The 72,089-nt window shown below is 32.7% G+C and overlaps 6 protein-coding genes and 1 pseudogene across 8 annotated transcripts; 3 read left to right on the top strand and 4 right to left on the bottom strand.

Annotated features, from left to right (window-relative positions):
- Nucleotides 1-15,381: 15,381 nt before the first annotated feature.
- LOC131650552 (protein VAC14 homolog) lies at nt 15,382-22,596 on the top strand. Of its 2 annotated transcripts, XM_058920257.1 has the most exons (21): nt 15,382-15,472; nt 15,782-15,954; nt 16,046-16,159; nt 16,282-16,347; nt 16,690-16,779; nt 16,864-16,983; nt 17,135-17,163; nt 17,436-17,578; nt 17,655-17,749; nt 17,875-17,961; nt 18,103-18,210; nt 18,323-18,414; nt 18,579-18,660; nt 19,120-19,185; nt 19,444-19,559; nt 19,646-19,766; nt 20,840-21,001; nt 21,234-21,362; nt 21,453-21,521; nt 21,731-22,024; nt 22,121-22,596. In XM_058920257.1, exons 2-21 carry the CDS (start codon nt 15,865-15,867, stop codon nt 22,226-22,228), a joined length of 2,181 nt encoding a protein of 726 aa, XP_058776240.1. In that variant the 5' UTR covers nt 15,382-15,472; nt 15,782-15,864; the 3' UTR covers nt 22,229-22,596. The 2 variants fall into 2 exon arrangements, with proteins under 2 accessions (XP_058776240.1, XP_058776239.1); XM_058920256.1 differs by lacking the exon at nt 15,382-15,472 and having other exon boundaries at nt 15,544-15,954.
- Nucleotides 22,597-22,670: 74 nt separating this feature from the next.
- LOC131650553 (ankyrin repeat-containing protein At2g01680-like) lies at nt 22,671-25,085 on the bottom strand. Its single transcript, XM_058920258.1, has 3 exons — nt 24,568-25,085; nt 23,864-24,273; nt 22,671-23,780 (listed from the first exon to the last, which is right to left on the bottom strand). The coding sequence occupies exons 1-3, from the start codon at nt 24,905-24,907 to the stop codon at nt 22,908-22,910; spliced, it is 1,623 nt and encodes a 540-aa protein (XP_058776241.1). The 5' UTR covers nt 24,908-25,085; the 3' UTR covers nt 22,671-22,907.
- Nucleotides 25,086-31,489: 6,404 nt separating this feature from the next.
- Nucleotides 31,490-36,629, bottom strand: LOC131650551 (uncharacterized). The gene is made up of 10 exons (XM_058920255.1): nt 36,500-36,629; nt 36,098-36,147; nt 35,859-35,936; nt 34,623-34,647; nt 34,494-34,526; nt 34,266-34,387; nt 34,025-34,155; nt 32,928-33,151; nt 32,029-32,279; nt 31,490-31,906 (listed from the first exon to the last, which is right to left on the bottom strand). Exons 2-10 carry the CDS (start codon nt 36,098-36,100, stop codon nt 31,808-31,810), a joined length of 966 nt encoding a protein of 321 aa, XP_058776238.1. The 5' UTR covers nt 36,101-36,147; nt 36,500-36,629; the 3' UTR covers nt 31,490-31,807.
- A 4,557-nt stretch (nt 36,630-41,186) lies between these two features.
- On the top strand, nt 41,187-42,082 carry LOC131646168 (probable calcium-binding protein CML25). Its single transcript, XM_058916298.1, has one exon. The coding sequence runs from the start codon at nt 41,380-41,382 to the stop codon at nt 41,938-41,940; it is 561 nt and encodes a 186-aa protein (XP_058772281.1). The 5' UTR covers nt 41,187-41,379; the 3' UTR covers nt 41,941-42,082.
- An 11,523-nt stretch (nt 42,083-53,605) lies between these two features.
- Nucleotides 53,606-56,425, bottom strand: LOC131650549 (pentatricopeptide repeat-containing protein At4g21300-like). The gene has a single exon (XM_058920251.1). The coding sequence runs from the start codon at nt 56,416-56,418 to the stop codon at nt 53,857-53,859; it is 2,562 nt and encodes an 853-aa protein (XP_058776234.1). The 5' UTR covers nt 56,419-56,425; the 3' UTR covers nt 53,606-53,856.
- A 90-nt stretch (nt 56,426-56,515) lies between these two features.
- On the top strand, nt 56,516-59,888 carry LOC131650550 (uncharacterized). Of its 2 annotated transcripts, none has more exons than XM_058920253.1 (5): nt 56,516-56,941; nt 58,199-58,365; nt 58,485-58,784; nt 58,877-59,140; nt 59,225-59,883. In XM_058920253.1, exons 1-5 carry the CDS (start codon nt 56,602-56,604, stop codon nt 59,600-59,602), a joined length of 1,449 nt encoding a protein of 482 aa, XP_058776236.1. In that variant the 5' UTR covers nt 56,516-56,601; the 3' UTR covers nt 59,603-59,883. The 2 variants fall into 2 exon arrangements, with proteins under 2 accessions (XP_058776236.1, XP_058776237.1); XM_058920254.1 differs by having other exon boundaries at nt 56,799-56,941; nt 58,189-58,365; nt 59,225-59,888.
- Nucleotides 59,889-68,088: 8,200 nt separating this feature from the next.
- On the bottom strand, nt 68,089-70,225 carry LOC131646167 (nudix hydrolase 17, mitochondrial-like; annotated as a pseudogene).
- Between the last annotated feature and the right edge of the window lie 1,864 nt (nt 70,226-72,089).

The following is a 72,089-nucleotide window of genomic DNA, read 5'->3' as shown; positions in this document are numbered from 1 at the left end:
CATGTACGGTCATGAATCTGTTCATGTACGGATCATGCACTGTTCATGAATAAAATTGGGATGGGGGACCAAAACTGTTTAAAAAGAAAATGGAGGGACCAAAATCGTGAGAATACCAAAACAGGGGTACCAAAACTGTAATTTAGCCTTATATTTAATAAGGGTACGAAAAGAAATTTAATTTAGTAAAATATGATAGTAAATATATGAAAGGAAATATTATACTCATTTTAAGAAATTTTAATCAACTACATCAAACATATAATATATTATAGTAAATATGTATTTCATGTGCTATATACAAGTTTTAATTTATTTTTATTTTGATAATAATTTTTTAATTTAGAGAAATTTATGAAAAACAATGTATTTCGTTTATAACATATGCATATTAATGTACGAGTTTTTAAATAATTATTAATTTAAAATGGTTTAAAATTTATTGAATAAAAATGATTTTTAATTTATTGATAGAAAATTTTAAAATCTAAATGATCTTATTCCCGATGCTTCTTTTAGTTGCCATATTCCAAAACAAATTTCATTTCTCATCCTCCAATCTTCATAGATAATATAATATGTTGAGATTTGATATAATTGTTACAATATATTTAATATTCTGATTATATATTTGATTATTTCAAGTATGTAATAGAATCTCCCTAAATAAATTAAACATATGAGTACATTTTAAAGTGTGACTTACCGAGGCTAGCAAGAAACTATTCCAGTTAGTAAAAGATAAGATATTCTCCACATTTATACAACACAGGTTTATACCTAAATTTAACCCCTTATTTTCTCCATAATTTTCAACCAACAAGGAGCTAATTGTGTCAAAACGACTAATTTAATTACCATTCATTCTCTAATTTATCTGAATTCCAAGAATCATAGCTATAACATCGACACTTCATTAATTCCATAATGAAGTACATAATGTATTGTCCAAACAAAATTGTTAAATAGCCGCCATTCGTTATTAACTCCACAACAAAGTGAATAGTTTATTACGCTAAAGTTTAATTTTCATCTCAGTTTAGCTGGAATCATTCTTATTTTACTCAACACACAACCAACAAGCATTTCAAAATTGATTCTACTCAACAACCAGCAAGCATTTCAAAATCAATTTTAAGTCTCTACGATAAATTTTGTTTGAATAAAAAATGGAACCAAACATATAGAATATGAATTTAAATATACACAGAAAGCAACATTTAGTATATGCAAACAAGAAGATAGAGTCACGGTAGCTGAAGCACCATCGCTAACCCTAACATTCTCCGTTTTAGCAATGTCTCCTCCATCATTTGTAAGTTCTTTTACCCTCTTTCGTTCCATTTCAACCGACATTTTTTCAATCCTCATAAGATAAACTTTCTCGTTCAAGAGCCCAATTTCTCTATTCTTTTCTTCAATTTCTTTCTTCAGCCTTGTTTCCATAGCAATTAGGGTTTCTTTAACTAGATCGAAATTACTCTGAAGAAATGAGTCTCTTAACTCGAAAATAAGCTCGGAGATACTCATAGTAGTGGTTGATTTAGGTGTGCCAAGTCTGAGAGAAGCGAAAATAACATCAATACTTGAAACGAAAAAAGAAAAAAAATAAGTGATAAGTTGTAGGTGAAAATGATATGCATGAAATTAAGGGTATGGAAAATCAAATGGAGTGTGAAAACGGTATCTTTGTAAGCGTAAAACTCACTGATATTCAAACCTATTTGGTTGTTATATCCACTGCATACTCTTGATACAATGATTGTTATTGTTTGCATTGGTAAGCCAAATGGTTGTTATCGTTTGCATTGGTAAGCTAATTGTCTTTACGGTTTCCACTGTATATGAATTTATGTCGTTCACGTTGGAAACTAGAAAGTTGTCCTACTATCAAAAAAACTGCCACAACATGGATGCAAATATATTTCTATCATAATTAAAACCTGAATATTAACTATATCACTAATTAATCATTATTATATTTGCAATGGATAATTAAGGGCATGAAATACTCCTAATTAGATTTAATAAAGGTATGAAAAGAAATTTAATTTAGTGAAATATGATAGTAAATATATGAAAGGAAATATTATACTCATTTTAAGAAATTTTAATCAACTACATAAACATATAATCAAACATATAATATATTATAGTAAATATGTATTTCATGTGCTATATAGAAGTTTTAATTTATTTTTTTACTTTGATAATAATTTTTTAATTTAGAGAAATTTATGAAAAACAATGTATTTCATTTATAACATATGCATATTAATGTACGGGTTTCTAAATAATTATTAATTTAAAATGGTTTAAAATTTATTGAATAAAAATGATTTTTAATTTATTGATAGAAAATTTTAAAATCCAAATGATCTTATTCCCGATGCTTCTTTTAGTTGCCATATTCCAAAACAAATTTCATTTCTCATCCTCCAATCTTCATAGATAATATAATTTTTTGAGATTTGAATTGTTACAATATATTTAATGTTCTGATTATAGATTTTATTCTTTCAAGTATGTAATAGAATCTCCCTAAATAATTTAAACATATGAGTACATTTTAAAGTGTGACTTACCGAGGCTAGCAAGAAACTATTCCAGTTAGTAAAAGACAAGATATTCTCCACGTTTATACAACACATGTTTATACCTAAATTTAACCCCTTAATTTCTCTATAATTTTCATCTAACAAGGAGCTAATTGTGTCAAAACGACTAATTTAATTACTATTCATTCTCCAATTTATCTGAATTCCAAGAATCATAGCTATAGCATCGACACTTCATTAATTCCATAACGAAGTACATAATGTATTGTCCAAACAAAATTGTTAAATAGCCGCAATTCGTTATTAACTCCACAACAAAGTGAATAATTTATTACGCTAAAACTTAATTTTCAACTCAGTTTAGCTGAAATCATTTTTATTTTAATCAACACACAACCAACAAGCATTTCAAAATCGATTCTACTCAACAACCAGCAAGCATTTCAAAATCAATTTTAAGTCTCTATGATAAATTTTGTTTGATTCAAAAATGGAACCAAACATATAGAATATGAATTTAAATATACACAGAAAGCAATATTTAGTATATGCAAACAAGAAGATAGAATTTCGGTACCTGAAGCACCACCTCTAACCGTAACATTCTCCGTTTTAGCAATGTCTCCTCCATTATTTGTAAGTTCTTTCACCCTCTTCAGCTCCATTTCAATAGACATTTTTTCAATCCTCAAAAATCTCTCTGAAGAAATGAGTCTCTCAACACGGAAATAAGCTCGGAGATACTCATAGTAGTGGTTGATATGGGTGTGCCAAGTCTGAGAGAAAGTGAAAATAACATCAATACTTGTCAAAAAGAAGCACTCAAAAAAATTGAAAATTGAGGAAGTTATGCCCTTTTGATCATAGAATCAAGAACTTGTCAAATCAGGTTAAATTTCTTGAATAAACTTTGAATATTTTGAACTTTCCTTGCATGATAAAGCTTAAGGAGATATCTAAGACCTTGAAATGATGTTCTCTTAAAGCACATTTGTTTGTAAGGCTCATGGCTTGAGGAGACTTGTTGAAGAAGGCATGGAAATAAACTCATGAACCTATGGAGTTCCTTTATGACTCAAACCATATAATCTTGATATATACTTGATCAAATGGAGTTGAGAGATGATTAGAACATGGTACTTGATAATAATATTATTTCTCTTAAAGTTTAATGCATTTAGCTTCCAATAATGATCAATTAATTGAGGGTCGATCCTCAAAAACCCTAGCTTTAGGAGAGGTGTAGATGCACTTGATTCAGTTACCTAAAATACACCAAGCTTTAAAAGGAAAAGATATCTTTTTTGTATTTTGGTTAGTATAAAATAACAAGGAAATAATCACAAATTTAAACAAACATGAGTGCTTGGTGATTTTTTCAAAGGTGAGATGAGCACAAAGCTAAAGTTGTACCTCAAGATTGTGATCTTGATCAATGATTGGAATGCAAATGATTAAGGAATCTTAGGGTCAAAAATTTGGGTATGACAGTATGTAAAATCAAATGGATTATGAAAACGGTACCTTTGCAAGCGTAAAACTCACTGATATTCAAACCTATTTGGTCGTTATATCCACTGCATATTCTTAACACGATGATTGTTATTGTTTGCATTGGTAAGCCAAATGGTTGTTATTGTTTGCTTTGGTAAGCCAACTGTCTTAACGATTTCTGCTATATATGAATTTATGCAGTTTACGGTTTCCAACGGCTCAACGTAGTGTGCCTCTTGAATTTAAGTGGATAAGCATCAATCTTCATAGGAGCCTTTTCTTTTCCGCAAATCTCAACCTGCCATCTTTCAAAGCATTTTGCACAAGATCCCTGAATATAAAATATTGTGAAGTTTTATGCCCAAAAAATTATGATATTTATAAATCCCCCGCTTCTTTCTTTGTTCTAATGGTGGCAACTTCGCACCCTGTGGTACTAAGATTTGACCATCTACAGCCACTAAATCAAAGATTTTATCACATTTGGTTTCGTCGAAGGTATAGGATTTCATGGGAAATTTGTAATTTTTGTCAGGCGCTACTGGGTTTTTCCCATTTGCTGTTGTGAACACCTTACATACATAAGGGGACCTTGGTTTTAATTTAACAACATAGATCTCATTTTCTTAGACATAACGATACTCGACTTCTGACGCTTGGTCATTATCGTCTATGTCGACATAAGCCACCATTTCCTTCTTACTCTTGCTTGCCATGGCTTTCTCAGCCTTCAAACCTCAACTTGTCAAACTCTATATGCTAGTTGGGTCATATCTTTAAGGTATTGGGTATCTAATTTATTTCTAATAGAGTATTCTATACCCCAGCAGCCATCTCGACTAGCTCATGTTCAAGCACTTGGTTAAAGCACGTTGCTTTTAAAAGTTATAACCTATTTAGGTAATCAATAGATTCCGTAAACTTTTACTCTATGCTATCCAATTCTTTCAGGATAATCTTATATTTCCCCATATAAAATTGCTCATGGAACAATATTTCTAAATGAGTCCAACCACTAATGGAATGCGCAGGAAGTGTGGTGAACCATGTAATTTTTTTTGTAAGAGAGCTGGGAAAATATTTATGCCTCAAGTTCTCATTATTAGCAATATCTCCTGCCTCATTCAAATATCGAGCAATATGTTTTACTGTGGACTCACTAGTATCACCAGTAAACTTGATGAATTTATGAACCTTCCGACCCCTTGAGAGTTCCATCTGTAACATGTACTCCGTTAGTGGGGATACATAACTTGGCCACTGTAGGCCAACATTTACACCATTTCAGGCCATTATCCTTTCGACCATGGCTATGAGCTTATTTTCTCCTACCCAATCATCTTGTCGCATATGATAAACCACTTGGTCAGCATCTTAATTTTGATTGACTACGACAACTGGTGGTCGTTTGACTTCCCTAGGCCTTAGTTGTTCGACGACATGGGGCACAATTTATTGGCCCTGGTTAACCGTGTTTTCTTCAAGTATTATCCCTTCATTATGAGTCACCCTAACCTCTGGGATTTGCAAGGATGGTCGAACTTACGCCTGAGGGGCGCCAAAAAAATCAGCAATTTGTGTCATTTGAGTTACTAACTGTTGATAGCTTTGAGTCATATTTTGAATCAAAGGGTTAATTATGGTACCCATATGTCGAGTAAGTAAATTTACCATATCATGGTTACTCTCATACATTTGCTGCCTCAGTACAATTACAAAATTTGGGATGAGCGCTGACATTGCTTAGGAAGAGAATCCCATGCCTAAGAGTTGGTGTTTCGACAAATTTTTTGTATGGCTGATCCCGACCCTTGAAATGGAGAATGGGTAGTCATTGAATTGTCAACGAATGTCGATGCATTTGTATGAAACCTGCCATAAACGACGTTGGTCGTGAAACTAGGCATACATGGCCTAAAATCACGACCATTTAAACTTTGAAATAAAGGTCCCACTGGGTGTGCCAATTTTTCACAGTAAATTTGGCGAACAAACAATAGTCTTCTCAAAGGGCTACTTGCAAGATCGACTAGATGATCCTAGGACCTATGTGTACAAAGTTTATGTTATTTTTGTATGTTTTTTGAGTAAAAATATGTAGATTTCGACGTAGGCGAAATCTTTTGGATAAAGTGAAAAAACTAAAAAAAATATAAATGTAGAGAATGTAACGACTCCGACAGAAAATAAAAGTGCAAGAGCACAACTTAATGTAAACGAATTTATATAAATAAGAGATGGTATTTGAGCACATACATTGCACTCAGTTGAACTCTTTTCTCTCTTTCGCTCGGATACTTTGAGTATATTGAGTTTATGTAGTAATTGCAACACATGAAATCTAACACTAGAATTTCTTATTTATAACGAAATCTAAATAACTGTCGCAAACGCTCCTTTCTCCAGAAGCTGACACGATTTTGCTTGCATGCGTTTCGCCTTTAAATTGCTTCCACGCGTCCTTTGAATACAGATAAGGCCAATAAATGGTTTAAACCTTGTTTTATATTCCAGCTAACATTGATTCAATGAAAATTTTAAATCTTTCCTTTTTTTCTTGGTTTCAAACTTTTTTAGTCAAATTTCTAAATAAAGATTACTCTAAAATAAAATAATGAACATTTCAAAGTAAAAAAAAGTATTAAGACAATTTTTTTTACCTAAAATAAAAACTATTAAATAAATAAAATATTATAAATAAAAGCTAAATGAAAAAATGTTAAATAAATTAAATCTGATTTTTTTCTTTTGTTACACTTTTTTTTCCCTTTTTTATTTCTATTTTGTCACAATATTTTTTATGAAATACTATTTTTTGTTATTTCTCTTTTCAAGATCAAAGAAAAAAGTGGAAAAGAAACGAAGAACACAACCTCTAACTATCAGAGCAACACGTATACAGACAAGACTTATAACAATGATAATTTATTTAAAAAAAGAAGCGGGAACCGTCATGTAAAACAAGATAAAACATATAAAAAGTAATAAGTCAATGTGTGCACATGTTTTTGCTTTTCCTCCTTATAGTAAAAGGACCATTGAGCTTGTCGAAGAAATATAAATTTACACAAGAATATACTATTAGTCTAAATACAAATAAACATATATTTATACTAAACTACCGTCACTTTATCTGAAAAGTAAAAAAAGGTAACTGTTAGAATATTAATGTCCCCAAGTATAACATGATTATTTTTGGAGTCCCTAGGAAACGACGTTGTTTGTACGCCTAGGGTCCAGTTGATTTGACAATTACTCTCTAATAGAATTTCTTTGATGCCATACTCTTAAGCAAGTTACATACCAACTAACAAAACCGCCATGTATGAATATGTAAAGCCTCTCAATGACCTAACTTACATCTATACACTCTTGTACTGACCTGAGGATCAGAACCTGAATAAGGGCCACAAACGTGTTGCATAGTGTTGGTGATTTTGAGGAGGGGTGTACCTGCAAGGTACTCCGACGATCAAGTCAGTAGGAGCACAAATACGATTTAGTGTTTAGGGTTATGAAAATGTGTTACCTAATCCTCTCGAGGGAGAAAGTTTATTTATTACCCCTAGCGCGTGGCTAGCGGTCTGTGTTTTGGGCTTGATCGTGGATTTAGGCCAAAAATGCGTGACTGCCAGGATTTTAGGACTAAATCTAGGACTCTTGGGAGACTGCTCGGATCCGGCTGTTGTCCGAGGAGAGGAGTGTTCCAGGGAGCTTGCTATTTGATCAGTGGTGCTGGTGTTGATCCGGTCGACTAGAGCATGGTCAACTCGGTGGTGGGCAGAAGAGGGAGTGTCTTTTCTGCCTACAGGTGATTAGGCCTAGGTCGTTGGGCCCCCCAAAGTGGAAGAGGTTTGGGCTGCCCCTATTTTTCGGGCCAGTCCAGAACAACTCTAATCCGAATTTCATTCTCATCACGAAGCAAACCATCAAGCCTGACCATATTGTGCTCCCTCTTAAAAGCTTTGTCATTGTTCAACTTGACCTACTCACGTGAAGGTTACTTCCTCCCCGCATGCATACTCACTCTCAACTTTGAGATAAGGCTCAAAGGGCTAGAAACGGATAATTATAATTTACAAGGATAGCTAGAAAGGATAAGAGTATGTATACAAGTTTTCTCAATATGTGCAAAACGTGACAATTAACTTATAAAAAACTTTACAAATTATAGAAAATACAAAAATGTAAGAATACACTCCTAAACAAAGAAAATATAAAAATATTTGCCTCTAAATCTAACCTACTTAGATATTTAGAAGTTAAGCATATCATTAAATGAAGTTCAATCCTCTTTCTAATCATTCAATCTGTTATAATTAATTTCCATATCTTTAAGCAATCACATGCACATGTTTGATAATTCTTAATTTGACTATTTTTATATCAAGAGTAATGGAAAGAAAACTATCAAACTATATAACTCATAAAACAAACATATTAATTAAAAAAACTACACAATACAAGTTAAAGGTGTTGAGAAATATAACTCACCCATAAAATATAAGAAAAATGCATTAAATCAAATTCACAACTAAAATTTAAATAAACCCCATTACTACACTTAGTCTTTCTCCCAAGAAATGCTTGTTTAACATCGATAAATATGTTAGAATTAAATCCAAAACTTTGAGTAATTCCTTATCACTACACAATGACAATGAAAGAACCAAGAAAGAAAACTTGGGAAGAAAGGTGAATTAGAGTTTGAAAAAAATAAGAGGAGGAAGAAGAATATTTTCTGCAGAGTTTCTCTCTGCCCACAAACTATGAAAAATCTTTATTCACTTTGCAACTGCAAAATTCTGTGAATACAAGTGTATCTTAGAATAAGGGTTACTTCCTCTATTTATAGTTTTAGATTGATTTTTTCCTAAGCCAAAACCCAAAATTACAAAAGCCCAAAATACCTATTTTGGTCTAAGTCGAAATCATGTGTGAAGAAACCTACTTCGACACTTCGACATCTAATACAACTCGACAATAATTAAACTATTTCGACACACCCTTATTTTGCTGAGTAACACGCTGCTTCGACACAAGGGATTACAATCTCAGCCAATAAAATCCTCTTTAATAATAATTGACATGTATTTCCCAAATTTCTTTTTCTCTATGATGGGATATAACATATTGTTCCAAGATGGTTTGGAATGATCTGGCTTTATGATTTGTTTATTCATTCTCTTAAACCATGATTTGGCATCTACCAAACTTTCTTTTTTTATTTGACCATGACTATTGTACTTGCATTCTTCTCTATTCCTTCTTGATTTAGTTAAGATCAACATTATGTTTGATCGCTAAGCTTTAAGTTGACGAAGTTGGTGATTTTTTTCAACACACTTTTGTTTTTGAAGCTCATCAATATTGTAACATTCAATATTCTTATCTCTAGTATAAAAGGCTTCACAAACTTTAAAGGTAACTTTATCACTTAAAAATCACATCATGAACTCACATGTCTCCCAATCAATATTTGTCCTAGCAGTTAACAGTAGTGGTATACCAAGGATAAGGAGAACTTCAACATCTTCATCCATTTCAAAAATGAAAAAAATCAATTTGAAATACAATGTCACTAAATTTTATCAACACATCTTCCATATTAATAAGGCTAAATTACAGTTTTGGTCCCCCTGTTTTAGGGTTTTCACGATTTTGGTCCCCCTATTTTCTTTTTAAACAGTTTTGGTCCCCCATCCCAATTTTGTCCATGAATAGTGCATGAACAGTACATATCCGTACATGAACAGTACATGTCCGTACATGAACAGTACATGAACAGTTGCATCAAAATTGAGATGGGGGACCAAAACTGTTTAAAAAGAAAATAGGGGGACCAAAATCGTGAAAAACCTAAAACAGGGGGACCAAAACTGTAATTTAGCCTATTAATAATTATAGATTTCATTATCTTTAATTCGAAAACCGTGTTAGCATATTATTAGATTAAATTCAACTATCATTTCAATTAGATTTAAATAAAACAATATGTTCTTGATAAGTCTTTCCTTTTGTTCTACGAAATGTCTAAGTTGTTTTTTTTCTCAAGATTTTTAACAATCATGATTATTCAAAATAATGCATTTCTTAAATATTCTCTATCTCTAATTATATGCTCTTAAATATATTGAAGATATAGTTAGATGATAATTAGGAGTGTTGGTTAGCAGGGACATAGCTATTCACACTTAAGTGGGCTCATGCCCCCACTAACTTTAAAATTATCTACACATAATATATAGTAGTATATTATTATATATCATACTTTTTACAAGCACGTCAATTTCTTTAATGGAAGTTTGTGTATATATTGCTTCCTTTACTATTGCTAGTGAAAACACGCGTTAAATAAAAATATTTTATAATTTTCACCATAATCAAATAGTCTTCACTAATGTATGGAATATGAGTACATTGGCATATGGAAATAATGAAATAATGGATTTGATTCCTATACAGCTTTACAAGATATGGTAGTTGTGTTAAATATATGAAATTATAATACTACTGTTTGAAATAATTTTTATACAGTCTATTATTTTATATGAAATTATAATACTACTATTTCAAATAAATTTTTTTGTGACAAATCTCAAATAATTTTTATACACTCTATTTTTATACAGTTTATTTCAAATTATTTAAGTATATGAAATTTTTTATAGGATATATATATATATATATATATATATATATATATATATATATATATATATATATATATATATATATATATACACACACACACACGCCCCCACTAATTAAAAGTTCTGACTCCGTCCCTGGTGGTTAGTAGTTAGTAGATGTTTATAAATAGGTTTTGTTGTTATCATTTACTTAACTTTTTCATTTGCAATATTTTTACTATCATTAAAATACAATATTCTCAAGGTTTGTGTCTACCTTTTCATGGATGACATATTTCTTAATAAAATATTTTTCCATTTGAATATTATGTTTATGATTTTAATTTTATTTATGGTTATTGAAGATTGTGACTTTAATTATGTTTTTGTAGAAACAATGCAACATTATCATTTACTAGCTTTGAGTACATTCTAAAAAGATTTTGAGAGTTGTCTTTGAAAGTCATAACATTTTGTTGAAATGGTTTTCTCGTCACCCTAATTGGCATTCTAGACTACTTTGTCGTGTCATCTATTTTGGATTTTAAGTTTACGCTTCTTGTAATGTTAATCGTTGTAAGTATTTTTCTTTGGTGCATTGGTTGTTCAATTTAGTTGGATGTCATATGATAACCTATGAGAGGTATATTTTTTCTTCGAATTAACTAGGGATGGCAATTTGGCCCATCCTCAGTGGGTACCCACAAAAATACCCAAAATGGGTAGGGTAAAAACCCGCATAAATGGGTACGGGCACGGGCTCGGGTAATTACCCACTTAAATAAGCGGGTATGGGTGCGGGTATGGGCAACTTAGTACCCAGCCCGCCCCATACCCACACAACATATATATTTATATATTTTGATTTATATTATTATATTAAAATAAATGTCTATCAATTTTCAAAAATACATCGATGTTAAACCATTACATATGTAACATAAGTGTTTGTTTATATCATAATTTTACAATAAGTTTTTTGAAAACATTTAAATGTTACTAAAAACTTAAAATAATATGATATTTTATAGTTGATATATTTAGTTTTTTGAAAAAATTTAAATGTTACTAAAAACTTAAAATTATGTTACTAAAAATTTAAGTGTTGTTGTTGTTGTTGTTGTTGCACTTATTAGTTTTCTATTGGAAAATATTGGACTTTCATACCATGAGCTAGTGGGTGCAATCATAAATCTAGTTTTGTTATAGTTTAAATGGTGATTGACTTGTTCTTACCAATGATTAGTTTGAAATAATTTTTAATGAAAGTATCTCCACACCAGTGGATTATTGACATTAAAGATAGCAGGTGAACGATAATTAAACAATTGGTAAAATTGTGTTCTCTTACTGTTGTGCATGCCAATTGTTCTCTTTTTTACTTTATTTTTTGCTTTGACGCTTCTTTTAAGATGTTTAGATTTACTTGTTTTCTTTTAGTTTATATTTATAATGGTTAAACACAATACTTTTGTCTCAAATGGTTAAGCAACATTAATATTTCATTTCTTTCTTGAGTGACATTGGGCTCTTAATGGTTAAGGTTTGTGTCTTAACTAAATTTATTGAAATGATTTTTTCTTATGGTGGTTTTAAACTTTTTAGCTTATGTTAAGTAGTCAAGGCTTAATTATGGCATTTGCTTAATGGTTAAGCATTTGTCTTCATAAAAGTATTTTGAACACCTTCTACTTTGTGGGAGGCTGTTTGATATATATTTAGATAGTCATTAGGAGTATTGATTAGTAGTCAACAAATGCCTAGAATCAATAATCTCATTTGTAGATTAATCCATAAATGCATATTAACAACGAACTTGTTACTCATGTCATAACTCTTGAACTTATAACACATATTTTTACAATCCATAATATCATTGCTTGCTAACTTGCTTGTAATAGAAAGAGTATTAAGAAGAAATTAAATAAAAACAAGATATTTTAATCAAATTTTGAGAGTATATTAGTTATCTACATTTACGTTTTTCTTCATTGAATCTTGAGTATAAAACGAGGAAGAAGAGTGTCTTGGTGAATTATTCCGAATAATCTATATTAGTAACTTTAATTGATTTTTTACTAATAAATCTCTTAAACTTGTACTATTACTCATCCAATAACTTGGATCATATATTTTTAGTGTGGCTTCTACACTATCAAACTCTTCTATTAGTAAATCACTATTTTTATCATTTTCTAATTTATCAACTTCATATATCACATTAGCCTTTACTACTAATAAATATATATTTTTATTCTCAATTTTGTCTATATCTTAGTTTGTTCATTCGATAATAATTCATTTAAATTTACAATTTTTTTATTACGTTTGATTAATTTAGTTAAGATTTTGTTATGTGATTCAATCTAAATTTTAACTCTTTTTTGGAGAAAGAGATATATATTAATCCAAAAAAACAGTTCAAATACAAACCGATCTGCAGATTCAGGTTTCCAACAGACTAGTAGGAACACTAGGGCACTAGTCTACTCATCCTTATTTTCTATTACAAAAGTTTAGCAGCTTTCTATATAGTTCCATGCGTGTTTTCAATATGTCTAAGATATTCATGCTACATAGTTTCTCTTTAGCTCCTCCTTGGAATATAATGTGGTTCCTGATATTCTAGATATGGTACATATTTTTCAGCAATCATGATTTTCAAGGTCCTCTGTTTGCAGTTCTTACCTTTACTTCTATTACTAATCCAAGCCAGTTAATTTTGCCAGTTTCTTGGGGGTATGATTCTCGCCTAGCTAATTTAGCATTTGGCTCCAGACTATCCTAGTCACACCATACTCAAAAAAGAGATGTTCACAACTCTCTTGCATACCAAAATACACACAAGCACCATTAGTATGGATTCCAAACTTTACCAAACGGTCTTTAGTACTTAATCTGTTCTGGCATGTCAGCCACAGGGTCAATATCGCCCTAGGTCTTGTCAGGTTCCCCCTCATCAGTCCACTCCAGCATACCTTGTCCTTTTCCCCTCTCAGCATTTGGTATATCAGTCGGGTAACATACATTCCTGTTGCTTTAAAAATTAAAGGTCTCCCAGACAGTAGAATTCTCCAGAGTAGTCCTATGCTTAAAAATGACTTTCTGTATCCACAAGCATTTTGCTTCAGTTTGGTAACTACTAAAGTCCCTATTTTTCTTATAGTGGTGATTCACCCACTGAATCCACAACTGGTCCTTCTTTTCCCCAATGTTCCATAGCATTTTTCCTAATGTGGCTTGATTTCCCTTAGTTAGAACTACCATGTTTCGTCTTCCAGCCTCAATCGGATCACATACATGATCCCAAGCAAAATGTTGATTGAGTCTGTCGGAGAAATATAAATATGTGCAGAAATATGTTATTAATCTAATACAGATGAACGTACATTTATATTTAATTATTGACACTTTATTTGAAAAGTTAAAAAGGTAATTGTTACAACATTAATATTATCGAGTATAACATGATTATTCTTAGAGTCTATAAAAAAAATGCATTGTGCGCCCTTAAGTCAAGTCGGTTTGAAAATTATTCTCCCATGACATTTCCTTGTTGCACACTCTTAAGCAAGTTAGAAGCCAATTAACATATACCCTACATATGAACATGTAAGGCCTCCCAATGGCATAACTTGCTTCTATACCCTTTAAGCTAGATTTCATTATGATCACAAAGCAAACCATCAAACCCTATCATATAATATAGTGCGCCTTCTTATAAGTTTTGTTATTGTTAAACTTGACCCTCTCACATGAAAGATACTTCCATACCACATGTAAATTCATTCTCGACTTTAAGATGCTTTCTGAAAACGATTTTTTTTTTATATCAAGCAAACTAAAAAATATAATAAACAAAATCAATTGGTGTAACAAAACCTTTTTTAAAATACGTATTGATTACGCAATTTCTATAAAAACCAACACATTATCATTAAGATAGAATCCCAAGGCACGTCCAGATTTCATTCCCTTTTATTCACGAGATTGACGATCACACAAGCCTTACTATCCTGCGAATAAAAGTGGAGACCACGTCACCCTTAATCTATCATACGCAACTAAATCTACGTTACATATAAACCATCACAATCTTAAAGTATGCACGCAAGATTCACACGTCGTCTATTTCTTTCATGGTTAGTCAAACGTCTTTCATACACTACCAGTTACGCAAACGCCTAAATCAGTCAAAGTTGAATGTCCCTGTCATCTATCAAAAAGTTAAACAAAATCAATTTAACTTTATAATTTTTTTTTCAATTGAAAATAAACTTTCTTAAAGTATGTATGCGCGCAAGATTCACGCGTCGACTATTTCTTCTCTGGTTAATCAAACGTCTTTTATAAACTACTAGACCTACAAACGCTTAAATCAGTCAAAGTTGAATGCCACCGTCATCTATCAAAAAGTTAAACAAAACCAATTTAACTTTATCACTTTTTTTTCAATTGAAAATAAACTTTCTCAAAGTATCCGCGCAAGATTCACGCGTCGACTATTTCTTCTCTGGTTAATCAAACGTCTTTCATAAACTACCAGACCTGCAAACGCATAAATCAGTCAAAGTTAAATGCCACCGTCATTTATCAAAAAGTTAAACAAAATCAATTTAACTTTATAAATTTTTTTTCTCTTCAAAATATCATTTAAATTAAACTTTCTCATTTCCATTTAACAATAAAATCATATAGTCATCACTTAGTAGTTGCAAGTTTCAACTTTCAACCATGCTTGAGCTAGTTGGTAATGGTAGAAACTAAGACTTGAAATAAAAATTGCAGGTAACTCACTCACTCACTCCAAAATTACCACCTTTTTTATTACAAATTACTTCACTTCAAATTAAAATCAAAGAAAAAAGATATTTTTCACTTGAATATGAATATCAATTTCAATTTTTCTTCTCAATTTCAATGAAATTGAATTCCTTGAATTTGATCAGATCTGATTATTCTTCGAAAATTTTCCAAATTGAGTCGCTTTCCACGTCAGTCGTTATCCCCTCCAAAAGAAAATTTTGAACTTGCTTGGGATTTTAGTTCTTCTATAAAGATTACAACTACGAACCTAAAATGTTTCGTTTGGAGCAGAAAAAGTTTCGAAAACGCTTTTGATTTCTTCAAGTTTCATACTTTTCAACATTCAACTCTTGCCCATCTTCCCGGTTGCTGTTATGGCCGACGCTTTATCGGCTGTTCCGGCTGCCGTTCTTCGCAACCTTGCTGATAAGCTTTACGAAAAACGCAAAAATGCTGCTCTTGAGGTTTTTCCCTTTGCCCCTTTTCATTCAATTTTAAGGGTTTATATGATTATGATTATGATTGTGATTTTGATTATGGGTTTTGTGCGTGTAGATTGAGAATATAGTGAAGCATTTAGCTAGTAATGGAGATCATGATAAAATTGTGGCTCTCATCAGTTTGTTGACTACAGAATTTACTTATTCACCGCAATCTAATCATCGAAAGGTATTGTTTTTAATTTTTGAATAAATGTTGATTTTTTGTTGAATTTGGATTGAATGCATTTTGATCATGTTATATGGTTGTTGATTTTTATTTTTTTGGATTGAATTTTGTTTTGAATGAAGGGAGGATTGATTGGATTGGCTGCTGCAACTGTTGGGTTGACTTCTGAAGCTGCTCAGCATCTTGAGGTTAGGGTTTGCTCTATAGTCTTAAAATTTTGACCTAGTTTTTTGTTTTTGATTTTGTTTATTCATGAGGTTATGGCTTATGATTATGTGTCTTTTCACTTGAGAAATTATGCTGAACTTGTTCTACTAGTATCTCACATTGACACACTTAATTGATTTGGATGACAATTGTAGATTTATCTGAGCAGTTTTCATATTCTTAGTAGCAATTTATTCATTTGGAATGGCTTATTGCAAGTGTGCATTGTTCTTAACTTTTGGAATGGCTTATTTTGACATGCTTAAACATATATATGCTTTTCGATATCTGTTTTACCTAGATCTGATCCTTGTACTCGACAGCAAATTGTGCCTCCTGTGCTGAATTCTTTCTCTGACCAAGATAGCAGAGTTCGTTATTATGCTTGTGAAGCACTATATAACATAGCTAAGGTGAGAATTCGATTGTGTGGATATATCGTCAGACTCCATCCGATCAACTTCTGATGTGTAATGACATATTTTAATTTTTGTCAGGTTGTGAGAGGGGAATTTATTGTATTCTTCAACCAGATCTTTGATGCATTGTGCAAGCTTTCTGCAGACTCTGATGCAAATGTACAAAGTGCTGCTCACCTCTTAGATCGGCTTGTGAAGGTATACGTTTTTCCTGGACTCCATTAAAGCCTTTGTGTGGCTGATGTACATGTGTGCAGATATCACTCGTTACTAGGGATTGCTTTCGCGATAGTTTCAGTTATTGTTTTCTTTAGATCAACTGATGATTAAAATTTCTCTGTTGAATCAGGATATTGTGACTGAAAGTGATCAGTTCAGGTACACCATCCTCTCACGTCTATATTATTTATTTATCTGTACCTAGTACTCTTAATTTTCAAAAGAACCGTAGGTACAGAATCTCTTATGTGTAGCTTTTGAATAAAGCTTCAATAGTTGAGAAGCGTAAACACCACGAGGTGTGAAGCGATCTCGTACTAAATGAAACAACTTTCACTTTTAATTTCCCGAACGAGATAATGAATCAACTTATTCCTCTCTATTCCAATTTACTCTACCTCATTTCCTCCTTTTTTGTTTCTGATCTTTAGTATTGAAGAATTTATACCGCTGTTGAGGGAGCGCATGAATGTATTGAATCCATATGTCCGCCAGTTTTTGGTAGGATGGATTACTGTACTGGACAGTGTCCCAGATATTGATATGTTGGGTTTTCTTCCTGATTTTCTTGATGGTGAGCGCATATCCTTTTCATTTTCTATATTATATACAAAAAATTTCAACTGCCTAACTGTACGTGAACTTCTCAGGATTGTTTAATATGTTAAGTGATTCAAGTCATGAAATACGTCAACAAGCTGATTCTGCTCTTTCAGAGTTTCTTCAAGAAATTAAGAACTCACCAGTAAGCTCCTTTTCCCCTCTTTTTGATTGAGCTGTAAGAATTGTCTCTTTTCAGAGTCCATTTTATCTTTTTACCTTTCCCACTATCCCCTTTTTTGTCTGACTCGAGCAGTGCTACTCTTGAAGTCTGTAGATTATGGTCGAATGGCTGAAATACTGGTAGAGAGGGCAAGTTCTCCAGATGAGTTTACGAGGCTAACAGCTCTCACATGGGTAAGTATTACTGCAATTCTTTTACTTAACTGACAAGTATTTAATCAAACCAATTTATTTTTTCATATTAAAAGAAAAAATGTTACTGATTTGTTTCATTTGTATTTTATGTAACTTTATGTATGTGTTTTATTTTAACAGATAAATGAGTTTGTCAAACTTAGTGGAGATCAGCTTGTTCCGTATTATGCAGACATTCTTGGAGCCATTTTGCCTTGTATATCAGATAAAGAAGAGAAAATTAGAGTTGTAAGTTAATTTGAACTTCCCTTGTTGTTTTCCCCCCTTGCCTCTTGCAATTTTACTTCCTTCCGTGTAAATCAGAAATTTGAAGTTATCTCTGGTATATGTTATGTGTAAGGTTGCTCGTGAAACCAATGAAGAGCTACGTACCATGAAGGCTGATCCAGCTGAAGGATTTGATGTAGGAGAAATCCTCTCCATTGCCAGGAGGTATAGTTTTTATATCCTGTGAAAAAGACTAGATTTTAGTTTTGTGATGTTTGCAATTGAAATGTTATGATTTGTAAATTGGCTTAACCATCTTAGTTTATGTATCCAAACTATTTTGTACTGATTATTCTGTCAAATGATTTCGGGTTGGTTTGGCTGATCAGGCAATTATCTAGTGAATGGGAGGCTACTCGAATTGAAGCTTTGCACTGGATATCAACCCTTTTAAATAACTACCGCCCTGAGGTGACTACATTTTTTTAATCCACCTTTTGTTTAGGCAATTTTTGAGTTCCACGTGCATCTGTGAGTTTTGCTAGTCTGGGCCGCAGAAATAATTTATGGTATTTCAATGCGGTCTAATAGTATACAGTTATCTACTAATATTTCATGTCATTCTTTTCCTTTTTGTGCAGAATTTTCTTCATTTATTACCGTCAATCTTTTTTTAAGTAATTATTATTTCTCTTTAATTGAGATGTCAAAGCTTTTTTGTATCCTCCCGTTAAGTCAACTCAGTTGGTTGTTGTGATGGGACATCAGGTGCAGGGGCGCGGGTACAAACCTGCGACATCCCACTTATTCATCTTTAAAGGGTGAATTCCAGCCACTAGGCTACTTGACCAAAAAAGCTTTTTTGTATCTCCTCTATGTCGATGAGAGATTTTGGTGCTCATTCTTGTTGATGTTTCATGTCTTGAACAGGTTGTGCAATATTTGAATGACATATTTGACACCTTGCTCAAGGCACTTTCGGATCCATCTGATGAGGTAGTTTCGTAAATTGATACCATTTTTTAAATAGATTTGTTTCATCAAATCATTCATTTGTAAAAATCTTTATGCAATCATGCTTTTAATTGTATGGTTATCTTATCGTTTAAATAAGTGATATGTTTCTGATAGTGACTGCAATCATTCATTTGCAAGTGTCTTTCGATGTAGATATCTTATATATTCCCTTTGACTATTGATTGCAATATTGTTCACTCTAAGCAAATTTAAACTCACTTGAGTTATCTGTAATAGGTTGTTCTTCTGGTTCTTGATGTTCATGCATGCATTGCGAAAGATCCTCAGCACTTTCGTCAGCTTGTTGTTTTTCTGATGCACAATTTCCGGATAGACAATTCACTTCTGGAGAAGTAAGCTCTTTTCCTAGGTCCAAGATTTTCTTTTATTATATATGGTGTTGCTAAAATATGTTTTTTTTAACTCTATAATATTCTAGGCGTGGTGCTTTGATAATCCGTCGGCTTTGTGTGCTTTTGGATGCTGAGAGAGTCTACCGTGAACTTTCTACAATTCTAGAAGGAGAATCTGATTTGGATTTTGCATCAATTATGGTTCAGGTACACCCTGTTTTTTCCTTGTTAATTAAGGAACTGCTGAAAAGTTGATGACATGTGTGTAAAGTTGAGCGGACTACCAGACCGGCTATGCTGTTAAGCCGGGCGTGAACCGGGCAAACCCGGTGACCCGCCGATATTTGCAAACAGTCTGGTTCAATGCATGACTTTTTGTTTAGCATTATATATTTAAAAAAAAAAAAGGAGTTGCTAAGCAGGAGTCGAACGCGTGTACAGTAATAGAGAATGGTAATAACTAATAACATAGCACCACCACACCACATCATTGATTGCGATGTTTAATATGTTTTTAATTATTATATTTAAAAACCCAATGGTTTTTCTTTTTTATATGAATGCCACACATGCTTTTAACTTATAATCTAGTGTGAGTCAATGCTTCTAATTTGTTATATTTATATTTAAAATACATATACTTTTAATACACTTATTTGCAAGGTTCTCAAGATCGTAAAACATAAGATCGTAACAAAAATCATACGATACTACTAAAATGAAACATAATATTATATATTTGAAGTGTTTTTACATGATATTTTTCTAGGCAAGGGTATTCGTGGAAAATGACCTTTTATGATATTTTTTAAACATGTATGATTGAGTTTTTATACTTTATTACCATTTTTCACAGGAATTTGTTAGACATTAGGTACATATTTGGTCCATTAATTGGTTTATCATAAGTCTAATTTAAAACAAACCGTACAACTTATATGTTTACTCTATAAACCCTAAATCATATACTTCATTTCAAAAGGCATGCATTCATCACCGCTGTACCGAAATTTTTGCGCCTCTGCATCTTGGTGGTGGCCGGAAAACGGCCAATCATGGCTGGAACAGGCCAAGATCCATCATAATCATTGATTTTACGATTCTTTTCACAATTTAGCTACGACTGGTTTTTAAAACATTGTGTATAACTAACCTAGATGATGTCTCAGTCAAAAGTTGACTTACTATGTCCAAAATATTTGCAGTCTTTCAACACACACTTAGCCAATCTAATAATGTAGCAAAGTGTTATTCATCTAAATTTGATATTTTCCCTGCAGGCTTTGAATTTGATCTTACTGACATCATCAGAACTATCTGAGATTAGAGTTCTTTTGAAGCAAACACTGGTGAATCCTGCTGGGAGGGATTTATATGTTTCTTTGTATGCCTCATGGTGTCATTCTCCAACGGCGATTATAAGTCTTTGCTTCTTAGCTCAGGTATGCATCTATAACTTGGTTTTGATTGCAACAACAATAGCCATGTCTTTCTCACTTGGTGAGGACTAGCTTGGTTTTGACTATTAGTTTGAATTTAAAGCAGTCTTTCAAATGTGCTTGAACTGACAAACTCGCAAATGTGCTTGAATTGACAAACTCGCAAATGTGCTTTTTGAACAATGTGTATTTGTGCACAAGTGCTTAACTTTATTTGGTTTGTCTTCCTTGACAGACTTACCAACATGCGAGTACTGTGATTCAATCTCTGTCAGAGGAGGATATTAATGTCAAATTCTTAGTACAGCTGGATAAATTGATTCGTTTGCTGGAAACTCCGGTCTTTGCTTATCTTCGACTGCAGGTGATTAATTATAATAATATTGTTCTTTTTATCTTTTTTTCCTTCTGATTTCACTGTCTTGTGTACCTAAATGGTTATTTGATTTTGTAGCTTCTGGAACCTGGAAGATATACATGGTTATTCAAAGCACTGTATGGTCTTCTGATGTTGCTTCCTCAGGTACGCAAAACTTGATTTTATATTTTGTTACTTTAACCCTCTTTACCAGCATACATCACTGCATTTATAATAAATCTATTTATCACTTATCGTATTTCTACAAAATTAGTGCTTCAAATTCTTTTTTGAATGGATCAACACTCCAAAACCTTGATGATAGGCATGCTTTGTTGTTTGTATTGACTCTTCGTTTTATATCAATTATGCAGCAAAGCGCTGCTTTCAAGATACTGAAAACTCGCTTGAAAGCTGTGCCAGCGTATTCTTTCAATGGTGACCAATTGAAGAAAACATCCTCTGGGGCCCCCTATCAATTCCTCCATCACATGTCTGGTGGATCTCACATCACTGAGGATGGTGACGTAGCCGTGGACAATGGGAACTCGCACAATGGAATCAATTTTGCTACAAGGATAAAACAGTTTCAGGAAATGCAGCAACAGCATCGCGAGCATTTTAAAACACAAGCACAGATACGCAGAAAGGTCACACCTGTACCAAAGGTAACTACTGACTTCCTCATTCTGCATAAAATTTAAGATCTGTTTGTATCAACATATTTGAACTTATCTCCTAACAAGCCATGTTCATATATGCAGGAGGAGGAGGTACCGAAACAACAAGAAGAAACAAAGAGACCACCTCATTTGAGTGAGCTTAATGTTGTACCAAGATCATCCAGGAGATCTAGCGAGCTAGCTAGATAAAATGCTATTGAATCAGTCTCTATTATGCACTGATCCAATCCCAGTGGTTTTTGCATTTGAACTTTGAATGGAATAGGGTATATTTATTTGTAAAATTGAAAATCATAATAGCAGCTTGTTTTATTCTACTGCTACTACTTATCATTATCATCATCATAGAAGAAAGATGAGATGGTGAAAGATGGGTTTTGGCATTAAGATAAAGCTTGGGCTTTGCCGGGCTCGGCCGGGCTATTTTTTAGACCTTGTAAACTTTATAGATACTCACATGGTTCTGTTGTTTTTGCTGAAAACCATGTGGAACAAAGGGGAATACTTCATTTTAAAAAGAAAAAAAGTTGGTTATTAATAATAATACTTGTTTTTCATGTGGGGTTATGCATTTATATTTTACTATTTGATAAAGAAATTAGATTCTTGCTTAGTTAGTACTCCAAACGAGTATTTAACAACCACTGATATATTATAAAATTACAATCATTGATATCTTGATCATTCTTATGCTGGAAACTGTTAGAAGCTGTACTTTGTAGACCAAAACTTATTTGAACTATACTATACATATCGGGCGGTATATCGTGCGTGGTAAGACACGATTGTGATCACTGGCTTACAGAGCTTAGATCTTCTCAATGTCTGAATCTATATCGTGTGGTAAGACACGATTGTGATTGCTAGCTTACAGAGCATAGATCTTCTCAATGTCTGAATTGTATTCGTCCAAATCTGAAATATTTGCAGAGTAAGACCACGAGAAAGATTTGCTTCCACTTGCTCGCTTGATGCGTCTTTGGGAATCGCTTTGAAAAATACCAAAATGTTGCCGGAAAACAAAGTAGCACATGCTTGCTAGAGTCCCAACTAGAATTGGTGTCCCTACAGCTGTTATGGTAATGGCCATCCATTTTTTCTTTCCAACAACCTCGAAAGCTATAGCCAAAAACGCGCCACATGTGCAAGCACATGCAGCCCACATTAACTTGTTAACGACCGACACGATTTGTCTCTGAGCCCTAGTATCCCAAGCTACCAAAGTGATTTGAACAACGACAACAGCAAGAGAAATGAAAAGAGACGTCGAATTCAAGAGACAGAAAACTTGGAATCCAACATGATCGGCTATGTTAGATTTTCCTGTCTGTGGTCCTTTCATGATATATTGACCTGGCAAATTGAATATAGCCAAGAACGCTATCGAGGCGAAAAGGACAGCAACCACTGTGACAGAGTTAATGGTGTTTTGAACTGCTTCTCTATGAAGTTTCTTCAATTCCTTAGCTATACCAGAAACTCGTCGCCGAGTTTTTTCGTTCTGAATAAGCTGTGATTGCACCTCATGCTTTATATCACTTACAGTTCTTTTAAGTTCCATTGCTTCATCTAATTTACCAACATGTCTTGCATATTTAGCACCATATTCTGAAAGTGCTTCTTGGATTTCTAAAGCTGAAGATCCATATGGAAGTTTATCTGCCAAATCCAAAGCTGTTTCTTGTTGCTTATTGATGGCATTAACATCCACAGCTGAATAGCTTAACAAAAGGCTCACTATCTGTCAAAACAACCATTCGTCAGTAAAAGGCAACAAAAACACAAATCGAGAGAATATCATTCAAGCGATTGATTGAGTTTAACCTGTGACCGGCCTTTCCTCGTAGCCATGTGAAGAGCTGTATTACCCTTCTTATCGCGCTCATTCAATATAGTCGGATCAGCTTGTAATATCTCTTCCACCACCGATGTACTCTGTCCTTTGACAGCCATATGCAGTGCAGTTTGACCTTTTTTATCTTTAATGCAAACAATTCCTGTATCGCGGGCAATAAGTGCTTTCACGATACGATCGACGCCGTACCTAACAGCATTGTGTAGCGCAGTTTTCCCATTTTTTCTAACTATAAACATGGAGCCGACATCAACATCCAAAATAGAATTCACCACATCCAAGTGGTCTTGAACTGCAGCAGAATATAAAGGGCTGGTGTTCGACGAGTCGCACAATTTACAAACCTCAGGCCAAGAACTCAAAATCTCCTTCACAATATCTGGAGAAAAATTACACATTAAAATCTTAATTGAAACACTTAATCATATATATCAATAAACCAATACAAATAATCAAAACTATAGCTAGCATAAGAACCATAGGTGATTACAAGCTTACAGTTAACAAATCAAATCAAAGCTATCTACCATGCTATCAACTCACAAACATACACTGAGTGAATATTCACAAAACCAAATTGATCCAATAATAGCAATATCTATCACAGGTTCAAAATTTGAGTAAACACAAAACCAACACAAATCAAAAAAAGAAAGAAAATATGTGAAAATACCCAAATGGCCACGCTTAGCAGCAACATGAAAAGCATTCATATCAGACTTGGAACGAATCTTGAGAATCTCAAAATCACACAAATTCAGCAAAAAGCTGAAAACTTGCTTCAAATTACGTTCAGCAGCGATGTAAAGAGGAGTTTCACCATGATCATTTTGAAGAGCCATAACATCATAAACCGACACAGGTGAAGATGATGATGACGACCCATTATTACTATTATCATCTTCTTCCTTTCTGAGTTGCTCTAAGAGCTTCTTCAACCCATCAAGGTCAGCAGATCCAACCATGGTGAAAATTGATTGATGGGTCATGAATCGCAGACCCTTCGACTCCATCACGAAGATAATAAAAATTTGATTTTTATTTGGTTTTGGGATTTGGGTTTCACTGTTTTGGGTTTGGTTTGAAGTTGAAGCTTTTCACTATCATAATCATGTATAGAAAGAGAGTGAAATTAGTGTATGAAGCAATGAAGAGAGAGAGAGAGAGAGAGAGAGAGAGAGAGAGAGAGAGAGAGAGAATAAAATAAGATGATATATGGATGATAATGAATGAATGGATCAAGTTGTGATTTTCAATTAAGTTAAATTATTTGTTTATAAATTCAATTCAATTATTGATTCATTGATTGAAAATTTATTGTATTATACAGTGAGGTCTTTTTTCTTGCACATAAAATCCAACTCAATTTGACTTTCATAATATGACAATAACTAATATAGTCTTCAATATTATAATATTTAATTTGATTTTTAGTTTTTTTAGTTAACTAAAGGAGCATTAATAGCTTTTTATTTGTTTTACTTTTACTTGTAGAAAAATAATTTTTTTTGTGAAAATTTGTTTTTATATAATGGAATTTGAATTCAATTTGACTAATATAATTGTTATATAATAACTTTGTTTTGCATATTGCAATTTAATTTAAATCATGTAACAATTAATTATTTTTTATTTTTAAATTAAACTTTAGATTAAAATTTTGAATTGATTTGTTGATTTGAATTGTTTTGAAATCTTATTTTATTTTCTTTTTTGTTTTAATTTAATCTCTGTGAAATGATTTATTTCTTACTGTTAAAAATTATAAATCAATTTTTGATTTTATATAATTTTGTTTAAGTTTTTTTTTTAATTTTTATTCAAATAAATTTATTTATTAATAACTTCAAATAAAGTCAATATTACGAAAATTTGTTAGATTGGATGTTAACACCAAAATTCATTCTCCGACTCTTATGATTGTGTGTTTGAACTTCTTGAAGTTATGACCAATTCATCTACTAATAAAAATACAAATGAAGTAATTAAATTTCTTTTGGAAGATAGGCTGAATAAATGGTTAATAGATATCCGGTGACCAGATATTATTTATGAAAGATTTAAGTATTGTTTAATAATGTTTCTTAAAATACTATGCATAAAAAATTGGTTTTTTAAATTTGGAAAAATAACTTGTATAAAAAAAATGTATTTATAAGTTGTATAATTTTTTTTTAAAGATTGCTTTAGGTGTAACAACGCCGAAATTTATGAAAATTATAAGAAAGAGGTCAAGTTTTTGACGAATTATATAAATCTTTAGAAATTTTAGAGTCAAAAAGTTTATATAAGCTTGCTAAAGGAAGAGAAAGAAAGACAAAAGATTTGAATTACGTGAAGTGTGTTAAATATAAAGAAGGCAAAATCTTTGTTTAAGAAAAAGATATAAAGGTGTGGTGTTATATTTGTAAAAGTCTTAAGCCAGGGCATCCTCTCCCAAGAGTCGTGTCGCCCGGGCGATGACCCATAGACCTGCCCAGAGTTAACCCTGACGTGTGAGTCAAGAAAGAAGGATCTCCACTCATTCCTGAAATGCAGGTGGTCAATAACTTCCCTTGAGAAGAGGGAAGCGGTTGACGCCACTATGGGTGACTCAAATCCTACGTCCTAATGACCTCTATAAATATTAGGGGTGGCAAAACGGGCCGGGGCCCGCCGGGCTGCCCGCGCACCCGCCAAAAATTGGCGGGTTGGGTTGGGATTTTAGGCTCGCCGCTCGCCAAAGTCCGCCCCGCCAAAACCTGCCGTCCGCCATATCCGCCCCGCCAAAGCCCGCCGCTCGCCTAAACCCGCTCCTCCTCCAAAACTCACTCTTTTTTTAGTTAATTCTAGTAATTGTAATTCTTGATGGTTTATTTTATACATTTATGAATAAATATATGTAATATTTTTTAGAGTAAATTTGTTAAAAAAATACTTTTATAAAAAATTGTTTTAAAAAATAAGTGAAAAGTTTAATTAAAAGGTAAAAAAAGCATATTAATCTATTAAAAAAATATAAATAAAAATAGGCGGGTAAGCCCGCCGCCCGCCAACCCGCCATCTTTGCGGGGCGGGCATGATTTTGATGCCCATTTTACTTGGCGGGCATGCCCGCCCCGCTTGTTTTTTGGCGGGCATAAGGCGGGCGGCGGGCGGGGCGGGCGGCCCGTTTTGCCATCCCTAATAAATATACCCCCTCTAAAGGGGAGAAAGGACAAATCATAAGCAATACACATTCTCTACACGCTAAAGAGCACATCGCTCACTACAGTTTGAATACACGACTGCATGTAACCATACGCTAAGCATCACCGATCACCATCAGTGCCTCTCACCTCACATGAGTAGGTCTCTTGAACTATCTCAAACACCACCGTACAAGTCTTCTTGCTATCATGGGAAAGCCCTAACCATCATATCATGTTATAAACGTAGTAAGGCCTCTGAGTCTCCCTGTCTTTGTAGGGAACATGCACACCTATACTTTTTTACCAGTACAGTGGCACCCACCACAGGGTCCTGATAAAACTAACTTGGGTCATACCCTATTTCATCACCATCACTCTTCCTGTTTTTACTCTTCACTCCTAAATTTAGCTACCTTCAAATATGGTTAATAGGAGAGCTTCATCACTTACGCCAGAAGACACCAGCAGTAGCGATGATGCCGACGCCCTGAGAGAGATGCGTGCCACCATGGACGAATTACGCCACCATAACCAAACCTTTGAAGACAACGTCTACAACATTAGACAGTGCCAACAAGAATCAAACCTTACAGAGGAAATGGAATTATTTAGCCCCTAACCACTCTCATACGACATATGGGGAGCGCATGTCCATGAGGATTTCAAACCTCCCTCCTTGACCAAGTTTGATGGGCGCAGAGATCCCTACGAACATGTTACCTCCATCAATATACAGATGGCCTTCATAGGTGAACCTAACTCCCTAAAATGCAAGTGGTTAACCGACACTTTCAAGGATGCCACCAAGAACTATTAAAGAAACACCACATCAGTCTGCCACCAACCGCCACAGAAAGATGTTCATTACCAATCTATTTAATATAGGCCAGTGTCCATCAGAGTCGCTGAGGAACTATCTCGCCTGCTTCAACGAGGCCACCATCAGGGTCATTCCACCAAACCAAGAAATGTTTTGGGGGCGTTCCAAAATGAACTTAAGGTGGGACACTTCAACGAGTCCTTCTCCCAAAAGCCAACATTGTTGTTGGAGAGGTGAATGCTACATAAAAGGTGAGGAAATCAACACCGAAAAGAAGGCACATGGTGTCAAGGAACACGTTCCCAACACTGAGAGATCACACCACCAGAGGAAGAGCAACTACACATCACCCATAAAGGATAAAGGATAAATCAGTGTTCAAAAGGGTAGGAACTTCACACCTTAGAAGACTCAATGTGAGCAAATCTGGCGGGAGGTACTTCGCTTGCTAAGCATCTCTACACCGCTTGCGGCTAAGGTGGATGTGTTGGGTTCTCAACTAGGAATAAAGTGCAAGTTCCACAAGGTAAAGGGACATCACACTAAGGATTATAATAAACTAAAAAAGGAGATTGAAAGACTAAAACAGGAGGGGGGGCTCAAGAAATATTTGAAGGGCAACTCCTCTCGTTCGTCAGTCAAGTCTAACTCGTGTGGGCGAAACGATGTTGGAAGCCCCAAGCCCAACAAAGTCAAAGAGTTGCATCAGGGAGAGGAAAGCAAAGCCATGTGTCCTACGCTTAACACTAAGGGTTCGCTAGAGGCGGGGAAATTAGCTCTGCCAGGAAAAGGCACGCTTGCCAGATCCTGAGTGTAGAGAACCTTCCTTAGGTCAATATCGAAGGCAAGCTCCAAGCACTGAAAGCCACGATCTCCTTATTAGAGAAAGATGCATGTGCTATCCACCCTCATAACGACGACCTCATGGTTGTTACCTTCAAATGCGAAGACCGGGAGATTAAAGGAGTTATCGTTTACCAAGGGAGCTCTGGAGACATATTGTACTAAGAGGGATTTGATATACTTCGCCCTCAACCATGAAGACCTAAAGCACTTCAAAGGATAAATGATTGGATTCTCATGAGAACAGGTACATGTAAAAGGATATATCACATTGAGAATCACCTTGGAAGAACAAGATTAAGCTAAGGAAATAAAGGTTAAGTATCTGATTATCAAAGTCCACTCTTTATATAATATGATTATATGGCGACCAACCTTTAACCACTGGGCGCCACCTTGATTATTTTATATTTATGCATGAAGTACTCGGTCCCCAATGGGAGAGTAGGGGTTAGCCAAGGAGATCAAGAGATCGCCAGAAAATGTTACACAAAAAGCGCCAGGTTGAAAAGGATATGCACTCAAGGCGTAAGAGACAGAAAGATAAGCTCAGAAATAAAGCCACCAGAGGAATTTCAAATAGGCGACGACACCTTCTCCCTAACATCTGAGGAGACGGAAGGTTAAAGATTCAAGAGATATAAACCTTTTAAGGCGCCAACATAATTTCCATTTTTTCTTTAATATTTGACTATTTATATTTATGGGAGAGTATTCTATCTCTGTCAATTAAAGAACAAGTTACTTTATGGGGTGCACTATTTTCCCTTTTTGCGCTCTTACAAAGGGCTAATATTTTTAAAGAGGCACTTTACTTTTTATTATGTTAAAGTTTGTATGTTTGGCTATCCATTTCTTTGTAGGAAACTTGAGAATTCAAGAGAAGATTGCCCGTAGAGGTGATAAGTATCCACCCAAGGAGGCGATCAATCGTTGAATCCTTAAGTGGGATCCTTACTGCCCAGTGAGGTGATCAATTGATGGATCCTTGCCGCCTAATGAGGTGGTCAATTGTTGGATCCTTAAGTGGGATCATTACTGCTTAATGAGGCGATCAATTGTTGGATCCTTAAGTGGAATCTTTTCTGTCCAATGAGGCGATCAATTGATGAATCCTTGCCCAATGAAGAGATAAATTACTAGATCCTTAAGTAAGATCCTTTCCATCTAATGAGGTGATGAATTATTGGATCCTTAAGTGGGATTCTTGCCGCCCATTGAGGCGATCAATTGATGGATCTTTAAATGGGATCTTTGTCGCCCATATAAGGTGATCAATTGTTGGATCCTTTAGCGGGATCCTTGCTACCCAAGAAGGCGGTTAATCGTTGGATCTTGTTTCTGAGAATCAAACTTCCATATTTTTATTCTTGGATAACTTATTTTTGAGAATCACCTTTGAATCCTTAAAGCGAACCTTCCGTATTTAATATTCTAAATAATAAATTTTTATAAAAACTCTTATAGTTAATGTATTAGTACTCCTTTTTTTTTTATTCATTTTAAACAATGTTTTCGGTTAGCATCATCCAAATTTAATATCACCTCTGTTTTTTATTATAATTCGTTTCAATATATTCAAAAGTATTAAAAAATTTAATCATTGTTGTATAAAAAGATTACTAATTTTTTTAATAAAATTATCAAGTACGAGAAAGATAAATAAAAAATTGATAAAAAAATAATAAATGCTTAAAGATGTATTAAAAAATAAATTATTGATATTATAAAATAATTTATAATTTATGGATATTGCAAAACGATTTATAATTTAATATAATTTTTTTAAAACAACTCATAATAAAAAAAATGGAATAATAGTTAGACTTTGTTTTGATGCAAAGAGAAAGAAGAAAGAAAGAGAAAAGAATGTTGAAAGAGTAAAAGTGAATGAAAAATAAGATCATTTTTAAGTTGTTTGATGAGTAAAAAAGAGTGGAAAGAAGAAAGATATTTATTTTAAAATTACTTAAATACCCAAGCATGAGATATTAAGTTTTTTTTTTTTTCACTTTATCACTATTTCATTCAACTTTCTCTCCTTTTTTAGTGAATTTTTTTTGTAAATGGATCCCAATAAAAATATTCTTTCCTTCCTCTATTCTGTGCAAACCAATCAATAGAAAAATCTTAAAATTTGAGCTTTCTTTCATTAAATGTTCTTTCCATCCTCTTTCACTCCAACAAAACATACCATTAGCAAAGGGATTCATCCTTCGTGAATCAGAAGACAAAACATCCTTCAGTATCGATGACAAATATATCACCGATTTTCTTGGACCAAAAAAACTGCCCTGTCTGATGTCAAAAGCAGCAAAAGTTGCGGAATTTTATCACATACATATCACCGATTTTCTAGTCAATCATTTTTAACTTTTGAAGTTGAGAAAGTCTTTTCAACACACATTGAAATAGTGTAAAAAAATTGTAATTAGATTTAAGAATTTTATTTATCTCCATTGGCTAGTTGATCTCTTTATTCTATTATCAAGCAAATAGATGCCCACAAATAAATTTGGTTATTTTTCCTTCAAAAAAGAATGTGCCAACTCGATGATTCCCTTCAACAGCCAAAAAACTTTCAACGTTTTTATTAAATTAGTGAAAGTTGGTATATTACTATTGCCAAAGGTCTTTCTTCCTTCAATGGAATTCTGCAAAAAGAAGACAATAAAGACCTGCTACTAAACTTTCTAAAAGATGAATCTGCAAAAAGTTTCACTTTAGATCTACACAGATATTTTTTGCAAAGAAAAAGGTCCTTTAAAATAAAGGGTTGCATCTCTTTTGCTCCACAAAAGAATGTGTTCATTCACAAGTAATAATAATTGAGAACTACTTTTAACCCCCACTGAATTCTTGCTACCTGTTACAGAAGCAGTATTTAAGAACCATGGGTGGAAAAATAAGCTCCCAGTAAACAAGTTATTTTTTACGGAATCTACCGGTCAGTCTTTAGCTTATAATACAATAAACAAAAAAAAGATTCGAGTTTTGCGATAGACATGGATTCATTCATGCACAGTAAAGCGGAGTTACTTATAAATAAAAGTTTAAAAGTGTATAATTTAATATATTAATCAACCCCTTAAAGAATACTTCTTCCCGGTGAAAGGCTGAAATTTATCTTCTTCTTTCTCTTTGGGGGGCTCTTGTTTTGGTTTTGCCTCAGCTGCTGCCTGCAAAGAGAGAAAATGAACAACTTATCAGTCCATCCATCTACTCCCACTGAAAGGATAGGGGGGATCTGAGTGTAACAATATGCATATATATGACTTAAATGTTAGAAAGCGGCAATTACCTTTCCAGTCTCTATACCACGATTTGGATTTGACCCAAACACAAGCTTGCCTTGAGTTGGTGGAGCTTTATTTTGTGAACTAGAAGCTGTAGAAGACTGTGAATTGACATTTGGAACACCAGGATTCTTGTCCTTGGACCCTGAAGAAGAAACTGGTGGAGGCTGATAATTCAAAGGCTTTCCATCCAAGCGTCTCCCAGATCCAGTAAATGGATTGAACTTGGGTTCAGTTTCAACAGGGGTTTCTTTATCTATAAGGAGGAACAACAATCGTCAGTCTAGATAGTAAAAAATTATTAATAATGACACTGAATAGCATCACTGCAATATGTACACACGACCATCAACTTGAAGGACCAACATTTGTCTGTCACAAAATATATTGTTGAGCTACTCAACCAATGCCAGCTTACTTACAAAAATAAACATTAACTCCATGCTTCTTAAAGATTTGATGTGTCCTCGATTAAAATAAACAGTCAAATAAAAATATGAAGTGAAACAAGCATACTGTAAAATAATCTGTCAATTTAAGAGAAACTGACATGAGCCAATAACAACAACATTTAAGACTATGAAGTTGTAATGCAAATGAGGCATGACCTGCATGCAGAGCATCCTCATCAACAAAGTTTAAATAAAAAACTGCCCTCCACTATCATCAAAGCTCATACCCAAGATTCTGGTGCTAGTTTAACCTTATCAAGCAAATTTAACAATAGTAACGAACCCTACCATGTAGGAAGATATTTCAGTATCTTAGCTACTATTAATGAATCAACCTCTTATAACAAGCTTCCAATACCAATATAGCAGTATGCAACACACACAAAAAAGGATGTTATCCATCCCGCGGGACATAGAGAAAGAGAAAAATGACAAAGATCGGTCAGTCATACCAGCTTCTGGCGCCTTTCCAGCAGAACGTGGAGCAATGGGCTTTTCAGGTTCCTTGTAATCTAAGGGTGGGGCAAAGTCCACTTCACAATCAGTCTCAATGATGCTTATAGCATTGGCAGGCTTACTTTCTATAATATCAATATAGTACTTCTTGTTATTGTAAGCCACCATAATGCTATCTCCAGTAGTCAAGCAGGAAAAATTCCTCAATGTAGTTTCTAAGCTGTAAAAACACAAAGTCAATTATCTACACAGAGATCTAACTTCAGTCAGTATTTGAAAGTAAATACAGAGCTAATGAAGATTGTAATGATAGAATTAAAACAATCAAAACCATTAAAAAAACAAAAGGAAACCACTAATTCCTTGGCGGACAAGAATTCATAGACTTGTTACTGAATCTAGTTCTAAACCATAGTTCTATGGAATGATTAGTTCTTACAACTTCTAATAATGCATAGAGCATGGACGCAAAAAATACCCAACCAGGCGGCATCATACTCTTTACATCATTGTGTATGGGTGTACGTGTATCTTGTACATTGTATCTAGTAGTGAGATGGTTATTTTTATGAGCTAGAGGAACAAATGTAGGCTAAGTATACAACGGTTGGTTATGCCACTGCATGACTCGAGGTCACAAGTTTAAGGCGTGAAACCAGGTAGCCAGCAAATAACGTAAGACTACATTTTTTGTAATAACTATCATAATTGTAGCAGTATACCAACTTTTGGGTAGGGATCAGGTCCAACTCAATAATCAAATTTGAAATTTAGCACTGAACCAGTTAAACAATTCCTAAGAAAGCTGTCTAAAACCAAAAATACAGGTTGGTTACAAGGAAAAATGAACCTACACACATAGGTTAGGAATTTGGGTGAAAGTGGGCCAAGATAACAATCTCTAGACCGACATGACATCCAAGTATCCAACATCATGAATGTCATTGAAAGATGATTTTGAAAGGATGCTTCACTTATAAATTGAAGGAGAAACATATTTGGGTTACATCATTACATCCTTGCAGGAGGTGGTATTCGTAAGTTGGGAAATTTTATAGCTTTATTAAAATTAAATTAAATAACATCAACTCACATAGCTTTTGGATTTGAAATATCCAAAAAGTCTTTTGTGTGAGGCTGTAACTTAACATATGTTCCCTTTGGAAGTGTTACATTTTTCACTCTTACAATGTCCCCCTCTTGTAAAAGCATGTTCTCCATCATCTGAAAGAATCCATGAAGAGCATTTCAATTAAAGTCAACTCAGAGGAGAACCATAAAAAGTGAAACAAGCTTACAAGCATATTCAAAAACAATTACTTTTGAATACTCACCCAGTATGGCATGTATATCATGCCTTCCTCTGCAATGAACTCCAGAACACCACAATGAGAAACTCGCTCAGCAGCATCATTACGAAGTTCAAACAACATTGGATAATCAATATGCAGAGATGCTGCAAATTAGACTTGAGATTAGTATTGAAAACTTATAAATAAGATACATATTCACCTGGGAAAAGAATACAAAATAAATAGCATTCCAACAGTGGCATAACTAACCTAGACGATCAAGGGCTGACGGCGGCATTATAACTGAAGCACAACAATAATTTAATTTCCATATTAGAAAGGAACAAATAGAACAAATTATTCTAAAAATTAAGAGCTAACATGGACATTGAAACTTACTTTTGTCACCACTTTCAAGTTGGGGCTGCAGGATTGATATGCAAAACATAATAAGACAGAAAGTTAGAGTAGTTTTTCAAAATAATTGATTTATACTTTTATGGATGTCACGATTCATGTTAACTACAAAAGACTATAGATTAAGTACACTTCAATTGGATATGTTTAGTTATTTTTTTTAGATTTGACATTTCTGCTTCAATATTGTTTAATGATTTTATGAAACATTTGGTTTAAACATTAAGAATGTTAGAACTCTCATACAAGTACAATTGCTTTTATAGATCAAGCCACTTTGATTGAGTATCTTTAGTTTCTTTCATTAGTTTTGACATTCCAATTCCATGCTTCAACATTCTACATTTTCTACTATCTTCTAAGTCTGTCTTCCAATATCTTCTGGTATTTAAGGAAATATGAAGGAGAGGCAATAACTTTAAACTTTCGATTAAAATGGGATTTCAATCTGCATTAGCAAGTTGACAATTCTGCTCATAATTCCATTTTTCAAAAGTAAATGTTAATTTCCCTGAACAACTACAAAATTTGGGTCATTTAGTTTCATTTTCATCATGATTGATTCACCAAATATAGATTTTTTTATTCATAACCCACCATAATTAGGATTTTTGCTCTCCAATCTCCAACGGATACACCAAGGTATCTGCACAACTTAGACCCTTTGGACCGGCTAGGCGACTAATAATCAATTCGGCCGCGTAAACACACAAGAACTAACCCATTGGACTTGGCAACATTCCAACAATGATGCCTCCTAGGAATCCAATCCGGGTCCTCTAATTTGTGGTCAGAGTGTGTATCCACTCCAACCAAACGTTTTATTAAATTTTTTATAAACACTGCCTAATTAATGGATAGGGATGCTAAGAGAAGTTCCCATCTATTCCAGATGATATAGATGATATACACTGGAAAGAATACATGAAATAGTGGCAATGAGCATAAAACCCAATGATCAATCAAGATGGAATTAACAGTCCCTAAACATTTTCAAAATCTAAGTACATAAAAGTAGACACTGTTGTCAATTGCGGATAGCGGAAAATAGCATATTGTTAAATTCCACTATGCAATAGTACCGCTATAAGGGCTACTTGACATCATTTGTACAAAATGGTGTATAGCATAACAATAGTGGTTTGTCCAAATTCAGCTACACTGGCGGCTATCTAACAACATAGATATTAGAAATAGATGCTTAAGAGGCAGGCTAACCTTTTCAATAAAAGAAGCAGGGTAGCATCGATACGTCTGCTCAAACGACGTCCCGTGATATCCATATCCATCAAAAAACTGTGTCAAGAGTGCAGACAGTAGTTAAATCGTAACATGCAACAAATATCCCCACAACCATAAGATAAATAATGCATACAACTAGTAAAGTTATAAAAAAAATATTGATGAATTAGTTTACAAATTCCAGAGAAACCCATAAACATTTGTGTGAAGCATACCATTTTCAGTTGTGCGGATTGAAACACCAGAGTATCAACTCTGGAAGCTCCTGTGAGAGTAAACTTCTACATGAGTAACTCATAGAAAGAAAAATTCTATAATACAAAACAATAAACAGAGTAAACTAGATTCCTAAACTCAACAACAATCTCCACCGAACTCAGTGAAATCCAAAATTGAAGAAAAAAACAAACAATTGATGAAACCCTAAAACCCAGAGAATCGGTCTCGCACCGTAGAAATGGAAACAGTATCATCATCATCATTCAATAATTCAATAAAACAACAAGTGGTAATTGAAGTAAATAGTAATAAAAATAGAGAAAGCATCGGAGAAAATTGAGGATAAAATAGGATCCATGAGTGAAAGATAAAAATGGAAGAGTTAGGGAGAGAGAAACCTGATGAAGATGATGATTTGATCTGAGAATTTTGAGAGATAAAGGAACACGAAACGAATATGATAAATAAATAATATTTGTTGGAGTGTTGAAAAAGATGAATGAAATGAAGCGAAGTGAATAAAAAGAGTGTAAGAAACAAAACCCAACCCTCTGTGTCGTGCTGTGTTACGTGCCACTAACAATGGGCCGGGCTTTTCTAAAAATATTCAAGTGCGGTATTAGGAGAATTTAATTTACATCCCCAAAATTAAACATGGCACTGCCTATATTTTCTTAATACCAAAAATATTTTTTTGTTAAAAAAGAAACAATTTTTACGAACTAAATTTTCGATAAGATATTAAAAATTTTAGTATAAATAAAATTTTCGATAGTTTATTTAAAATTTTTGATAAGTTATAATTTTTTTCATAAATTTTTAAATCTACTATTTTGTACCAGAAAGTTGGTTGAAGGGTCAAATTTTCGATAGTGTATTGACTTAAAAAAAATTTAACGATCAGGATTTTGCTAATAATTTTTTAGAATTGTGATTTCACCAACAATTTTGTGTGGTCTAGAATGAATTCAAAGTTGTATAAATAGGGGCATATATTATAGAGAAATACATATGAAAAAAATGTTTTTCCTCAACTTTTGATTAAGGCAGAAGCGTACTTCAACAGAGACAAACCTCATATCATGTTCAAAATTTCAGATGGCACCATATCTCTCGCCAACTTGACATCCAAGTTGAATGAATTGCTCCCTGATACCAATATCTGAAAGGGTGAGAAAGATCAAGTTTCATGAAGATTGGATTGATAGTAATGAAATGGTGAAATACAACCTAATTGAGTTAAAGACCAGTGAAGATGTGATGGTCATGTGGAAATCATTTTGTCGTATGATAACTAAGGGGCGGATCGAGTTTGACGTGCAGATTTCAAGATTTGTCAGCGACATAATCAAGATGCTCAAAAAGGAGTTGCAAATATATATCGTAACAAGATGGTGAGTTTTGGAAATCCTTAAAACAAACCAAGTGGTGTCCTACAATCCTTGGACTGAAACAAATGAGATATAGAAATTCATCAAATTCTCACGAGATTCTGAATTATTGGACAAGAACTTGTCTTTGTAGGTGTCAAGCAATGTTGGTCTTTTCCCTAAGGATGTAGCATTGATGATAGTTAATATTATAGAATGCAAATGAGTCTCCCACATAACTTGTAATATGCATGAGATCTTTTTTTATGCGTGTTATATGCAGTGTAGCATGAAATGATATGCATGATTTGATGCTAATGTAGACATGGTCCATGCATGAGTAATGCAGACATGATAATTGTTTGGCTGTTTTTGGAACAAATACTTTGTAAAAGAATGTTATGTGATAGGGTATTGTGCAAGCATGATTCCCCAGCGTCCAGCTTAAACTCCAAGGTTGTTGATATATTGTAGAATTTGCTTGCGCACTTGGAGTAAGGAGAGAACTTTCCTCCACCATTTGTGCAATTTATCTTCCCCGGTCTATTAGGTCTAAAAGAGGTTTGTCACAATACGACTTCTGAAAGAGCTCGTCGCAATGTGACATTGAGATGATTTGCCCCAATTCTCATGAATCTTGAAGCAGTCTTCCCATGATTAATAGATTCTTGGAGGGATTTACCTTTGATATCAGATTCTTTTGGCGATTTGCCTTTGCTGTGAGTGATTCTTGAAGTGATTTGCCCCTTTGATGAGACCACTTAGAAATGATTAAATTCTTCAACGAATTAGTCATTTTTGGGATTTCCTCAGATCTAAGTTCTTATTTGCAGATAAACTTGTTCATTTAAAAATAGTAATTTTAATGTCATGCTCATGCAAATTTTGAAATCAAAGTTATTATTGAGATAAGTTATGAAGTACGGTGAGTGGATCAATGATTGAAATATAATGTTGATCAAGACATTCAAAGTGTTGAAAAATTATGAGAAAGTGTGAAACCAATACAGATGATTAGCAAATACCTTTGGAATCAGCTTAACACAATTTTACTCACCTTCTTTTTCTTGCTCACCAACATCACTCATCCTTTATCACTCTCTCCATAAACGGTGGTTCACCCATAACCTCCTTATGTCTCCAAACAATTCTGGCTGTCGTCCATCACATCCTTCCTTCATCGACATCACACAACATCACTGATCCCTCTCTTTTTGCACTCCATACACCACTGCACCCTTTTCCATTCAAACTCCCCTGACAACATCACAAATCACGCCCTTCTTCGGATCTGCAACAACCTCTCTCACTCTGAAAATCGTCCACCACCACCATCTAACGTCCCTCGCGCTGACGGTAATCAACAAAGAAAACAAAAAACAACAGCATAATGTAATGTTTTGAAAGAATTTGCATTGTATTATGCTGTTGTTTTTTGTTTTCTTTGTGTTGAAATAAATTTTGAACGTGTTACACACGTTCAACTTTGTTTGTTGACAGTTTTATGTTACACCATTTCGTATGTTAACTCAACTTGTGTGTTATGCGAATTCACGTGCGTTAACTCAACATATGTGTGTTACGTGTCGTGTGCTTTTTGATTCTATTGTGATAAATGTGTGTTGGTTATGATTATTATATGCGCGTTGGTTTTCGTGTCATTTTGTTGCGTGTTTGTATGTGGTATTGTGTTTCGTACGATACATGGTGTTAAGTTACGCCCCCGTGTTAGAATTCGCGACCTCACATTAGAATTCAGAACCTCGCATTAGATTTCGTGACCTCAAGTTAGAATTCGCAGCCTCACGTTAGAATTTGCGCACATTAACCTAATTCGTGCAGGTTAACTCAATTCCCGCACGTTACAATTTGCGCCCTTGCGTTGTTTTTTTGTTATTTTGCATTATGATTTATTCAATTTTGAAATCTTTTCATAATTAAAATCGAATGAAAAGGGAATGGGTGGGTGAACATCCACTTGTTCCTCGAATACATGACATTGGTCGAATATTTGTCTTCCGCTAACAAATTTCAAATTACAAAATTGGATGAAACGGTAATGGATGGATGCACATCCACACACTCCTTGAGTAAACGGTTGGTTGTCGTACGCCATATTGATCGAATATTCGTTATCCACCTAAAAAAATCAACTAATTAAACTATCTTTTTTCGCCTTAGCACAATTAGCGAAAACCTTTTCACAAACGAGTGATGTTTTATCCATTTTGACGTGAAACAAACAGACGCTTCAGCCTCCAAGCGCGAGCAACAAACAATGTTTAGTTGCTCGATGCGGCTTAAGCATCATTCCTTAAAATCAACCAACACACAAACATTTGCTACAAAATAACTATGAAGTTTTAAATTCCTCATCACACCAGAGGATACATAATGGAAATACATGTTTTCTAAGAGAGAGAAAGAGAAACATTTGTGAGAATCCTTGTGACACCAACCATTTTCTGTATGGTGGACACAATGTCCAAGAATTTTGCTTTAGCATCCATCTTTGATTCACTTGTTTGAACAAGCTTTCTATTTACTTCATAATTAGTAAGCGCAACTTGCTCATCCTTCCTTTGATTTGGGAACTCAGTCACCAACATGTCATATAAGTTGTATGACACATCTTATTAGACATCATTATTACCATCGTGATGATATCTTTAAGCATTTGGTTACTCCACAATAGTTGAGTACAACCACTTCCAGCATATATACTTTAGGAATTAATGGTGTAGTCCTTCATTTTCTTCACTTTGAACTCAAGAAAGTAAGTAACATCTCCTACCATGCTCAACTCATACTGTATTTATTGCACACAATGCTCCAACATTTTTTTGACAACCTATTAGGGAAGACACTTTTCACATTCATCTGATAAAGCCCGAGATTCATAATAAATGATCGTCTTGGTATCAACCTGATGGCTCCAAGATAGGCAATAGGATCAAGAGTTTCAACATCATAAAATCTTCCATCTTCTTCAGCAGATAGCATGGTATTTTCTAATTTGTCAGCAACAACATGGTCCTCATCGATACCACTGAGATCAAAATCTTCATCTTCCATATCTTCACACAGTATCCTCCACATCTTCTACTACATAATTCTTCTTTCCTTTTGATGCAAACAACCTTTTCTCATTAACAACACCGCCATGGGTTACAACACTCTCAGTCTTACTATGAACATGATCACCATTCCTCACAAAATTATTCTTAGGGCTCACATCTTCATTCTCTTTATGAATTGAGATTCTGTCAACATGTCGGACAATATGTTTGACACATCTTTATCAAAATTTTGATTTTCAAGATTGATTTTCTAAGACTTTTCACTAAAAGAATTTTTAATGAGAGGATGATTTCTTATAGGCCCTTACATGATTTTATGGGTTTTTTATGGGTCTTTTCACTGAAGTTGAAACAAAATGAACCCTTTCAATTTTGAACATGGAAGAGTAGAAGATCTCTTCATTGTTGAATCAATTACAAAATAATCAATATATAAGAATAGTTAATATGGTGTACAAAAAGATGTCAAGATAGCAAATCTCTTTATTTTATACACAATAACTTTCAACCTAACGATTAATTTTAAAAAAACTATTCACCTAATAGAACGTTGTTAAAAAATAACGGGTGGTTTAGCTAATTCGTCACGCCGTTGTGATTAGCATGCTGCAATCACGCCTAATTTTAATTAACCTCTCTAAATATAGCCAAATCTCACCAACATTGTTCACAAAAACACAACACAAACTTAATTAACCAATCTATTTTCTCCTAATCTCTCTCTTCTCATTCTCATTTCCAATTCCAATTCAAATTCCTCATTCATTCATCACAAAAAAAAATTTGTACTAAATTTCTTCATTATCATCATTTCTAATTTCCGTTACCATGAAATCACTGTTCCACCGTAACCCATCCTCATCCTCAACGCCGTCGCGCTCAGCTTCCCTCTCCGTGCGCTCACGCGCGCGTCTCGCGGGTGAGCTCGAAGAAGTATTCAAGAAATTCGACGTCAATGGCGACGGCAAGATCTCGGCCTCGGAACTCGGATCCATCATGGGAAGCCTAGGCCAACCGGCGACCGAGGAGGAACTCAACAACATGATCCGCGAGGTTGACGGCGACGGCGACGGTTGCATTAGTTTACCGGAGTTCATTGAGTTGAATACCAAAGGCGTTGATTCGGATGAGATCTTGGAGAATCTGAAGGATGCGTTTGCGGTGTTTGATATGGATGGGAACGGGTCGATTACGGCGGAGGAGTTGAATACGGTTATGAGGAGTCTTGGGGAGGAGTGCTCGTTGGCGGAGTGTAGGAGGATGATAGGGGGTGTGGATAGTGATGGTGATGGGACGATTGATTTTGAGGAGTTTAGGATGATGATGATGATGGGTTCTCGTCATGATACGACGGATAGGGTCAAACCTGAGCCTATGCCAACGGAATGAATTGATTAATTGTTATTGGGATTTTTTTTTTAATAGTATATGCTTTTGTTCCTCGTTGCTATAAAATTGAAGCTATGAAAAAAATGATAAAGTTTCTTGATATTATTTTATGTAATTTAAATATTTGTAGTAGATTCTATCATGGATTTTTTTAATCTCTTTTTTAGTTGTTTTAATTTGTCTTTTTTATTTAGCAAATGTTATTTGGATATAAAATCATATGAATGTGTTTTACTAGGTATAAATTTTCGGATTCTGATCCTCTCCTGCATTTTGTCTCATGTTTCCATTCCATTTTAACTATTGAAAAAAAAAATAGCAGCACCAAATGGGAGGAGGGTATCCAATCCGTAAATTTTTCGAGTTCGTATGATCGTATCATATGTTTTATTGACCAGGTGTTAATTTTAAACTATTTATTATATCTTGTTTCTTCATAGAGAATCACATTATTTTAAATGTTTTGTACTGCAAAATTGAAAAATATACGTTAGCATTCAAAGTGGATATTAATATATATCCCGCTTTCAAATCGTAGGATAAGACAGCTTTCTAGTTTTTTTATCATTCAAATCGTAGGACGTCATTCTAGTTTCTTCATCATTTTAATTTTTGGGAATTTCTTAACTGAAATTACATTGACGATGATTTTAGGGATAAAATGGATGTCCTTGATACTAACCCAAAGAAATTATTAACTAATATAAGATTTACGTATAAGCATTTTTTTCAAATATGCATACTTTTTCACGTAAATATGGAAGTTCTATTGTATGCACCCTTTAAATCATTCTTATATTCCAAATTTTTGCACTCACGAGACTTGATCAAAACACAAGATCTTGATATCATTTGTTGGTGAATATGGATGTAGAATGGTCTAGAAGAAAGGGGTTAAATAAACCTAGCCAAATTAAAAATATATTTCAAAACATTGTTGAGAGCAGAAGTAGAGTTTGAAAAAAAAATATTTTTAGAGATTAAACAGATGGATAAATGTTTAATGAATTCTAAAAAATGCAAAACAATGATGAATCAACTATTAACAATGTAAGAGTTAATCTATTGATATTCAAATAGGAAAATTTGATACACATGGATTATCTATTTAAACGTTATATTACAATTCTTTAATTTAATTAGAAAAAAATGAATTAAGAAGACAAGATCTAAACATACCTACACTTACAAAATAAATCTCCATGAACAAGAAATAAACCTAAAATGTACAAAAACTCAAAACAATCAAAACTATCATAAAAGATTTAAATAAAAAGAAAGAGATATAGTTAGAGAGTTTGCACGAAAAATTTATACAAGTTTGGAGCTTTGTCCTCGTATGACACTTAATACAATCTCTGATGATAAACCATCTGAAATTTATTGTTGTCTTTCATTATAAAAATATTACAGTGTCTTTTTGTATAAAGATAATCACAAATAAACTGTTTAAATACTTAAAAGGGTTAAATAAGTTTTTGGTCCCTATAAACATTGCAGTTTCATTTTTAGTCCCTCCCTGCCTTTAGGCAATAATTTTTACAAAAAAACCGTTGCCAAAACCCAGGAGGGACTAAAAATGAAACTGCAATATTTATAGGGACCAAAAACTTATTTAACCCTACTTAAAATCAACTTCTTAGCTAAACAACTATAAATCTTGATTCTTTATCGCTGCACACAACTCATAAGGCTGCTAAAATCTCCAAGATCCACGATCCCAAGCACTCTAAGATCTCATTCCCCAACGATTTTCACTCGATTATACTAAAATTCCCTTGTCCGAGTCTTTAAACTGATGACAAATGCTTGAAAATACAAATCCTCTTTGGAGAAGACTTCTTTTTCTTCACTGAAGATCACTCGCCAGAAATCTGATAACCTGATTTTATATCTAGAAAAACATTACAAAATTATTAGTTCCTCTAATGAACTCCTCACAACAAAAACTCACACTTTCTCGTAGAGCAGAACAACACTCATATTTTCCAATGGTGTTTACTATTTGAGGTAAAATATGATGTTTGAGAAAGTCTCCCACAAACTGAATTTTTTCACTCAAAAGATTAACACTTAATTTTTTTCTTCACGCTTTCTCTTAGAGAGGTTTCAATGTGTGAATGTTGAACAACAAAAGGTATCAAGATACATGCAAAAAAATAGAGAGAAAAGGTTTATATATGTGCTAGAGATGAGGCACAAAAACAGAGTAAAAATTACTATTTGATTCGAGTCAGAGACTTATGAGTGAAACAACTAGTGAGAGAATGAATCAAATCAAGTGAATAAGGAACTTAGAGTTTTGTTTTTTGATTCGAGACATATGATAGGAGTCACACTCAATCATGATTTGAATCAAGCTTCTAGATCTGATTTAAAAACAAATAACTCGCTCATGATTCGAATCAAAGAATCCCATGATCCAAATTGAAACACCTTATGATTCGAATAAAGTATGTACATGATTCGATAACCAAATTCCAATTTTACAATCTTCCAAATGATTTGAATAAAGCCTTTTCTTAATCCAAATTATATTTTTCGAACCAACTTACAGGAAATGAAAAACTTCACAATTTAAGTCAAAGCCATGCATGATTCGAATCATGTATGCCATAGTTTCATTCGAGTCACAAACGAATTGATTCGAATCAACATACGTTGACTTTGAGTCAAATACCTATTTTATGCATAACATTTTAGGAGATGTTAAAGAAAACTTATTATGAGAGATCAAATTATTAAAATAACATATAAAAAGAAAAAGCAATAGAACACCTTAAAGAGATATGGGTACTGTTCCTGCGGAACACTTTTGAACTATCTCCAGGAAGCAAATTTCAGCAAGGTCACAAAGGAGTTTGGGATACCTTCCTCCTCGACGTAGGCCTCAGAGGAAGATATTGAATGGATTGGGGGGTTCGGGTGGCATGAGTGTATAATGCGTGCACCCAAGAATTGTGCCTTGATTATCCCTCGGATGGGAGCCCCTATTTATAGTGAAATCCATGGTCTAATGACCATTAATCAGCTTCGTAACGCTTGTAACCATCCATAAATACTTGTAACATCCTCATTAATCATGCATAACCGACTCCATTAATGGCTTGTAACGTCTTCTGACCATTGATTCCTCTATTTCTGAGCCGACCATGATAACTGCAGATTGTCATCCCGACTTCCAACCTTCAAATGCTTTAGCAGCAGCTCGGCTGCTACTACTTCTTAGCCTTGCTCGACACATCCGACTTGGGCACCCGACCTAGAGAATTAAGAAATATGTACAAGTACCATATGAGAATTTTTAAATACCTTGACATCATTCAAGAGGTAGGTCAAGGATTGGAACTTGAATTGATTATTCGTAAGAAAAAATATTTTGGCCTTTATGTGATGTTTGTAAACTTCGTTTAGGGTAAATTCCTCGGATGTTGGGAGGTTGATGTTGGGGATGAAACTGCCTGGATGTGTTGTTAATCGAGATGGAGGTTTTATTGAGGGATTGTCCATGAAGAGAGTGTTAGTGCTATTGATTTAATGCATATTCTTCCACAGTTAAGGGATCCACATAGTGAGATTCTTCTACTTCGATCGAGCATGGGTATCGTCAATTTTTTGTGTGTTTAAGAATGTATCATTTGATTCAAATGGAAGAAAAAACTAAGTTGCAAAGGGTGGTTGAAGACACCTTTGTTGAACTCTTTTTTACCTATTAGAGTTGATGGATGAGTTTGTATTCGGCAATAAAGGTTCTCTTATACACTTTTGTGGCTTCTAGAACCTCAAATTGAGTACTACAAGATCATATATTGAGACACAATGGGATATATGATATGAAATTTGATTTTGATAGAGTTTTGAATAATCTTAATGGTAAAATTCCAGATTTTGACCTTAACGATTTTATTAGTAAGGATATCATCCTCCCTAAAGTCCAACATCTTTAGACGAGTGCCATATTTAGTACAAATGTTCAGACTATGAAAATAAAGTTTGACATAATCATATGAAATATATCCTTTTTTTATTTGTCTCTTATTATTAAAATCAAGGTTTAACTCCTAACATCATTTGATTTCATATTCTTAGGTATAAATTTCAAGTTAAATCGCTTGTAAAATCGAATCCGAGTAAAATTGGAGTTGAACATGATTCTATGTGAGTTACCACAAAATAAACTTTCTAAAATCAAATAGAATTGGAAGCAATTTTACTCAATTTTATTTAGAGTGAATGAAATTGACATGTAATAGTTAAGTTAAAAAAATGAGTGTATCATGATAATTTAGAGGTTTAATATTTGACACCATCATATATTTATATTTTAAATATTAATCTAAATAATTTGTTCTTATTTATAAATTAACAACTTTTTATTATTGAAAAACACTTAAATAATTATTATTTTTGATATAAATGAAATATAGATATTTCAAATTCAGAATTGTGAATTGTTTGAAATGTATCACAGGTTTGTTTTAGGTATAAACTTGTTTGGTTTTAGGCCTTGACTTATTAGTAGTAATACCTGTTTTAGGCAGGAGCTTCTTTGGTTTGGCAATGTATGCATTTATAGCGTTTACTAGTCCCTTTCTTGATATCACTTTGGAATTGTTTTGGTATAATCCGTGCATTCCATAGCAAAGACCTAACTTCATTCGGCAATATCCATAACTTAAAGGAGCAAATGAAAGGTTTGTTTGTTTAGATTTTCTAAAAATGATTTTTACAGTACTGTTTTAATTATGAATCATGGTAATTCATGGTTATAAGGTGATAGCATGAAAACAAACGAGACGGGATTTACTTTCCCTGCCCATAAATCTCAAATCTCTGATAAAAAAATTATCTTCTCTTTCCTCAACCAACAAACATTACGGTTTTGTTTGCGAGTTTGGAGGGGAGGAGAAAACTTCCGAAAACGAAAATTTTAAAAAATATAGAAAAATATTTGACATTTTTTAAAAAAATAATTTTGTTCAGAATGATAAAAGAGTCGTTATCATCACTAAATTTTTAATTTTCAGAATACTATAACAACCTAAAAGATATTTGGAAAATTTATGTAAGCCCTCCAAAATCCTCCAAAACCTTCTTTCAATACAATTTTTGAGTTCCCCCATTTTAGAGAGTTTTTGGTGTTATAAATAAAATCAAACCCTCCAAAACTCTCGTACTCAAAATCTTTCTATTATTTTTACCAAATTCCTCCTATTTTCCAAAGCCCTCCCCTCCCTTCCCCTCCAAACTCGCAAACAAAGCCTAAAAATAATAAAATAATTTTTTTAATATTTTAAATAATAAATTATAAATTAAAATAATAATGCATTAACTAAATAATTTTAAATCATCAAAATTAAATAATCTAAATTATCAATACAGCATGTTCGAGACATATTCAAAGGTAGATAATATTGTCTGCATACTTATTCCTCCTTCATCTCTTAAAATCGAAATAAATTTACACCCAACTTTAAACTTAGTCAAAATAGATTTTCTCCATTAAATTCAAAGTAGATCCGGGCTAATATTCAGATATAAACATACTATTAGGAAAAACAAATGTTTAGAGAAAAAGATGAACACAATAACAACACAAATATTTAACGTGAAAACTCAAAAATCGGATAAAAAACCACGACTGCTGTCAAATGACAACCAGATAATAATATTATGTGAAAATTGTAACGACACATAGACTACCCTCAGCCACTCCAATGTCCAAATATACTCACACTCTTCAAAACAAATATTTAACTACTCATTACAACACTTTAACACAAGAGTATAAAAGAAAATATAAAAACTTAAATACAAATTTAAAGTGCTTTTGACTGGTGTAGTTTTTAATGAAGAACTTGAATATTTTATATAGCCTTGAAACTTTTTTCTTTTACAAAACAAAGTGATCTGAGACTTCTCCAACATGTATGTTTTCAACCAACACCAACAATCTCCACCTTAATTAAAAATAATACACTAGTTTTCATTAACTCCACCAACAATCATAATTCATCATAAAGTGTGTAGTTAGAGAAGATCATCATCTCCTACAATGAGGGAGACATTGCTAGCATTTGACTCAGAGTCCTTCTCTAATGCTGTCCCATCAGGACACTTATACTTTACAGGCCCAATCTTTTCGCATTTTCAACATCTCACATCCGTTTCATTATTTTTCTTCATATAAGGCATTTCTTTAGCAACCAACACCGAGTTTGATGGATGATTATCATCACCCTTCAATCTTCTTTCTTCATAAATAATTTTACTAGCAACTTCTTCAAAACTCAAAGTTTCCTTCCCATATCTCAAAATAGATTTAATATGCTCATAGGAAGATGGAAGAGACCATATGAATCTCAAAGCTTTATCTTCATCATCAATCTTGCTCCAATAGTTTCAAATTCAGAAACAACACCATTGAGAAAACTTTGATGATAAGATACTTTCGTATGTTCATCCATACGCAAGTTATGAAACTACTCCTTCAACAACACCCGATTTGATATGTCCTTTCCTTGATATAGCCCTTCAAGTTTCTCTTAAATCTCGTTGGCTTAAGACGTACCAAGAACATTCACAAGAATATTCTTAGCCAAAGACATGTGAATTGTATTAGAAGCTCTTAAATCTAGTTTCTTCCACTTCTCGATGTTCTTGTTTGAAACGTTTCCTTTCAACGCCTTATGTAATCCCAATTATATCAAAACATCTTTGACTTGATATTTCCACAAGACAAAATTGATTCTTACATCAAATTTCATTAGGACTATATGTGGTTATATTGATCATGGTTTATTGACAACATTTGTTGAGAGATGGCACACAAAGGCATCCTCATTTCATCTCCTGGCCGATGAGATGACTATCACCCTAGATGATATATCATGCCTCATACATCTTTCGATTACAAGAAGATTGCGAGTCACTCCAAAATTACTCAACCTAGTGGTGACACAATTAGGCGATGATCTGGTTAAAGCCCAAAAAGAGATAAAAGACTTTAGGGGATGTCACACTAGATTCTCATTCCTATCGAAAAATTATGATAACCACCTGCGAATGTGGATGTTATGGGTGGTAAGACATAAGTTTTCTATAATAAAATATTTGCATTCATGACATACTTCTTGATCTTGGTTAGAACTGGTATTTTTGTGGACAAAAGTGGGGCCTATGTTGACGTTGTCTATATTAAGTACTTCATAGAATTAGAGAGGATTTACGAGTACAAATGAGGGCATCTTGTTATGTTTACCTTTACTCTAAGTTACCTGAAGGTAGTTTATGGAAGAACAGATAAATGAAAGAAACAATTGTTTATTTTAGGTAATTTATTTACAGTCTTACTATAATTATTTTACAATAGTTTTGCTACATCTTACTAATATTTCATCGAACCATTTTCAAGCATAGATCCTGAAGTGTTTTCCAAGTATCTCTGATTAGGAGTGTGTTGACGACTACATTGAGGATTTTTTACATGCGTGCCGAATTATCCAACTCATGGGTAATTCGGAGATTAAGTCGTACATGCTTGCTCTTGAATGCATCTTGGCAGATGATATCTATTTCATGACGTACGGTAAACACCATTAGACATGGTTGTTGGAAGCTATATCCTGGTACTCTAAATGGGTGACTGTGGATATCGACTTATGTACCCACATTTACCTGAGCGAGTATTGCGACAATTTGGATATTTGTAGGGTATACTTAGGGACTCCACAATTGTTGCTCTTGCCAATGTCTTCTGCAGAGATGTCAAAGTAATATTTGTGGACTACAATGAGTGTCTGGTGCTAGAGTAGTTGTAATTTTATTTGTATTTTGTAAACAATTTGAAAATTTTAAGGGTTAGTTGTATTTTATGAATGATTACAATTTTTTTAAAATTCAGACCAGTCATCAATCCTACCAAGCTATTAGGTCACCGAGTTATTGGCCGGGCCGCAAGACCGTTAATCTGATTTATACAAATTAAAAATAATTAATATTCATGAAATAAATTTTTTGTCGTAAATTCTATAACTATAAAATCTAAAAAAAAAGTTATGAAAATTTTCATACAAACAAGTTGAATAACAATCTTACATAAAGTTTTTACTTCCAAACCTAATAAGTTCCAAATATTTTTGGAAATCAAAATGTAACACAATTAATAAATAAATTAATAAATAAAGTATGTTCTAAACTTAGTCAACAATAACACAAATTCAAATAAGTTTAATCAATACAATATAATAAGTTGTAAAAGATTTTTTAAATGTGAGAGTGAAAAAACACTATTTCCCTTTTTTATTTATTTATAAATTTTAAGAATTTTTTTACTTCTTACCAAAACGACCAAAATGACATTGTTTTGACGAGTTAAAAAAAATACATAAAACGATCAATCCATTGGTGAAGAAATCCATCGGTTCACTAATTTTACTTGTGAATTGATTGGGTCACACCTATTTTCACTGAGTCAATTACAACTACGACCCTACGACTTTATCGAATCACTTTATTCTTCGGTTCCCAATCTTACCGATCTGAACGGCCGGTTCGGGCGGAGTTTAAAACGCTGAATGATTGTACTTTGAGACTACTCCTCTAGTTTGGGTCCAATGCTTGATGTATGGTTTTCGAATGAGTTAATGAAAATTTGATATTAGTTATGTCTGAGTTATGTGTATGGTTTATTGTGTGAATAATGAATGCATTGTCTTAGATATTTAATCAAACCGATCATTTCAAAGTCATAAATCATAAGCATAAGTTGGGTATAAATCTATGATTTATTAAATTACTAAGTCATATGAAATAGATATTGTTTACCAAAATAAAAGCACATGCAATCCTAGGCAGTAGCTTATGATATATAGAATTACCTGTTTCTTTTTTGTCGCCTAAAACTCGAGCAGGATGACAACATTTTTGTCCAGATAACTCATTAAGCTGTAAATTAAAACCACATCCACTTTCCAGTAAGCATCTCATGCTTGAAAATAAAATACTACTTGCTTGGATTCATGGCATATATAAAAAATTGGAAAATAAAACCTTCTACCCTACCATAACAATTGATTTATTTTGATGTCGAACCAAAATTGTGTAAACAGAAAACAAAACATAAAGGTGCAAACACTAAACATTGTTAAATTATAATTTTTGTGTCGAAAAGATTTGATTTTGTTTCGAAGTGTGTAACACTTTGTTACACAAATAGTGTGTAACAGTTTGTTACACATAAATTTGTTTTAGATCTAGATAAATTTAATTTAGATTTAAAATAGATTAGATTTGATTTAGTTCTAAAATAGATATTTTGGCCATTATAGTTTTGAGCTTTGACTTAGGGAGAAAGCTAACCTAAATCTATAAATAGGGAGTAACCCTCCTTATTTTGTAATCAAATCATTAATTTGTATTTACAGAAATTGCAGTTGCAAGTGAAAAACAGAATTTCCACAGTTTGAGGGCAGAGAGAAACTCTGCAGAAAATATTTTCTTCTTCTCTTTTAATTTCCGCAAACCCTAATCCTACTTTTGTTCTTATTTTTCTTCATTGTCATCTTTAACGATAAGAAATTATTCAAAGGTTTGAGAGTCGAATTCCAACACAAGCAGTATAAATCGGAAAAAGACTTATGGAAGTTAAAAATATTGTACACAAAAGAGAGAGAATGACAGAGAAAAGACAGAAATCATTACCCGCAGGATGGGTCTTGGCTCAGAGTGGATGATGCAATTGGAGCTGAAAAAATGCTACTATCAACGGGGGAAAACACTCTAGATCTTTGTTTGAGAAACTGCTATGTGTTTGCGAGAACTAAGAGAAGAGATAGAGCAGAATAGTGAGCAGGAGAATTTGTGTGAATAAATAACTGTAGCTAAGCTGTATAAATAGATAATAAAATAGATTAAGTTGTATAAATAGATAATAGATGGTGAAGTCTCAAAATCATCTAGTATTTGATAAAGTTGTATCTTATCATGAAGGTTCATGGGTCACATATATTGAGGTATATTGGAAAGACAAATTACATTTGCAGTCACATAGTAGTCAAGACTGAAGAAATCCTGAAACCTCAAGTGAGAAGAATGATCAGCTTTAACCAACCGAATCAAATAGGCACATTTAAACAAAAACCTAAGCTCTCAGCACTGAAAAAAAAATGAAGTGTAACAATCTTAGTTTTCCTTGGCTTAGCATGTTTCAATTAACTAATCCAAGAAGTATTCCATTTTAAGGTTCGCTTCTGAAAAACTGGTCTGCTTGTTTGCCCGTAAACCGGTTTGGGTCTTTGCTAAAATCCCATGATAAACCTTGTTTCTCAAAATCAAACTATACACAATTAGGCTACTAAAAAGAACACTTTTTCGGATAAAACATGTTATGTACAATACAATTTTGAAACCTGTGGATTATAATCACATTACTGTGAAACGACAAAAAGCAATCCGATTGACTCATGATTTGATAAGAATAACACAACACTCGATTTTCTATACTAGCTGTCTTAACTAAACAATAACAAAAGATATCAGCAAATAGTAATCAGGACACCAGTTCCCGAGCTTCTAAAGCAAAATCTCCAACTCAATTTTACCGAGTGCTTGCAATAGGAAGTTGCTGAAGACGTAGAAAGTAACCACACATATTTGGAGAGCCAATGAAGAACACTAACAAGTAACAACTCTGCCATTGTAATTTGACTCACCTCCTAAACATAGACATATATCAAGGGGATGATTAAGCATCACATTAAGACTTAAATAAGTTCATCTTTTTTTCTTTAAATACAGGCGGTGAATATTTTATTTTTTGCATTAACCTATCTATAAAACCTTAGGGGTTGGATTTGGTAGTGAAGAATTGGGACCTAAGAATTTCTGGGTTGTGCCAATCCATACAGAGTTTCGTTCTGACTTCAATTGAGCTCCCCACTAATGGACGGTTGGATTGGTTCTCCCGGATTAGTTGGTCATTGGGTCATGTACCGAGTTTTCAAAAAACAAAACCCTCTACCTATAGTCAAAGAACCTTGTTGACAGGAAGTACTGAATATATCTACAAGAAATATGCATGGACAAAAAAATTATACTTGAAAAACTAAAGGAAGAGCATAACTTAACGAGAAGGAATGATATCAATTTGAAACAAACCACGAGGTTTGCAATAAGCATCATTCACATCAAAATTTCAAAGAAATTAAGCATGGAAATAAAATTTCTCTTCAGTTCTTTAGGACCAAAAAAATAGTACATCTGTTACAAAATTTATGAAAGCGAAAGGCAAAGGCTTCAACATATTGCTTCAAATGCTCAATTTTTCATATGGAGAGCATGAAAAGACTTGAACACAATTCAGACAACAAGGACTAGCAAGCAACAATCAAATGAAGGGAAATGAAATTAGGAAGTCTTACATGTGGATCAAGGTGCTTTTACCTCAACAAATTCTACTTGTTGTTTTATAAAGTATAGATAGAGTGTACAAGTTTACCAAAATAGCAAAAAAAATAGTTGAAAAAGAAAAAAGTAAAATAGTATATTGTTCTAGAAATAATCAATGAATGTAACAGATTCAGGAAGAGGAACTTGATAATAAAGAAGGAACATAGAAGTTGCAAAAATGACCAACACGGTTTCACAAATACATGAATCTCGTAAATCAAGGGAGGAACAATTCTTAAGTAATTATTGCATTCAAGTAATGCTATTTCAAGTATCACTTTGAATAATATGTTAGTGCTACAAAGTTCATACAATGATGAATAATTACAACTTGAGAATTAGCAGCATAGGGGATGACTGAAATCAAACCTATAAATAAGTTTGGTTAGTATTTTTGTAATAAGAAGAAGAGTCGCATCAACTAATATCTGTGATCACTGATGGTGAGAAATGAGAATATGAATTAAATCAATGATTCTCCAAACAATTATCGCTCATAATTTGTGGGTGCAGCGGAAGATAAGGTTGAGGAACATAACCCTGTTTTCTCAACTCAAGAAGAAGAGTTTTAAGAATCAAATAGATCTCAGCAGATTGTGAGTGACTTCCATCAGCAGCAGAAAACATATGAGTTCCACCATTGACATCAATCCAGCTGTATCCAGTTATCTTCTGAACTCCTTTTTCCCTCATTAAACTTCTAACCTTAAGAACACTTTCCCACTCACCCGCTCCAGCATGTACGTTTGAAAGCAAAACATAGTATCCAGAATTTGTTGGGTCTAGTTCAACAAGATGTTTTGAAGCAAGTTTAGCCAGCTCAACATTTCCATGAATCCGACAAGCACCAAGAAGTGACCCCCAAGTACCTGCATCAGGGGTGAATGGCATGCTCTTTATGGTATCAAATGCTTCGTGCAAACGACCAGCACGACCGTACAAATCTACCATGCATGCAAAGTGTTCCATCCTAGCACATATCCCGTATTCCTCGGTCATGCAACGGAAGTAGTATACCCCTTCATCAACTAGGCCTGCATGACCACAAGCCGATAATATAACGAGAAAAGTAACATGATCAGGTTGAATCCCAGCTTCTAACATCTCATGAAATAGATCCAGGCATTCTCTTGGGCGACCGTGGTTTCCATAGGCAGCAATGATGCTATTCCATGAAACTTCATTCTTGTAATCCATCATGTCAAACACACACCGAGCCAAAGCTAGTTTTCCGCATTTAGAATACATGTCGATTAGTGCACTTGCAACAAAAGTGTCAGAGATAAATGAGTTTCTTACCACAAAGCAATGCAACTCTTTCCCGTTATAGAGTGCTGGTAAATTTGCACAAGCAGAGAGAGTAGCTGATAAGCTCACAGCGTCAAATTTTGTTCCACTCATTCCCATTTGACGAAAAAGATCGACGGCCATTTCTGGCTTCCCATTCTGTGAGAAACTTACAATCATTAAGTTCCAGCATACACTATCTTTTTCAGGCATTCTTCTGAAAAATTGATAGGCAAGATCCAATCTTCCACACTTTGCATACATATATGTGATAGAAGATCCCACTTGACACACATTCTCCAGTCCTTTTTTCAAAATGTCACAGTGCAATTCCTTCCCTAATTTCAGAGTTGCTAAAGCAGCACACGCTGGCAAAACACTAGCCATAGTCAGGCAATTAGGGATCATTCCCTCTTGAACTAACCACCTAAAAATGTTTATAGCTTCAATATTCAGCCCGTTAAGTACATAGCCCGATATCATAGCCGTGCAAACTGCAACATCAACCAACGTATTCTGCTGGAAAGTCTTGCACGCCATCTCCACATCTCCTCCCTTGAAGTATATATCCACGAGAGCGCTCTTCAAATAGACATCAAAAGGCACCCCATGCCGCACTATATAACTATGAACTTCCTTACAATGTTTGAGACTCCCAGATTCAAGAATTGAAGGAAGGAAACTTGCAAATGTAATCGAATCTAGTTTGACTCCACTAGCTATCATTGCTTTTAACAAAGGCGCAGCCTCGTCTGTTAATCCATTCTGTACATATCCAGCAATCAAACCATTCCAAGTAACTGTATCAGTCTGTGGCATCATATCGAAAATCTTTCTTGCATCAAAAAGACTCCCACATTTGGAATACATAGTAATAAGTGCGTTTGCCAACTGAGGATCAGACTCAAACCCACTCCTAATCACAAGACCATGAAGCTGAATACCAGCACCAAGTATCCCTCTCGTAGCACACACCGACAAAAGACAAACAAACGTAACCGAATTAGCCTTAACATAAGAGTTCCTCATTTCCTGAAAAGTTCCCAACGCTGAATCAAAATCCCCGTTTTTCACATAACCATTAAACATAACATTCCACAAAATACAGTCTCTCACAGGCAATTCATCAAACAGACACCTAGCATCATGAACACAACCATTATCCGTATACAGCTTAATCAAAGAACTACCAATAAACAAATCCATATGAAACCCCATCGACCGAGCCAAACCATGAACCATCTTACACAACCGAACATTATTCAAACCACCACAAGCCTTAATCACATAAGGAAATGTATACTTATCAGGTGCAACATTACTACCCAACATCCTAAAGAAAATCATCAATGCAAAATCAAAACAACCCATCATAGAAAAACCTCTTATCAACCAATTCCAAGGAAGACTATAACATAACTCAACCCTATAAAACAAATTCCCAGCATCATTGAATTTTCCACAAAGAACATACATTCCCAGAATCCTTGAACCCAATGTAAGACTATTACCCATCCCACCAACTACAACCTGACCATGAATTTGTCTAACTTGTTTAACCACTGATGCATCCGAATTCGAACTAGCCCGAAACATAGATTCCAATTGAGCAGTAAAAGACTCTTCCAATAAACATGATTTTGATAGGATATAATTGCAACCGGTTGTTGTGTAAGAACTTCGTTGTTTGAATGCAACATAGAGAACGTGTTTTACTTGTTTGAATCCAAGTTTGTAGTTCATGGCAGAATAAACAACAGTTGCAGAAGACGAAAACGGAAAATTTAGCTATGTTGATTTTCGAAAATGGGGTGAAAGTGTTATTTAGATAAAATTGAGGGAGGTAAATGTAATTTTCAAAAATAAATAAATAAGAAATTGTTGAACCTTGAAGAGAGTTCAGTTCAGACTTCAGAGTGTAGTGAAATGGGATTTGGCGGTGGTTTGAAGGCGGCGATGTTAGTGTCGTCGTCGTTGAGTCACGCGCGACCGCTAACATGCGCGTCGTCGTCGCGATTAGTGTCGCAACCACACGACCTTGTGAAATGGGTAACGAGAGAAGGTGGTTTCGTGCATCGTGCGGTGAAGATAGCGCAACTCGATTCCGGTGGTTGTGGATTAGGGTTAGTGGCTAAGGAAGAGATTCCGATTGGTGCTGATTTAATTGTTCTTCCTCAACATCTTCCTTTGCACTTTACGTCTTTTCAGCAGGATCAGAAGAATGATGAGAACTCACTCCTCCTTCAATTGAGCTCACATGTTCCTGGTAAATTTATTTTCTAAATTTTGTTTTGTTTTCAGTTTAGTTCTTTAATTTCAACTTAATTCATAAGCACTTTGAGACTGTTTGGGAAGAATTTCAGCGTATTTTCGTAAAGTTTTTCAATATGGTACTGTTTAGATAAACAACTTACTTAAGTTTATAGCAGTGCTTATGTGTAAGTTATTTCTGTAACAAAAGATGGCATAAAGTCAAATTGTTTTCATATAATCTATAAGGTGTTTTCCCAAACTATTGTAGAGAGGTTGTGTAAATAATCTGAAAAGTGCATAATCAGATTATGGATGTGTCATAAGTTGTTTCTATAAACTATTCCAGATAATGTCTGTAAATGCTTATCTCTGTAGATAAGCTCAAATAAGTACATAGCTTATGGATATAGGATATAGTTTATAGCAGAGTAGTCCATAGCTGCGAATTATGATATAAAGCGCTATTCCAATATAGCGGAGCGGAGGCGGCCGCTATGGAAAGGGCCTTAGCGGCGCAGAACACTATAGCGGCCACTATAGGGTAAGTAGCTTGATAGCGGATCAGAGTGGTTCCCAGTCTGGAGTGGTTTCTCGGCTGCTATCCTTTTTCCCTCTAAAAAACCGAAATTACCCCTTAAATTTACAATGTTTTAAGGGTAATTTTGGTTTTTCAATCAAATATGAGTTGCGTCTCAACCTCAATAATCGTTTGATTTATAGCTCTATAGTTCCTTCATAGTTGTTTGATTTATGAATATCTTATGAGTCGAGTTATTTGATTAATTTTACATTAAATAGAGTGGTCATTCCTGCTATCGCTATCCAACTATCCCACTTTTAGAGTCGGTCGTTCAACGCTGCTATCTGACTACTCTTGTTTATAGCTCTTATAAAATTAGTTTGATTGTTTCTATAATTTGTTATATGAATTGCTTGAAAATAAGTAAAACACTTAGAGTTTAATTGTTATGCACTTTCGGTGTAAAATTTTTTATAGCATCAATGCATCATGACCATTCAATTATATTACTTTAAAAAAAGTTAAAATAAAAGTCAAACGTTTCAAATTTATTAATGGTTGTGATTAACTTTGTGATTACCCGACAATGTAACATTGTCAGTGCATTTCAATTAAATTCAAACACTTATGCTATAGATGATTAATTAAGCTGGTGAATCAAATAGATAGCTAGAAAGCAATAAGATAGATATTATGAAGTATTGAGTTCTCAATGTTGAATAAGTTGGACAATGTGGTAGCATTTGACAGATGAACTATGGGCAATGAAACTGGGTTTGAAGCTTCTTCATGAAAGGGCAAAACTTGAATCTTTTTGGTGGCCATACATCAGTAATCTCCCAGAAACATTCTCTCTTCCTATCTTTTTTCCTGGGGAAGACATCAAGAATTTGCAGTATGCTCCTGTTCTTCACCAGGTACTATCCTGTTATTAATCGAGGACTGAATCGTGAATCGTATATGAAATAGTATTAATGTTTCATGGCCTTTGCCCTCCGGCAATATGGAGCTAATTTTTGTCGAATTCGTGAGACAGGTCAACAAAAGATGCCGATTTCTTCTTGATTTTGAGCAACAAGTCAAACGTGCGTTAGTTGGTGTTAAACCAGATAAGCATCCTTTTGGTGGTCAAGAAGTGGATGCTTCATCTCTGGGATGGGCGATGTCGGCAGTTTCATCTAGAGCATTCAAGTTACATGGTAACAAGAATTCAAATGGGATAAACTTTGATATACCTATGATGCTTCCTCTAATTGACATGTGTAATCATAGTTTCAATCCAAATGCTAGAATTGTTCAGGAACAAGAAAGTGGTAGCAGTAACATGCGGGTGAAGGCATGTTTCTTTTTACTCGCTCAAATCAAATTCTGCTTTTTAGAAACAAATATTGATTTATTCTTTGCTGACGAATCCAATCTTTGCATTAGGTTGTGGCTGAGAAAGTAATCAAGGAAGATGATCCTTTATTACTGTGCTATGGATGTTTAAACAACGATCTTTTCCTTCTTGATTATGGATTCGTGATACAATCAAACCCTTATGACTGTATCGAGCTCAGATATGACGGTGCTCTTTTGGAGGCTGCAAGCATGGCAGCTGGAGTTTCTTCACCAAACTTCTCGACACCTGCTCCATGGCAGGAACTTATTTTATCACAGCTAAATCTTGCTGGAGAAGCTCCTGATCTCAAGGTCGTTTCACAAAATTCTATGTCTGTTCTTAATAATTAACCTTAGCACTAGAACCATAATGTCACATTGATTTATTCCTTACAGGTGAGCATCGGTGGTCAAGAAATAATCGAAGGCCGTTTATTGGCTGCACTGAGAGTACTCCTCGCAACTGATAAAGAAACTGTACAGAAGTATGACCTCAACACACTCAAGTCTTTAGATGCTGAGGCTCCTCTGGGTGTTGCAAATGACATAGCTGTATTTCGTACATTGATCGCTCTCTGTGTCGTTGCATTGGGACACTTTCCCACCAAATTAATGGATGATGAATCTTTATTGAAGCAGGGTGCTTCAGGTTCAACAGAGTTAGCCATTCAGTTCAGAATCCAAAAGAAGTCTATAATTATAGATGTTATGAAAAATCTTGCTAGGAAGGTAAAGGTTCTTTCATCAAATGAGACAGTTACTGCTGAAGGCTAAGATTCAGCACTTTCTGGCATGATTCTCATCTCGAATCTTCTTCTGTCTTGTCTTGTCATGTGATTTTTATTCTTTTAAGATTCTAACTGTATTATTTTTTCTTGTCAAGATGGTCAACTATGAAGTCCTAGATTCGATGTCTACTCTAATAATATCATTATTTATCTATTGAATTTGAATTTGATGTTACGTACAAATAATGACTGCATTTTACTTCTACATTGTTTTATTGCAATCATAGTATTTGATAGTAACATAGTTAATTTTCCATGGAAGTCAAGATATGAAGACGGAAGAAGTGTCCCAAAAAATATTTATTAATACTCAATTTCACAAGTCACGTCACTTTTTAGATTAATTGAATAACTGATGTATTTAGTCTGTGTATAAATTAGATTTATTATTCATTGAACTTAAAAAATGACTTGTCTCTTAAAAAAGGAATAGAGGTAGTAATAAATATTTTTTGAGTCAGACTATCAATACTATGATTATTCAATGAAGTGAGTTGTCACTTATGAGTAGGAATGGAGGCAATATCCTTTTTACTATGGGATATTTTTATTTATTGATTCTTACTTTATTTCACTATTCAATTAATTATAATATTTTAGTAATTGATATAAGTAGTTTTTTTTTTTATTACAAAAATAGGCACAATTTGTTTTTAGTCAACTAAAAAATATTTTAATTATGATATTTTATATTATATTCTATCAATTAATCAAAGCCATTTGATTTTTATCATTGTATAATTTTTACTTTAATCATATGAGTTTATTGGAGATGCATTACACTATCATCCTTTTTTTCTAATCATATTTAAACTATTATTTTGAGTTTAATCACATTAAAGCTATCACTTTTGAATGATTCTGATGTGATACTCTGATTTTGTAAAAAAAAGTCATACTAATATATACATAACAATTAATCTCAATAAAATATCTTGAGGTTAAATAAAATAGAGATTAATATTTATGATTGCGTTCAATTAAATTATGCTAAATGACCTAATTTTTTAAACCATCTTAAAATAATAGTATAAGTTATTCTAAAAATTTTACAATGATGATTTATAATTGTAAGAGAATGTAAGATGAAAAAGCAATAATATTAAATATATGACGTATAACATATATGAAAAGATACACATATCCAATAAAATAAAAAAAGATACACAATATCAGAAAAATTTCCTTTCATATTTAGAATCCCTGATTATTACTTGTAACTTATTCTCTAATAAAATACACGCCAAATTAAATGTCACCGTTCATATAATATTTATTACGTACACTCCACCCGTAAAAATAAATAAATAGACAATTAGATATACATGATTTATTTCTTAATTCTATTTGTCACACAAACATCAACCATATAATACATATGTATACACGTGGTAGTTGAAATTCACATCACGTGTTGATCCATAAACAACTTCCGTTCCGTCTTAGAAGAACTAATCAAACCTCTTCCCCTCAAACAGGAATTCATCTTCGTCAGATTCATGTTCATGTTCATACAAAATCAAATTTATATCAAAAAGTATATTCGAATATATAACTATAGAACGCAAGATGAATCATAAAAAGAAAAACCTCAAAAGAAACCATACTAGTTATGTTATAACTATTAGGAGCAAAACCATGTACAAGAGAGTTGTGAGAAACATAAACTACTGAAACTAAAAAAACATAAACTAACACATATATATGATTCTAATTAATCTGTCTCTAAGAGTGACTTAGGAGGATAGTTCTTTCTGATAATCCAAGAGGTGAACGAGATCGAAGACGTTTAACATCTTTGAGTCTTGTCATATATAAATCAGCCTCCAATGAAGGTTGTTTGATTTTCTCAATTTCTTGTTTTATTTTTATCACTTGGATATGAACAGCAAGACCAACATAAACATCTTCATCACTTCTCTTCACGGTGTTCTTTGAAGCCATCTTTTTGCAAACTCTGAAATTGTTTTTGCCTTTGGAATATGGAATTTGGAATAACCTGTTGAAGATACGGTGTATATATATAATGTCTTGGAAGGGAAATAAATAATTAATTTATTAAATCAGGTCAAATCAAATACATATTTATTCGGAAAGGAAATAAGGGAAAATAAACTTTTATTTTTATTTTTAAAGGAATATTTATTTTTTCTATGTTTGAGGCTGATATTTGACTCCACGTGTGCTACTATATGATTTCTTACCAATATCGCACCTATAAATAAATAAATAAATAATTATTGTTCTTTTCACTCGTGCAATTTTGGTTCAAAGGCAAAGTCACACCACGATTTTGTTATTATCCAGTCATATTATTTAATAGACATAATTCTAGATGGATTCATTCTTTTTGATTCTCGATGGATTCATTCTATATAAAAGAGTAAAGAAAAATAATTACTTATATTTTTATTATTAATAAAAAGTCTAATTTCCATGTTGATAAAAGATATGGTCTATATAGAAATTATATAAAGTGATTTTCCTTATCTTGTAATTTGATTTTTATAAAAATGAATTAGATCAAAATATTAAGTTTTAATTCATATTATGAACCTACGATTCATTTAGATGATGCATCATTTATATATGGACATAAAGTCCAAAAGTATTAGGACACAAAATGTATTAGAAAAACCAATAAATCTCACATTAATTAAAAATAAAGTTCACAAAATATTTATACGACACATTTAAATTATTTTTTAATTAAGCAAATTATACAAATTTTTTTGGTCAATCTAATATTAAAATATTAATATAATTCCATGATGAATTCTTACTATAAATAGTAAAAGTAATTTTTTAATAATAAAAAATTAAATTTATAATATTTTTTCTTTTGAATCGAGTCCCATAAATTGTTGATAACTTGATATAGGACTTTTAACAGGTTGTGTATTTTTATATCAATTAATTTTTATATCATTTCATTAAAATATCTTGATTTTCACAAAATTGTTGTGATAAAAAATATATGGGTGCATTGGATAGTCTCTATTTTATTTTTTTAATTAAATAATTTAAGTATTAATTTTTTCATTAAAGTTTTGATGAATTTTTCAAGTTTTTGTATAGAAAGATTCTAGGAGTGTTAATGGTTGGTTGATTATTTTCAAAAATCAAATTATAATCATTTTAAAACTATTTAAATGGTTTAGATTTATAATCATAATCATATTTTAACAAAAAATATTATAAAATCGGTTATAAATTTAATTATGATTATATAACAGTTTTAAAAAAAAATCCAGTTTTAAAAATTATTTTTTCCGTTTTTTTAAAAATAATTTATTTTGAGAATTAAAATATTTAGATTTGAATAATAACCGGATTATAAGGGAATCCAAAATAATTTAACCAATTAATAACTAAACTGGTTAATAACCATTCAATTATATTCGTACACATTTAAAAATGATTTATATTTGATTATGGATTTAGCCATCACAACCGAATATTTTTCATACCCCTAAAAGATTTCATTCTATATGTGTTAAAATGCTCTTTTAGTATATTTTTTAATTTCTTAAAATATATATTTTAATACGGAACAAGTACTTTTATAATCAAATAATCATTATTATTTCTTTCAAGCAGCATTATTTTTAAAAATTGACGTAATATTGATGTCATTTTATTCCATAAAGAAAATAATGATCTCATTCTATTCATTATTCATATCAGTGGATTAATCAATAAAGTTTGAGAATTATTAGTGATCAAACACGTGGAAGAAACCCATTAAATTTACATTATCAAGGGTATTTCCGTCAATTCCTTTAAAAACTTTTATCCATTGTTTCCACCACATTAGAAAGCTTTAAAGCAAAATTTTCTTCACCATCTTCATCCATGGCCACGTTATTAAAACGACAACAAATGAAGCCACGTGAGCCAATAGAAATTGACCATATGTGATAAAATAATTATATAGTATTTTATTTATAATATGTATACTTCAATTTCCACTTTGCAATTTAGTGGAATTTATTTATAAATTGTGAGATTCATACACGTGTGAAAGGTATATTTAGGAGGCTGGTCAACTAAAGAACTTAGAAAATAATTATAAATCGGTTAAAGATAAATGCAGTTGACCTACATATAAATAAATTTATGAAATTCGGTCACTAGTAAATACTTCTAGTGAGCCATAATCATCATTCATACTACTCAATTTAACATCTATATATAATTACACATTCATATTCATAATGTTTGTTATTAAGTTGTTTTAAACTTTGGGCTTTAATTAGTTGATCCAATTTGAATTTAATATTCCTCTTTGAACTCGAAACTCGTATGAACACCACCAATACGGCCACAACAATGAGTCATTTTTAAACAAAACATCTTAGCATAAACTCAACAATTTCATCATAACACAGCATAATAATCAAATTATTTAATTTCTCAACAATGCTCATCTACAATATCAAAATAACATCAAACAACCGTCAATATTCAACAAGGCATACTCATAACTCAACATAACTCACAATTAGGGGTGGAAATAGACTAGGCTAGACTAGGCTTTAGAAGGCTTGGGCCTGACCTACGATAAATTTAAAAGACCTGAGTCTGGCCTATGGCCTATCATAGGCTCTCTTTTTTGGCCTGACCTGACCTTTTTAAAAACCTTCCCTGACCTGAAAGCCTACTTAAAAGCTTGTGTCTCATTAAGGTTTTCAATTAATTCATACTAATTAAGAAACCTTATAGACCATTATATATATGCATATATAAGCCAACCCATTCAGCCTTTGTTCTGATATATATGCATACATATGCCAGTCTATTTAGTATTTTTTTTTCTAATATATATGCATATATAGGCCAACCTATTTAATATATCTTTAATATATATGAAAATATAGGCCGACCTATAAGGCTTCATAGGTTTTTTTTTTAATAACTTAAGCTTGACCTATTTAATAAAATAGACTTTTAAAAAAGCCTAAGCCTGTCATTTTTATTAAATAGGCTTAGCCTGACCTAACCTTAAATAGGCTAGGCTACAGGTAGGGGTGTGCATGGTAGGGGTATTCGTGGTTCAAAAACTGCATTGAACTGAACTTAATTAATGGTTCAGTTCAGTTTTTGAAAACCACTTTAATAAAAAATCAATTAATTGTTAAAGTGGTTTCAATTCAATTTTAAACCACTTTGTATTTATAAACTAGTTTAAAATCAATTTCTAATTATAAACTGGTTTTAAACCAATTTGTAGTTATTAACCAGATTTATTTTATAAATTATTTCGAAATTGCTTTTTTTAATCTCTCTCCCTCTCTTTTACACACACACACATATATATATATATATATATATATATATATATATATATATATATATATATATATATATATATATATATATATATATATATATATATATATATATATATATATATATATATATATATATATATTATTTTTTTACTGTACTTACATATAATATGGTATCTATTGTAACAAAAACCATGGTCAGAGATGTTAACTAGTGAAATCTAGTGGAAAAATGAAACTAAAAACGATGCTCTTCAACTAGTATATAAGTTTTACATAAATATCGTTAATATTTTCTTTTTGTTTTATTCATCATGTGAAATTTCGGTTTTGCAAGCAGCAGTGAGGGTATATACAATAGTTTGTGTTCATAAATCTTTTTGGATAAACTTTTTCTGGTGGTGAACCCACTTTTTTTAATTGTAGGGGACTTCTTTCATTAAGTTCTTGTGGTTATGTCATACAGATTTTTCATATTAGTTCAACTAATTAATTGATTATTAGTTAATTATGTATATTTTGTTTTTTTTATCACATCTATTGTATTTATTAACCTTGATGTACAAGTAATTGAAAGTATTTTTTTTTTTCAAAAAAAGTAATTAAAAAACATCTTTTTTTATTTTCAGAAAATTAAAAGCTAATAATATTTTTCTTTTCCGAATATAAAAACTGGGACAAAATTTACAATTTTTTGTTTTTCATTTTACAGAAAAAATATTTTTAAACTTAATTTTAAAAAAAATTAATAAATTTTTTATTTAAAATATTTTTGATGTTTTTAAAAACAATTATTAAATAGATTAAACTGGTTTTTAACTTAAATTTGGTTAACCGGATTGTTTATAATATGTGGTTCAGTTTATAAACCATTTAAATGGTTCAAATTTTTTGTGGTTCAATGCAATTCAATTAGAAAATATGGTTCAGTTAACTATATTTTTGCACACCCCTAGTGCATGGTTGATTATTTTCAAAAACCAAACCATAACCATTTTAAAACCATTTAAATGGTTTGGATTTATAACCATAACCACATTTTAATCAAAACTGGTTATAAAACCGGTTATAAATTTGGTTATGATTATATAACCGGTTTTTTTTAAAAAATCCAGTTTTGAAAATTAATTTTTTCGAAAATATTTTTTTCAAAAAAAAATAATATTTTGAGAATTAAAATATTTGGATTTGGATAATAACCGGATTATAACATAATCCAAAATAGTTTAACCGGTTAATAACCATTTAATTATATCCAGATTATATGAATGGATAACCAAACCATTAATAACTAAACCGGTTAATAACCATTCAACTATATCCGGATATTTAAAAGTGGTTTAGGTTTGGTTATGGATTTGGACATCAAAACCGGACATTTTGCACACCCCTAGCTACAGGCCCCTGTAGGCCAACCTGACATATTCCCACCCTACTCATAGATCACAATTAACTCTACCACTCTTTATTCAAAGGTTAAGGATTACAAGGCATGTCCTAACCTTACTCAATTACTTCTGAACTCAAATCTGAACATATTAGATGACTCAAACTCAAATCATTTAATTACTTCTCAACTCAACTTTGAACATGTCAGATGACTCAAACTCAATTCATTTAATACTCAAACTCAACTCTAAACATATCAAATAACTATAAAAATATCCACATCTTATCTCACACAAATATATCATCAAAACATTAGGCTCTTATCCTAAAATATTAACAACTTAATACATATAACATCTTATCAAAACAACCCTAAAACCATGTTTCGTGCTAGTCATACCTTAGATTCGAATAATTATTTAAAATATCAAATAAATTCATAATCAAATAAATGAATATGTTTAGGAAATATTTAGTGTCTATTTTAAGAATATGACTTTTATTTTTGGACTTGAGACCCCAATTAGTACTGTTTAATCGAACAATAGAAATTGGTGCAGGCACCGCACATAATGTTTTCTACTAGTCATACCCCAAGTTCAAATATTCTTTTTAAAATATCAAACAGAATCGCAATCAAGTAAATGTACATGTTTTGGAAAGCTTAAAATGTTTATTTTCTTATGATATAAGATTTACTCTTAAAGGACTTACAAAACTCATGTTATGCGTGAAACAATACAACCAATGCAAGACTAAAATTTGACTATGCTTCTGGTGTAAAAATAGATAACTGTTGCTTTTGTAGTGCTCCCAGACCGAATTTCTCCACTTTAAAAAAATGATTACTGCGTTAGCTTTCTAATACAACTGAACACACCTAAAATAAACTTACGAAACTCAAGTTACACATGAAACAAGGCGGTCAATCCCTTTCTATGTCTATATGCGATTTTCTACATTTTCTTGTGATTTTCAGTCCTAAGACCCCGTCTTCATTAGTTCAACATTCCATTTACATCAGTTCATCACATACTTGAATACCACATCGAAACAACACAAATCTCACACACATCAACACAAATCATCTCAATCATCATAGGTTTTACATGCCAAAAATCAAACAATTCAAAAAGGGGTTAAGGGATACCCGACAATTATCAATATCATGATCAATTGAAAAACATAAACATTGACCTTTTTTAAGAAAACATTGCCCAAATAATTAACTTGTATAAATAATAACAATATGATCCTCATTCCCTTGCCTTAGGGTTTTATAGTCAAAACTCTATGCTATGAGATTACCCCATAGAGATAGATAGATACTGGGGTTCATGGTCAACCCCACTACCTTACAACCAATATACCCTTTGTAAAATAAATCTTCCTCTTACCTCGATTATGCTTGAAAGCTTGAAGTTTTAACAATGAAAGCTTTCCTCTCTCTTCTATGCTAAAGCTGCCTCACTTTTTTCCTCCTCTTGTTTTTTTACCAAATTTTCACGTACTGATAATATTCTCTTCCTTTCCTCTATTTAAAATAAAAACCTAGTTCTATTTTATTTTTAATAATCTCACGAACTCCTTACAAGTCTCCACTCATTCTATTCCACTCCCCGTATTTTCCTAAATTCTATTTTATCACTCAAATCTCCTCCCCTCACATTCTCTAATAATTCTAACATATAAATATAATTACATCTATCAAATTATTATTATTATTATTATTCTAATTATTATGATTAGATAATTAAAATTAAATCTCTCAATTCTCCTTAATCCAACCTAATAATAACTTATTAACTAAAAGACGATCTAAAACTCAATTAAAAATACTAGAATAAAAATCGAGGTGTTATAACTTGAGTCTTTTTTCTTATACTCCGTTCAATCACTCTTTCTCATAATTTCATAGTATGACTGATCATAAGTTTAATCCTCCTATAATTTGAACAATTGTGTATATCCCTCATATTCTTATAGATTGGAACTAAATTGCTTATTCTCCATTCACCCGACACGCGTTTTGACCTCATAATTTCATTAAAGAGTTTGATGAGCATCTCAATACCTCTATCTTCAAGAATTTTTCACACTTCAATAGGTATATTGTCTAGCCCAACCGTCTTACTATTACTCATTCTTTTCAACGCTTCTTTTACCTCGTGTTTTTTAAGTCCAACGATAGTCATTATAATTCTGATCCTCTTCTCTAATGTCGAGTCTGCTAATGTTTAATGAGATAAATTATAAAGATACATCTTCTACTTATTTTTTATATCCCCGAGGGATGAGTAGTGAAGAAATAAATCATCTAATAAAATAAACAGTTTTTTTCTCTCTATTTTTTTTATCTAGATTCAAAAAGAATAAATGAACTAAATACTAGTATGGTGATCATGACCTTTAACTATTTTCTTATCGTTTATGAAAATATTCCAGATAAAAAGTAATTATCTCTTTCCCTTATAACTTTTATTATTACTTAACTTTGTTAAAACATACATATTGTGTCAAGATATTCAACTAACACTTGGTAAAGTATAGATATTGTCCATCATTATTTTCTCATGATTGAGCCTTTAGTTATGAGAGTGACTTACGCAGTCCAAATTGTTAAATCTCACATCCATTTTACTATTGGCAGCACCATTGCGAGCACTCCCATGGCTGTTGCCACTATATGTGGTGATAACATTATAGTGCCAACAGCTTCTCGTGAATTTCATATTAATTAATTGATAATCAATATCTTATTGCTAATTAAATTGTATAAAACTACAAATTAACTTGAATGTCTACTCATGGTTCCTATATACGATTGATGAATGAATGAATAAAATAACGACAATACTCTTTCACTACAGTTTTGTTTCTCTCCCTAATTAACCCTCTCTTCAACTTAAAAATATATATTGACATTTCCTAATTTTAGATTATAATTTAAACTTCATATTGGTTATCAAAAACTAAAAAAACATCAATGCTACATCTATTTTTGTTGTTGCTGTGAAGAAATGAGTCTTTAAGCAATATATCTAATGCTTCCTTCATCCACCAATGTTGACAAACTTCTCTAGCTTCACCAACACTCATCTAATTAACACAAAAAAACCTATTAGAATTTTTTTTCAAAAATCTTTTTTTATATAAAATGCAAAATCAAATAATTGAGAATAAACATACCCATACTCTTGTCCTAAGATTTTTCTCAGGCCATTGATCAAGTTGCTCCTTCACAAACAAAGGGAACATATACCCTTCATAATATATTTCATATCTTTTGCTAATGAAATTCCACTGTCCCAATTCACACTGTCATATAAAATGAATATTATATTAATTTCAGTTTCGTTGTAAATTAATTAACAACTATATAAATATTCAATTAATTAATATACCTCAACTAATCCTATGACTCCTGCTTCTTCAAGAGATTCCCTAGAAGCTGCTTCTTGTAGAGATTCATCAAGTTCCCATCCTCCCTTAGGAAACATTAATCTTTGAGTTTTCTGTGAACTAACCATTAGTACTTCCAATTCGTTGCTTCTATTACCATCTATGTCTTGTTTATATCTATAAGGAATGCATCTGCAAAAACATTATTATAACAATTAGTCAATAAATATACTTATTTTGAATGAATTTGTATATGTATTTCACCTACCAACTTTTATTATAAAAATGATAAAATGAAGTGAATATAATAATATAGTACTGACCCTACAACTTGTCTGCCACCCATATTGTTGTATCTCTGCAAATCTCTTCCGGTTCTAGATACCAAACAAACCATCTTTCAATGAATTAATTAAGAACCAAGAAAATAAGAATAGAACTGAGGATTGGAATATATGAAGATAAAGTGAAGATATATAGATTTTGGAATATTATTAAGAATGAGAGGAGGATAGAAAGAGTGGGCAAGAGAGAAGATATAAATAGAGAAAACTTATTACATACCAAACGCGTTATTGTCGCGTCCCTTCACATGGAATGGAATATAAAAATAATAATGCAAATATGTCATTGTGTGGAATATAGTATAACACTGCGTATTATGAATAATATATATTAATGAAACTGATCTTTTAGGATTTGCTTGACCACAAAATTTAGGCACACGCTCATACAAGTAAAATACAAAAATAATTAAAATAAAATAATATATCATTTTTTGTCAAAAAAAATAAAAATAAAAATATATCATTTCAATACCATTAAGGTAAATTCTTTAGTACCCTTTAGTTTGAATTGAGTACCGGTACTCTTAATGTTATTGATTTAAAATTTTAATTTTTTTAAAAATAAAATAATATTAAAAAATAATGTGGCATTGAATATTTTTGTTTAATTGGAGGAAGGTATCGGTACCCAATCAAATTCAAGGGTACCGGAGTGTTCACCTACAATTAAACAATTAAACCATGTAATAATGAAACTGATGTTTTTGTAGTAAGGTTATAAGATTTTGAAGACTTAGAACATTCTATACAAAAAAGAAAACTAATCAAAAAGAGGCAGTTGGGAAAGACTATTCTATGCTTCAATTTTTATTTATTTTGATCATGTACTCTTCAAGGGCAATTTCATGTTATAGAAACTTCCTTAATTAGAACCATGGCTGAAAAAGATGTCCTTGGTCTGACATCATTGGTATAACGTAATTATAGTGACTTGTGAATTCTCTTTACTCTTACTCAGACAATTTGTTGTCTTTCTGGAAGATTAAAGCCATTAGGGGCTTTCTTATTAGGCAGGGCCATGATTATCCAGGGGCTTTGTGTCCAAAACTAAAAAGTTGTCCTCCGACTCATAATCTAGTAACAAATTATAAGCAAATTTTATTTTTTTATTGATTGGATAGTTAATGTATTTGATTTATATATATAAGCTAGATACATCAGTTATTCAAAAATTTATAATATAAAATTTACTTATAATTTGATACGGATGGGATATGGCTTAGTGAAAATGACTCGAGGTTTACGTGTGTATCTTTGGAGAAATGATATATGGATATAGTTCTGATAGCCCTTGATCAATATGATCTTGACTTTGCTAATCCTTTATTCTCGTTATAAGTTGTCTTCTTTGGCCTTGATGATTTGATGTCCTTAGTACTTTTTGCTCGGTTCTTTTAAGTATATGTGGTGTAGGAATTTCCACATTGGTTAGGATTATTTTTGAGTTAATCTTTTCTTAACTTGTAATATCTTCCTTTATTCTTACACCCTTAGATCACACTTATAAGTAACAAAAATTGTTTTCACGATTATTAAGAAATTCAATTCAATTAAGTGCAGTTAACTTTTTAAACATTTTACAAAAATATTGATTAAATTTATTATAATGTTCTCTTTATTAAATTTAATGAAATGTTGAAAAATAAAATAGTAAGGTATATTAGAAATTACATTAATAATTTATTATTAATTGATTTTTTGCTTATAACAGTGACTAAGATTCAAAGCATCTTTGTCGCTTATAAATGTGATCGGAGGGTGTACATGTGTTTATAGGATTATATTTAGAGGTTATAGGTATGAGAGAAATTAATGGTTCTTACCTCTATATCTAGGAGTGATAATTGAGGCGTGAGAAAATGTAGTTGTAATGATTCTAATTAACTTTATGTGGCCTTTTGTGAGTAGTTTCACTACCAGAATCTCCTGAATCCTGATAAGTAAAAACTATATCACAATTTTATGTTTTTCCACTTCCATTGCCTTCTGCAATGTGTGAGCTAGCTCAAGTTTTCCTAATGCCTCACTCTTCCTGGTTTGTTTC

The sequence above is a fragment of the Vicia villosa genome, linkage group LG2 (assembly GCF_029867415.1).
Source record: "Vicia villosa cultivar HV-30 ecotype Madison, WI linkage group LG2, Vvil1.0, whole genome shotgun sequence".
In the NCBI taxonomy this organism is placed as follows: domain Eukaryota; kingdom Viridiplantae; phylum Streptophyta; class Magnoliopsida; order Fabales; family Fabaceae; genus Vicia; species Vicia villosa.
This window is presented reverse-complemented; position numbering and strand designations above follow the sequence as displayed.

What these genes read in the sequence shown, in the direction of transcription:
- LOC131650552 (XM_058920257.1), top strand. Translation starts at nt 15,865, where the DNA reads ATGGCCGACGCTTTATCGGCTGTTCCGGCTGCCGTTCTTCGCAACCTT. An exon ending in CGCAATCTAATCATCGAAAG is followed by an intron (nt 16,160 to 16,281) that starts GTATTGTTTTTA and finishes TTTTGAATGAAG; the next exon opens with GGAGGATTGATTGGATTGGC. An exon ending in TAAATAACTACCGCCCTGAG is followed by an intron (nt 18,661 to 19,119) that starts GTGACTACATTT and finishes TGTCTTGAACAG; the next exon opens with GTTGTGCAATATTTGAATGA.
- LOC131650553 (XM_058920258.1), bottom strand. Translation starts at nt 24,907, where the DNA reads ATGGAGTCGAAGGGTCTGCGATTCATGACCCATCAATCAATTTTCACC. An exon ending in TGCTAAGCGTGGCCATTTGG is followed by an intron (nt 24,274 to 24,567) that starts GTATTTTCACAT and finishes ATTTTTCTCCAG; the next exon opens with ATATTGTGAAGGAGATTTTG. An exon ending in CGAGGAAAGGCCGGTCACAG is followed by an intron (nt 23,781 to 23,863) that starts GTTAAACTCAAT and finishes TTGTTTTGACAG; the next exon opens with ATAGTGAGCCTTTTGTTAAG.
- LOC131650551 (XM_058920255.1), bottom strand. An exon ending in ACTTGAAAGTGGTGACAAAA is followed by an intron (nt 34,527 to 34,622) that starts GTAAGTTTCAAT and finishes GTTGTGCTTCAG; the next exon opens with TTATAATGCCGCCGTCAGCC. An exon ending in GTCAGCCCTTGATCGTCTAG is followed by an intron (nt 34,388 to 34,493) that starts GTTAGTTATGCC and finishes TCTAATTTGCAG; the next exon opens with CATCTCTGCATATTGATTAT.
- LOC131646168 (XM_058916298.1), top strand. Translation starts at nt 41,380, where the DNA reads ATGAAATCACTGTTCCACCGTAACCCATCCTCATCCTCAACGCCGTCG.
- LOC131650549 (XM_058920251.1), bottom strand. Translation starts at nt 56,418, where the DNA reads ATGAACTACAAACTTGGATTCAAACAAGTAAAACACGTTCTCTATGTT.
- LOC131650550 (XM_058920253.1), top strand. Translation starts at nt 56,602, where the DNA reads ATGGGATTTGGCGGTGGTTTGAAGGCGGCGATGTTAGTGTCGTCGTCG. An exon ending in ATGCTCCTGTTCTTCACCAG is followed by an intron (nt 58,366 to 58,484) that starts GTACTATCCTGT and finishes TTCGTGAGACAG; the next exon opens with GTCAACAAAAGATGCCGATT. An exon ending in GCAGTAACATGCGGGTGAAG is followed by an intron (nt 58,785 to 58,876) that starts GCATGTTTCTTT and finishes TCTTTGCATTAG; the next exon opens with GTTGTGGCTGAGAAAGTAAT.